Source organism: Cryptomeria japonica, chromosome 1 (assembly GCF_030272615.1).
Source record: "Cryptomeria japonica chromosome 1, Sugi_1.0, whole genome shotgun sequence".
NCBI classification, from domain to species: domain Eukaryota; kingdom Viridiplantae; phylum Streptophyta; class Pinopsida; order Cupressales; family Cupressaceae; genus Cryptomeria; species Cryptomeria japonica.
In genome coordinates, this window is record NC_081405.1 from 331,139,915 (window position 1) to 331,212,003 (window position 72,089).

Below are 72,089 nucleotides of genomic sequence, written 5' to 3' on the forward strand. Positions count from 1 at the left end.
GAATTTTACGATCTCTAGATGGGCAAAATGAAGGTGCAAATGTAAAGATATGACCCTATTAGGGTTTTGAAGAAAAAGAGGAATTGAATTGCAATTTGAAAAAGTGTCAATCTTAATGGATAGGGAAACCTTGAAGAATGTTTAGAAATCTGAATATAAATGAAATTGATTTGAAATTTGCACAAAATCCAATTAAGTTTAAAAATTAAGGTTTGATGACCTAACCACTTAATTTTGAAATTTGAATTTTGGGAAAAAGGGGGGAAATTGAAATTTTGAATTGTAGGATTGAAGAGAAATTTGGGAACAATTAGAAATCTGAAAATTAAATTGAAATCCAATTTTTCCACAAGTTCAAGATGATTTTTGAAAATTAGGGTTTTAACAAGTAACCTCTTAATTTTGTAAATTTTAATTGCAAATTGAAGAAGACAATGAGGAAATTTAATTTGACAATCAAAACAATTTTCAGATCTACGATAACCACAAGCAATTTTTATAAATCACAAGTTCAATTTTAATTTAAAAAACTAGGGTTTTTAATGATTTAATCACTAAGTTTGCATAATTTTGAAACTTGTAAATGAAAAAAATGCAATGTTATTCAAAGGAAAGCATGCAAGATGTCAGGTTCACCAAAATGTAATGGTGGAAAAATGGTGAATGATAGATCAAGAGGAAAACTACCCTTTCCTTTAAAGAGAGATGAGAGTTTCAATATTGACTACCCTTCAAACGCTTTTCACCATGTTACATTAGGAAGAGGAGAAGATAATTCACTAGATTCAATCTCTCCACTTGAAGATGGTAGATTAAATTTTGAATGAATTGGGAATGTTAAGTTGATCCCCTCTTCCTTGTTTGAAATGGAAAAGAATTGATTGAATTATGTAGTGCAAAAGTGACAAAGAATTGATTATAGCTTGAGATCAGAATATGGGATGAAGCTATGCACTTAGATCTGGTAGTAATATGTCGAAACAAAGTCACCTTGTGAATTTGAGGAAGAGTTGCCTAGACCATGGCAGGAATGTACATGGTCCTCCAAAGAATCCATGAAATGAAAAGGGTTTTTCCACCTCTACTAATGGAGCCTGAATCTGTAAGTATAGCTACGCACCTGTAACCTACACACAAAAAAGAGAGGAAGATGGGTTGGGATTAGGTCAAACCCCAGTTTTGGAATTAACCAAGTAATGAAAGAAAGTACTTGCAAGTAGATGTAAATGAAAGACTGAATTGTAAATCACCACGAGGGAGGTTGAGATAGTAATATTGATAGAAGTGTTTGTGTGGAATTTAATGTTGAAATCAATCTCCTATTCAATGGTTGAATTCCTAACTTGAATGTAACACCTAGCCTTGAAGCGAGACTTGAGAATGCTCAATGCTAGAAAGGAATGCTTGAATGCTTGTTCACGTGTGCACACTCCAATCTTATCCAACTTCCACTTATGCAAATGAGAGGATGAATTCCCCTTAAATACATGTTAGTGGAATTGATTTTTCATCATGGGCCAAGATCGGGGGAGTTTCCCACCCAATGCACAACCAACAATGCAACCCTAGGAAGGGTCCTACCCCAGAATAGGGTAGGGACAGGGGTGCCACACCCCTGTCCTAGGAGGAAATGGGTGACACACCCCTATCCAAGGGGGGAAAGTGATTCCACACCCCTTTCCTACCCATTTCTTTAGGGCAGAGTGTAGATGAGGTGATGCAAAGGCCAAGGAAGAAGCTATTTCTGGGGGTTGAGCAATCTTTGATCTCCGATTAGGCTAGAGGATTTGAACTCGCATGCATGAGGACCCTAATTTAATCAAAAATTGCTAGGGTCACAATTTTATGACATTACATGTCTTTACAATAATATCATATCCTATTACAAAGAGTACTTGATACAAATGCATATCTTTATTTACATATACAAAGCCATCATGAATGGAAATTACAATTTCAATACATAGGAACCATCTGCACATCCATTGCATGAAGAAGAATCATAGTATCTAAACCAAGGGAAAATCTACAAGAGGGTTAATGGTTATATTAAATCAAAATAAACATAAAGCACAGAAAAAAAGACCATTATACCTTCATGAAGACAATCTCTTGTTCCTTGGATTGAGCCTTTGATGAAGTGGAATGCACCCCAAATGCTCCACTTGATTGGGTTGGCTCCAATATGGGATGTGGATTGCTCTCCAATGTTGCACAACAATGATGGATGCTCAAGTGGTGAATATAGATGCTATGGGTTTTTGCCTATAATGATGGTGCTTTTTGATGGATTTCTAGAGCTATGTTGACAATATGAGATTATGTGATTGGAGATGGATAATGAAGGGAAGGAGACCCCAATTTATAGATTTGAGAGAGGATGAATGGACAATCAAGATTGAAGGTGAATCAAGGGTGGAGAATGAAGGAGAGAGAGTACATGGATTGAGAGGACATGAGGTGACAAGTGTAGAGACCAAGAGATTTAACATAAAGGCATTTCTTGTCTCCACACTCCATAATGTGCATGGGGAAGATATCCCCAAGTAAATTGGGAGAATAAAAAGGAATTAAAAATTCCTTGGGGGATGGATGACGAATTAACAATTCCTAAATAATGAAATGCATGGGGAAAAGGAAGGAGAAAAGGAATTTAAAATTTCTTGAGAAAGTGAGAGGCATGGGAGAGTGTGAAATTTTTAAATCCTTGAAATGACCCAATTAAGTGTATTTAAGGTGGAAGGTGAGGAGGGGACAAGCAGATTTAGCCATAAATGACCATCAGTTGACTTTGTGGATAATCATGGGCATCATGACTAGCCACTAGCAAATGATTAAGAGGGTGATTAGGTGAGGTAATGAGAGATTAGAGACAAGTGGGATTTGTAGGAGGACTTGACAAGAGGAGAGAATGAGTGGAGTAATTTTAAAATTGAATAATAATGTTAAGCATGATTATGAGGGATTATAGAAGAATTAATTAAGGCAATGGAGGATTTAGAAATTTATTTGTAGGAATCACTTGATTTAGATAATTAATTTAGATTAATTAACTACAGGGATTCTAGAGGATAAAGACAGTTAGATAACCTTAGAGGAACAAAGAATAATTGATTTATTGAATAAATCAATTATCTAGACTATAGTGATAGGATTAATTAAATTTAATTAATACTGAGAAGAATAAGGACTAACATAATCAAATACATTAATTATATAGAAAGGATTAAATTAATTAAATATTTAATTTAATTAATTTTGGATGTCTACATTTTGCCCCTCTTTTACGTAGCGGCAAAATTGGTTGTGGGTAAAAGATAGAAGAAGAGAATGCCCCAACATGAAAAATGTAAGTGAATTTTTAGAAGGCTGAGATAAAGGGATATGGTAGGCCCTTTATAAGCCATAGGGGGCCCAAGGAAGGGTCATTGCCACATACACCTTTAGAGATCATAACGAGCACAAAGCCCTAGGAGAGAGATGGAATGCATTCTTGTACATGAGCACTGTGCAGAGAGAGTCCAATGTCATGAGAGACCAGAGGAGTATGGCCCACTAGTAGGTACCATGACCCCACTTTGTTATTTAGTAGGTTAGAGAATTTATTAGGGCCAATAAATAGGGTAGAAAGTCTAGTAGGGTGGAGGTGTTGATTGACGTTTCAATGTCTCCACGAGGATTCAATGTCTCCATAGTTGAAAAATGCTTGTGTAGGAATTGAAAGGTGCGAGAAGGGGATCAACATAAATGCTTGCGGTCCAATGCAAGTGTAGGTGCTAAAGGGATAAAAGGAAGCGGATGTGGGTGGAGACTATGATTCAACATCTCCGCCTGTGGCGCAATGTATGCGTCGCAGTTTCAATGCCTCTGCTGGGAATGAATCAATGTCTCCGCCTAGGAAGTAAAGGGGGGGAAAATGAGGATCAAGAATAAAGGGTAATAGGTTTAGGGGGCTTCTAGGTGCCCCAAGAAAGGCATAGAATAAGCTAGAATAAGCTAGGCTAGGGTAAAATAGGATAGAGTAAAATAGGATTATGAAGATTAACAAAGTGAACTGGCTAGGTGCAGGTGGATGAGGGGCCACTTACATCATGAGAGCATTGGTCTCTGACTATGAGGCTATATAGGTGGCTTTGATTAGATGAGAGAGAGATATTGAGTGCAGTGGGCTTAGGATTCATCGAGAGATGGCCCAAAATCAGGGTGCACACAACTATGATGACCACGTTGGTGGAACGATGGGACAGTAGGACCTGCATTTTCCACCTTCCTACTGGGGAGGCCACCATCACACTATTAGATGTCTGGAGGATCTTGAAAATCCCCATCCAGGGTCTCATCCTAGAGTATATATTGGATGGTGGAGACTATTATCTATGACAGGTGTTGGAGTATGCAGCCCTACCCATGGAGGGGACGAGGATGCACCTAAGCCAAGACATGCAAATTCAACACATCACACAACTTATAACTATTTTTTTGTGGATTGATTAGTGGATAGATGATGCCAAACTTGAGTAGACATTGATTCTCAATTGGATGGGCCAAATGTGTCTATTATATGGTCAAGAATTGCATGACATATTATTGGGGTGTAGTGATGCTAGGACAGTTGTACCATGATATGCATTTATGTTTATACTGGGATTACCTGAATCTAGACACAGGGGTTACACTGCTCCACATCTAGGAAAGGGATAATATTACAATAGCTCAATCAATAGGTCAACAAGATAGGTGGTGATAGTTCACGCACATTGATAGATACAAAGGCCTGCTATATTATCACCATGATAGAGCCATGTAGTTTTGGAGATGGTTGTTTGATGAGATGATATTCTTCTACTGGTTCCCTTACATGGACTACGAGAGGTGGAGAGAGGATTGGCAGCTAGCATGGGTATAGATAGAGTGTTGTCTTTTTGGTAGATCCGTTTATGTCATTGAGCATTATGCGTCACATTGGGCTATGTGTGAGTTCGAACACATGCAACAGTTAGTGGGATATGAGAGGTTATAACCACATATCATGTGGGAGGTTGGGGCATGGAGATAGGTGTTGGCAAATGCACACTCCAATGAGAAATTGTAGGCGATTGAAGGTTGTGTCATTGATGGAAACCTTGCAATCATATGATACCAGCAAGATAGGATACCGGCACCGGCAATGACAAACTCTACACCAACACTTAGAACACCAGCAGTGAAAGGAAGGATATATACCGATACCCTGGCTGACATGAATTTTGTTTGAAATGTATTTTGTAATTAATTGTGAAATCATTGTAAGCCAACATGGAGAGTTGTAATATGACTCATATATGTATGAGATCATTTTGTAATAGAAAATATATGTGATAGGATGCGAGATAAGTAGACCTAATATGTGAATTATAGGTTAAGGGTTTATGTATGTAGCAGAGCTTAAACCAATACTGGATCTAGCATAGCAGATGCTAATCTGAAGTAGTACAAGACATTGGATTAATATAATCCATTTTTGTAAGTCAGTGTGACTTCTTTTGTAATTGAGCAGTGTGCTCTAGGCACTTGGCCTTCCTGCATGTGCAGGCCCCTATTGTAAGAGTAATATTCCCTTATTGGCTAGTAAGTGATGTAGCTAGGAAATCAGAAATCATCAAAGAAAATAGTATTAGTAATCTAGCTCAATCACGAAAGCTCAAATGCAATGATCAATCCTAAACACACTCAATAAAGACATGAAAACAAGACATCAATTCAAGATTGAAAACTAAGCAAACCAAATGCAGACTTGGATGTCTCCTTCATGTGGCTCCATTGTCCTTCTTTCTCCTTCAAATAGATTTGTTTGTGGATCTCACCTACTAGTGCATAAGCATGATGTGAAAGCAAGTAGACAAGACTGTAGTGCAAGAATACTCGAAGCATGATTGATTCGACTAGGTAGGGATCTTGATTGAAGAAAATCATCCAATTTATAGACAAATTGGAGAAAAGATCAAATTAGCATGAAGAGATTCAAATGGAAATTGCAAATCAAGAATGACAAATATGACAAATTATGACAAATTTGCACTTTCTATGCAAAATTGATTGATTGATAATTCATGACAATTTATGACAAATTTCTATGTCAAAATTGATTGATTGTCAATTATGACAAATTATGACAAATTGAAATGTCATTCCCATGAAATTAGGAGAAAATTGAAAATTAGATGAATTAGAAATTAGGAAATTAGGAATTAGAAATTGATTAAAAATTAGGAAATTAGGAATTAGGAGAAATTAGGTAAATAAATTAATAATTTGTCATTTATTAATTAATTCACAAAAAGAGGAATAATTAGTTAGCCAATTAAATAAACATTTAATTGTGACATTAAGACTTAGGATAAATAAATAATTTATTAATCCTAGAGGGGGAAATGACAAACAGGGTTAAATGAATAAAATCATGAAACCCTAAAAGATGAATTAGAAATGCAAGGATGAAAATTAGGTCTTGACAAAAGATAATTGACGTTGATTTGATTTGATCATGATTCTGACTTGATAAATGACCAATGCTGATAAATGATTTGGTTGATAAATGCGCCAATTGACGAGGAACAATGACAAATCGATCACAAGATGACAAGATTGATAATGACAATGATCGATGACAAATCGATCACAAGATGACAAGATTGATAAGAGGACAAAACCATAATTAGGATTGATGATGTCTGAAATGAAATTGAATTGACGATGTCAAAATATGACAAATGAGCACACACATTGATGCGACAGGATAAGATCGACCAAAATCATGACAAATATTGTTATTGACAAGACCAAATTCAAAAGCAAGATGAGTGAAGAATGTAGAAGAAGGACTCAATGCTCACAAATGATAAAGACCAAGTGCGAATCATAGGAGAAATGTTAATGTGACGCAAAAAACCCTAAAATAAGGCAATGCGCAAATGTTAAAGTATGTTTCCGCAAGCATTGACCATTTTCAGACGTCTACATTTTGCCCCTCTTTGAGACAATGCAATTTTAAGCATTGTTTCAAAGAACAATAATGAAAATGCCCCAGACAATAACAATGACATATGCATGCCCCCTTGAGGAATTGGCCGGAAACATCCCGAAAAGAGGCCAATTGATTGATAATAATGATAGAATATGATAGGATCGAATAGACTGACAATCGGAGATTGGATGCATGAAGGACAAGCAATTGAAAGTGCAAAAGAATACAACCAACATGAGATGGAGAGAGTGCATGTCCATCTATGCACTGACAAAGATTTATAATCGAGACAAAGAGAGTGAAAATTGCTCATTTGTAATAGCCAAAGAGGAGGATTTGTTGCTCTGGAAAAGGACACTTGCAGAGAGATGGTGAACATTCCAATGGTAGATCACCTCAGAGAACATGTACACACATACAGACGATCGGACAACGTGGGAGCAGCGGTATGTATCTCAAAAACCCATATTTTCAATTTTATGAATTTGACTGGCTTGCGGGACATTGCGAGGCCCACAGGGAATGCAGAAACTGACTTCTGCGCTTGTGTAGGGTGAATTATGTGCTTGTGTAGGGTCTTCTGCACTTGTGTAGGGGACACAGGTGCAGGTTGTGTTACACAAGCGTAGGACTTGTCACACAGGCCCAGTTGTGCATTGTGAACCCTAATTTAGTCAAAAATGGCATGCGAATGATCCGAAAAGGGGGGATAAGAATAGGATAGGGAAAAAGAGATTAGAAACACCCTGATTTGGACATGAAACAAGGAAATGTAACCCATAGGAGCAAACCCTAAAACTAACAAAATATGCCCCAATTGTGATGCAGAGTCGACAGTATCCATTGATCACGTGGGAGAACCGACCAGACTGCTTCATGTTACGACATAGACTCAGGAGCATGGATAGAGATAAATTAGTAGGACTTGGAATATACTGTATCACATTCATGCCCAAGATTAGGGCAAACACAGGACTGCTTAAAGCATTGGCAGAGTGATGGCATTCAAAGACTTCCTCTTTCCATCTGGCGACTGGAGAGGTGACGGTGACACTAGAGGATGTATGGCGTATCCTCCGCATTCTGATTCATGGGGAGATGATAGAGTATGACCCAGTGACAAGGAGAGATGCCTGATTGGGTGACCAGTGAATCGCCAGAGAGTGATTGAGATGTACCTGCCAAAGAGAGTCAGACGATAGTTTGGAGAGAGGTAGGATGTACCTAGGAGGACTGCACACTTTGCCCAATCTCACAGAGAGATGAGTTAGTGGGGGAGTATTATTCAGCCATGCATAGCATATGCTAACTTCACATAGCTACAACAGAGATAGTGGGATTGGAGATCAGATGTGGTCGATGCTGGGATGACAGAAGAGTATGAGAGATGGTTTGCACGACGACGGCTAGTGCCATTGACAGATCTTGATATTCTAGTACCGAGGAGACAGGAGGACTTCACACTCACAGGAGAGGAGGAGGGAGATGATGAGGATGAGGAGAATGAGGGAGGGGATGAGGATGATGGGGATGACAAGGATAGAGATGATGAGAGGGATGACAATCATGAGCCAGATTCAGGCGAGCAGGAGTCATTGCAGGATATACCCATAGAGCCGGAGACAACTAGCATAGAGGAGATGGAGATGTGCAGGGCTACCATAGCGAGTCAACATGATCACATTGTGACTTTAGAGAGATAGAATGCCATCTTGAGGATAGAGCAGGATCAGTTCAGAGCAGAGATAGCCAGACTTACAGCAGCTCGAGATACAGCAATAGCTCAGGCACAACGAGAAGAACAGAGAGTCACTAAGTATATTGGGTCGATTAGGGATGCCAGTGCATGTGAGATGGCACAGATGTTTGTAGAGACCAGGGAGGAGATATGCCATTGGAGGACACTATATGAGAGTGTATTTCCACCAGAGTAGAGAGCAGCTTCATATCGGGCATGATCGAGGATAGAGAGCAAGGCACGCTCTCGGAGGTCATTGAACAGCATGGGGGTGAGTGGACCTATGAGACCACCACAGCCAGGACCAAGAGGGACATCATCCTTGAGACATGGCAGGGATGAGGAGGATAGAGGGAGCACCCAGTGACAGAGGCACATGCTCCTTATGACGGACAGATGTAGTTTGACATTATGTAGTCAGCCTGTGGGCCATACTTAGGATAGACAGTCCAATTTTGTACTTCGATATTATTTTGATATAAGATATGATATGCATCGATATGATGGAATGCAATGTGTTATGACTTATGTTATTTTCCATGTATGGATGACTTATGCACTATTGATGTATTATTGTGGAACATGTATGGATATATTTTTTATGTGTTTTTGATGCATTTATAATATGAAATGGATAAAATGCTTGATGTGATGTTTGATGTAATGCAAATGTACTAACCGAATGGATGCAAGATGCATCATATGTGTTTTGTGTGGAGATCAGAGAACTAGACTGAACTGACTATCCGAACTGACAGAAGAAATGTTAGTAAGAAGAAATGAAACAGAGGACAGTTAGAGATGAAGAAAAACTTGCTTTCAGTAATGCACTTTGCAGGTGAGAACCTTTATTTAATGTAGCAAAATGGATGTGTAGCATCATGGCATTGAAGGGCAGAGCTGAAATGCAACCCTTTTTGCAAAAGACAGACACATCATAGACAAACAACAATCACAAAAAAAAAGAAAGGGACCATGAACCATCCCGGTCACTCTAAATCACTCAGTGACATCATCGAGCAACATAGGAACATGATCAAAGATAAATCAATAAATGATAAGACTCGCTAATTCCAACAAGTCAAACAAATGTCTTGATCTTCATTGTCAAAAGTTGAAGTGTTGATAGGATGATCATGCTGTCTAGTTTCAGGGAATGCGGTACCCCGTCTAAGACAGGACACAGTCTGGTTTCGAGTATACCATACCCTGTATAAGACCCATGATAGTGTTGACAAGGATAGATGATATTGATGCTAATGTTCGATTGATATGACAATTGTGATCAGTTTGAATGTCTGGTTTGAGTGAAAAAGTTCATATGTTAATGCATGATTGCATTAAAGTGTAACGTTGTGATTAATTGTTGTTGGATGGATGCTCAGTGATCTGTCTATGAGGGGTTATTTATTGCAAAATGCTTTTCGAGTTTTTAAAATTTTTTTGTGTTCATTTTTTCAGGACTTTATTTGACTTTTTAGGGATTTTGTCAAGAAATTTTTTTGATTTTTTTAGAGATTTTTTTAGGACATTTTCAATTTTTTTGAATTATTTCAGGACATTATTTGATTTTTTTGGATTATTTCAGGACATTTTTCAATTTTTTATGATTTTTTATGATTTTTGCCCCCAGTGTCTAGCAAGGAAAGGAATATGACAGGTGAATAAATAGGCTTGCTAAAATGTTGGTGGATAGAGGGAAGACAAAGGCCTTTTATTATGGAGACAATGCAGATGCAATTTTCAAGGGCTATTGCGTGATGGGACAAGAGACTGGATATGAAAATGTAAAGCAGTGACATGGCATGAGGGACATGTCAAGAGGTTTTTGAAACCATGTTTAAATTTTGCATCCTTATGTCAGATCAAGATCAAGGAATGAAAAAAAGTGTATGGATAGTGATAAGAGATGGATAGGATAAGCAAGACCAAGAATGGATAAGGGACATGGACTAAAAGTTGAGATTGGCTAAGGGATAGTGGCAAAAAGTTGCAATAAGCTAGGGAATATGGATGAAAGATTGTAATAAGAAAATGGATAAATTACCAAAAGCTATGATAGATTGAAAGCTGAAAACAAGATACATGATGCTCATGAAGATCCTCAGCCTTGTCAAGATCAAAAGGTGGAAAAGGGGATATTTACATGAGGGACAATAGGATATGAAGGGTAATGACATGGTATGATAGGATAATGGAAAAATGAAGGACAAAAGGATATGAAGGAGGAAACCTACCCCTAAGTGTGGTGTTCAAGGAGTTCATAGATTACGCATGATGCCTGTTTGCCAAGTTTTCATCACGGTACTTGCCCAAGGTGCCTGTTTGCCAGGTTTTCACCAGTGGACAAATTATTTTTCTTTTTTTTTCCTCACTTTTTTTTTTTTTTGTATTTTGACTTTTTCAATAGAAGATGGACACATGATAGGGGATGGAAGAAGGACTCAAGCATCTTTTTGTTTGGATAGTAGCCTTGAAAAAAAAATGGACCATGACCTTTAAAAGCATGCTCAAAGATGTTGGTAGGATAAGGACATGGAAAATAGGATGAAACTAAGGCGAGGATTTATGCAAAGGATGGGATCAAAGGGATCGAAGGATGGAAAATATGCATTGGATAATGGATAGGGTATTGGAAGAACTGTGCTTGAGTGGATAGAAATGTTGGCAAGATTGACATTGGCACATGCCTTGAGGGGTGATGGACTGATGGAGGAAAGATGTATTTTGGATATTGAGATTTTGACGAAGGAAAGGCTATGGATTTAGGGACATAAGGGCCCAAAACGGATGAAGAAGGTGGTGGAGAAATAGACTTGGAAGGTTTGGATGGAGGAACAGCAATTTTAGATGCCAATTTTGATGTTTCTTTAGGCTTTTGTGCTTCAAGGAGCCGCTTAGGGATCCACATGGTTTTTGATTTTTCATGCTTTTGTGGTTCCTTGGTGTGGATTGCTTGCACAAGGGATTTACGAACCCATATATATTTTGACTTGGCTTTATTTTTCTCAGTGGGCTTTTGTGGCCTTTTGGATATTTCTTTTTCTTTATAGATCATATTGCTCTTTGTTTTGACATGTCGATTATATTGGACATGTTGATCCTTGAATACATGTGGATTGCTAGACTTATGGTGTTTATACTTGGCATCCAAATTGCTTGGAGGGAGAAATGAATGCATGGATGGATAGGAATGAAGTGGACTTCTTTTGGATTGATGAAATTTACTCAAGGATGTGTGCCTTTTCTGACCTTGCATAGAGGATGAAGGAATATAAGGACCTAAGATGGATGGAAAGTATGATGGGGAAGGTGTATGTTTTGATTTTGATGGAGGGATACCAACATCTTGAGAGTGAGTTGTGTAGACATGACCCTTAACATTTTCTTTCACATGAAGGGATTCTTGCTTATGGAGATCTACCCCTTTGCCTTTATGAATATCTTGACTTGTAGGATACTCTTTTCTTTGGGAAGAAGACGCGAGTCCATTATGAGGTGGATATGATATGAGAGAAATAATGAGATCTTGAAGTGGATCGGATTGCACCAAAGTGGAAGAACCCATTATGCATGTCGAGGGTTCATGAACATCTTGCACTGACATGCTAGAATCATGAAGAGGATTAGGATCATGAGGCTGATTAGGATCATGTAGTGGACATGGTTCAATGACAGGCTCTTCAAGAGATGGAATGGGAGAAATAATGGGATCATAAAAAGAAATGCAATCTTGGAGTGTATATGGAGCATTAAGACAAGGAGATGGAGGAACAAAAGGATCTTGTGGAGGATTTAAAGGAATAATTTGATCTTGACAAGGAGGAAGATCATTGGAATCCTCTTTAAAGGTACTTTTCTCTTGACTTTCAATGGGATCATCAGAAAGGATGGAAGGGATATCTTGATCTTTCTCAGGAAGTGGAATGTCAATGGGATTTGAAAGGACATTTTGTTCATGAAATGGAAGGGGAACATTTGGGATTGGATGAACTAGGATATCTTGATCTTGCCCGAGGAATGGAGTGTCAATAGGACTTTGGATAGGATGGACAAGAATAGGGGAATCATCATGAGTTTCTGGGAAGATGAGATCCTGGTCAACAATTGGATGGGATGATAAGGTTTCGGGATCTTGATCTTGATCTATTTTAACACGCATTTCTTTATGCTCTAAATTATCCTCTTGACATGAGGTTGGACTTTGGATATGCATGGGGGATTCTGACAAGGAATCAATGTTTTGGCATGAAGGAAATGCACTTTGAACATTTGTGATGGATTCTGGCAAGGAATCAATGCTTTGGCATGAAGGAAATGCACTTTGAACATTTGTGATGGATTCTGGCAAGGAATCAATGCTTGAACATGAGGAAGAGGAACTTTGAATGGGGTCCTCTAAAACAGGTAATGGCAATAAAGTGCATGGTGGCATTGGGTCTTGTATTTCTGAAACATGACAAGGATGTGCATCATGAATTGGATTATCTTGGCAATCAATTATGGATAGCCCTTGGGTAATTTCATGCTTGGGTGTATTGTTTGATGAGAACAATATGGAAGGTTCTTGTGAAACTTCTAAAGGTGTAGGGATAGATGCCACTGGAGAGTCAATTTGTTTGTGGGGAGATGAGGCATTGCTAGACATAATTGTATTATCTTGATCTTCTTCAAAGAACTCACTTGGTAGGTTCCTTAAGAGCCTTGCAATAAAGCCACCTTTCTTTCGAGGTTTTGACATGGTTGTATCTAGAATTTGAACTTGTTTGGAAAGGAGTTGGTCTTGGTTTGATGTCATGTTTTGATTTCGAACTAGATGTTGATCAAATTGGTTTGACATGTTCAAAATTTGGCTTGGTGTGTGTTGCAACCTTTGTTTTTGAATGTTTGGTTGTGGTTGTTGACATTGATATGTTGATATTCCACCATTGGTTGAACTATTTGTGAACATTGTATAGTTGGTTGGACATATTGTTGAAATTGGACCATTGGTTGTGTTGGTTGTATATGTTGGACCATTGGTTGTGTCTGTTGGAAATGTTCGAACTGTTGAACAATTGATTGTGATGGTTGAAAATCTGATTGATAGTAAACACCTTCTTGTTCTTGTTGTGGAGGCACATAATGTTGAAATTGATGTTGTCTCTTATCTTGAAATTGTTTCATCATCTCTATTTGTGAGAGGAGAGCTGGTATGTCTGATCGTTCAAGAAGAGATCTTACATCAATTGGCTCAATCTTTGGATTTTGACTTGGAAATTTTTGAAACATTTTGGACATTTGTGATCTATTCTTCTCAATTTTTTTCACTCTTTGTTCCAATATCTCCTCTTCTTGAGCTAGTTTCTCCTCTAGTTTTTGTATTTGGAGATTTGTTTCATCATAAAAAGTTTGATCGATATTGCTTTGTTGTTGGGATGGATATAATTGTGATTGCCTTGGATTAAAATTCGATTGCATTGTCGGTTGATACGTCAAACTTTGTTGCATCATTGGTGCTTGGAACCTTGTTTCAATAGACATGTCGCTATGCAATACAACTAATGGGATTTTTGAATTTTTGGGATGACAACTAGATGCAACTAAATGCACTGAAAATGCAATCTATGGCCAGAATGCAACCTATGTTTTTTTTGTTCTTTCAAGATTTTGACAAACTTTTTGGAATGCAAATCTAAAAAGAGACCCTTAGGAAATTGAAATGATGTCTAGACCTCAAAGGACAAAAGGACCAAGTGACAAAAGGACAAAATGACAATGTCTCCCCTATATGCTTGGATACTAAGCTAGGTTTGACCAAATGACATTAATGACAAAAACAGAAAAGGTTTGATAAGGTCTAGACTTCCTAACAATGACTTAGGGTTTATCAAAGATTTGGAATTACTCAAGTATGACAAAACATAGCTTTGACACTATATGCAAAGGGACAATTACTATGCAAGTGACCCTAATATGATATGATAATGACCTAAACTTAATGAAGAGACCTAGGGTATGTAAATGCCAATGTATGACAATGTCAACCTAAGGAAAAACCTAGGGTTGAATTATGAAATGGTATTGCTCTAATGCAAGAGGACACATGCAAATGGATGACCCTTATTGATATGCAAAGGAGTATGACCTAGGTGAAACCTAACCTTGGTAGTTGACAATGACTTTGCAAAATGCAAACCTAAGATGAACCTAAATTTGAGTGACATGAATGTTGAGACAAGATTTTGAAAAATATTTGACAACCATGTTTGAAGGTGTTTTGAACTTTGTTGGATGAAATGTTCTTGTTTTTAACCTTGTTTTGAATCAATTTGTCTTGTTTTTGAAATGAGATACAATTCAACTTTTGACAAGCAAGGAAGACAAGATATTTCAACTTAGACTCAAGACAATCATGCTCATTCACACATTTCTTATGGTAGGCAAGGACATTAGGTACTTGAGAGGTAGACTCGTTATGGGATTCAAGGAGAATACATAGATGCTTGACCCCATGGGCTCCCCTCCATGAGACTCACTTCTCAGGGCAGCCAAGCATCAGTCCCCATGGAAATCTCCCCATGGCAAACTTAGTATCTCTTCCAAGTATCCGGACTTGTCCTTCTCAAGCAACTAGAAGGATTTTTGGCCTCTAAATACAAGGTGTTTAGTAAGGATTTCTATTAAGCATTATTCCTTGGTGTCACACAAGTGTGATTGAGACATTAAGCCCACCAAGAGACCAAAAAAATGTAGTCACACAAGCATGATTTAGACCGTGAGGCCCTACTTAGATGTTGATATGAGAAAGAGTTCAAGGGTCATCACTTCCCAAGTAACTACAATTCCCATGTAACCCTTCCTTCAAATCTTTCACCCATCAGGTATTTATTTATAGTGAGTTAGAATGCCAAGGTATTCTAGCCGTACTCACTTTGGGTCGTTCCCTTCTCATGATTGTCACTTTCTTGCAAAAGCAAATGGTCGGGAAGGCAGGCCCTCTAAAGGTGACACACAATCAAAAACATGAGCATGGTATCGAAGATCTGGATTTCTGATCACCCTAAGAAGGATGAGAGCATACTCTCCTACTCCAATGTCAAACTCAACAATCAAAGCAAACATACATTCATTCCATCCTATTTAGAAATCATACTAGGTGCCTAAATATTAATTACAAACACAAAGTTTAGTTGTAGTCCAAGGCAACCTGCAAAACCCAAGTCAGAAGTTTGATATGTTTAGTCTTTGACTATCAAACCTACATAAAATGTGTTAGTAGTTTTATTTGTTGTCTTTGCCATGCATAATGCCAAGGTGCTACATAAAGAATCAGTACCAAAAACCAAAAAGCAGAAATAGAATGCAAAACAAAACAATTTGCAAGTAAAAACACTGCTTTTTTTACCTTTGTTTCTAGACTTACACAGGCATAGAATGCTTGACATAGGCACATAATGCTTCACACAGGGGTAGATTGTCCTTGACACAGGTGCAGAATGCTTGACACAGGCACAAATTGTCTCACACAAGCGCAGAAGTTCCCAGAAAACCCTGCATTACCTTGTTTCTTGGGTTTTTAACCTACAAATCAACTCAATAGCACTCAAAATCATGATTAGGGGGTTATTTCACATCGGTTTTACCAATTAATGTAGCTAGGAAATCGGAAATCATCAAAGCAAATAGTATTAGTAATCTAGCTCAATCACAAAAGCTCAAATGCAATGATCAATCCTAAACACACTCAATAAAGACATGAAAACAAGACATCAATTCAAGATTGAAAACTAAGCAAACCAAATGCAGACTTGGATGTCTCCTTCATGTGGCTCCATTGTCCTTCTTTCTCCTTCAAATAGATTTGTTTGTGGATCTCACCTACTAGTGCATAAGCATGATGTGAAAGTAAGTAGACCAGATTGTAGCGTAAGAATACTCGAAGCATGATTGATTCGACCAGGTAGGGATCTTGATTGAAGAAAATCATCCAATTTATAGACAAATTGGAGAAAAGATCAAATTAGCATGAAGAGATTCAAATGGAAATTGCAAATCAAGAATGACAAATATGACAAATTATGACAAATTTGCACTTTCTATGCAAAATTGATTGATTGATAATTCATAACAATTTATGACAAATTTCTATGTCAAAATTGATTGATTGTCAATTATGACAAATTGAAATGTCATTCCCATGAAATTAGGAGAAAATTGAAAATTAGATGAATTAGAAATTAGGAAATTAGGAATTAAAAATTGATTAAAAATTAGGAAATTAGGAATTAGGAGAAATTAGGTAAATCAATTAATAATTTGTCATTTATTAATTAATTCACAAAAAGAGGAATAATTAGTTAGCCAATTAAATAAACATTTAATTCTGACATGAAGACTTAGGATAAATAAATAATTTATTAATCCTAGAGGGGGAAATGACAAACAGAGTTAAATGAATAAAATCATGAAACCCTAAAAGATGAATTAGAAATGCAAGGATGACAATTAGGTCCTGACAAAAGATAATTGACGTCGATTCGATTTGATCATGATTCTGACTTGATAAATGACCAATGTTGATAAACGATTTGGTTGATAAATGCACCAATTGACAAGGAACAATGACAAATCGATCGCAAGATGACAAGATTGATAACGACAACGATCGATGACAAATCGATCACAAGATGACAAGATTGATAAGAGGACAAAACCATAATTAGGATTGACGATGTCCAAAATGAAATCAAATTGACGATGTCAAAATATGACAAATGAGCATGCACATTGATGCGATAGGATAAGATTGACCAAAATCATGACAAATATTGTTACTGACAAGACCAAATTCGAAAGCAAGACGAATGAAGAATGCAGAAGAAGGAATCGATGCTCGCAAATGATAAAGACCAAGTGCGAATCATAGGAGAAATGTTAATGCGATGCAAAAAAACCCTAAAATAAGGCAATGCGCAAATGTTAAAGTATGATTCCACAAGCATTGACCATTTTTAGACGTCTACAAGTGAATATTATGGGTCACAAATCCCACCGAGGTTTTTCCCACATCGGGTTTCCTTGTTAAAATACTATGTTATGGCATGCTTCTCATGTGGTTGTTGTTATTCTTGTTTACCAGTATAAATTTTTAATATGCTTTTCATGTTTTAAGTCAAGTAAATTTATTAACCGATCAGATACTAATTCACCCCCCTCTCTCAGTATCTTTGGGAATCCTAATCCTAACAATTGGTATCAAAGCCTAGTCCTCTATTTCTAGAAGCCTAACAACTTGAGGAAGATCTTGTCACTGATAGAGATGGAAAACTTGAGAGAACAATTGAAAACAGCTCTTTCAGACTATGATGCAAAAAAGGTGAAGAATATCAAACTCTAAGATGATCTAAAGGCTACTCAGGATATCATTCAAGCACTTCAAGAAAATCTTACCATTGCAAGAAATAAGAGAAGAGAACTTTGTGAAAAGATTCAAAATGAGAATGATGAAAAGGAAACTCTTAGTGATCTAGTAAACAAGCTAAGACAAGAGATCAATACAACATAGAATGAGATGTAGGATATGACTATGAGATTTTGTAAAGAAATTGAAGATAGAAAGAAGAATGAAGAAGACTTGGCCAGAAGACTAAATGATGCTGGAAATGAAAACACAAGACTTAGTCATGAAAATGATATGTTGAAGACAAATCTAATGCACACACAAAATGATAGAACTAAACTCATAAGACAGAAAGGAATTTTGGAAAGTGAACTAACTGCTGCAAATCATCACAAGTAGAAATTCAAGAAAAGTTCAGAAGAACTTGGTGACATGTTGAAGAATCAGAAACCTAATGGTGATACAAATGGCATTGGCTTTGAAGTTGGTGAAAGCTTGGGTACTGCAAACAAACATGATCATAGAAAACCAGTAAGATAACCTACTGCTTACAAGTTTAATGGCAAATGCTTTAACTATAATAAGTATGGTCATAGAGAAAATCAGTGTAGATCTAGAAATTAATAGAACACTAATACACCCACCGGTCAATGTTCTAAATGCAAAAAAGTTGGTCATAATTCAGAAAATTGTAGAATGAATGTGAGATATTATGTTTGTGGAAGATTTGGGCACTTATCTAATCAATGCAGAACACATACCGACATAGGATATGGGAAAGCTATTCAGAAGAACAATGTGACTTGTTATGCCTATAACAAGATTGGACATATTGCTAAATTTTGTAGAAGTAAGGCATCACTGGCAAATAACAAAGGTCCTAGTTTGAAAGGTAAAGAAAAAGTTGAAGAGGTAAAGCAAGAATTATCAAAACAATAGATCTGAAAGTCAGATCAGAATGTTGATGTGATTACTCCTCCACCGACAGAACAAAGTAACACTCCACCGATAGGAGACTCTTCATCTAACTAAAGAAAATTCTTTTGGGGGTTTAGCAACAAAATGAAAAACTTGCTATTATTCCCTCGGTTGATGGTGAGAAGTTGAAATTACTTCTATACCGACAAGCATTAAATGTGGTAGTTGGCAAAAATAACATTATAAAGTTAGTGTTTTGGCTCCTTTTTTATTCATGGAGCATTCAAATCTTCGAGAGTGCAAAAGTTCTTGAGCGAAGGTACTCCAAGAAAAGAAGTGAAGCAATCCATCAAGGCATTCATCCTTAAGGTAGATTGAGGTATTTATAGCTATGGCATCTTCATCCACTCCTGAATTTATTGCAAATCCTACTGTTGTTGAAGTTGTTAAGTGACCTAGACCCGTTTTTCAGCTAGTTCCCTAAATTGCTAAGAAAGATGATAGCATAGGTGCATTCTCTCAAATCCCTAAAGGAGTAGTATATGCTGAAGACCCTAGAATGTATATACATTGTCATATTGATTAACTAGGTGATGATGAAATTAAAAATATGTATGAGACTATAATTTGCAATGAATCTGAAAATGTCAAACCTGAACATAAGATAGTAGAAGCCCTAGGTTAGACTAAAATACCTAGTATCCCGTGTTTCCCCAGGGATATCATAAGGATTGTGTTAAGAAGAGTACATGGTGAATTCTTCTAGTTAGACTCTATTCATAAAATCACAAAAGAAGCAATAAAAGTTGTAATAGGGTTACCCTCCACCTGCAACAGACCTAACAAAACTAAGAAGGTCTCAAATGACTTAGTGACAAACCTAACTAGTGCAACATTTGATAAGAGATCTCTAAGGGTAAACAATGTGAAGGATACAAATATCAGATTTATCAGTATGATCTTAGGTTATAAGGCTAAACGTGCAAATAGGTTAAACTCAGTTTCTAGCCTATGTATTAAGAGTGCCTATGATAAGGTAAATGATAATGCAAGAATAGACATATGTGAATGGCTCAAAGATGAGTTGATAGAAAATTTGGGTAAGATCAAAAGAGACAAGAAAGGGACATTCAGATTTGGAAACTTACTTGTTTGTTTGATGCTATACATAACCAAACAAGTACCTAGTATTGGTACTAAAGATTTTGGATTTGATATACCAGTAGGAAAGCAACTATCAAAACTATTAAACAATATGGGAGAGAATAGGGAGGAAAACATAAATGAGCATTTTCAATCATTTAAGGCTCGAATGAAGAACAAAGTAAGACTATCACAAGCTATTGTGGATAAGTATCAAGAGGCAATGTGTTTTGTGATCAAGAAAGATGAAATTTGGATGGAAGACTATCACAAGCTATTGTGGATAAGTATCAAGAGGAAATGTGGTTTGTGATCAAGAAAGATGAAATTTGGATGGAGGCAGTTATCCCTAGAACCATTTGGGTAACTAAAATGGGCTATGAGACAGATGATAACATCATAGAAACTTATGCAAAAGCCCTCCTTGAAGCTCCTAATGAATTGGAAGAGAAAGTATTTGGTAGTGCAGAAACAATTGAGAGCACTATAAAATCAAGGAAAAAAGTTAAGAAGGTAGAAGCAACTATTAGAAAAGGAACCCGATAGGCAAAGGAAATCAAGGAAAATGTGCTAAAACAAACTGGTATAACTGAAAGTGAATTGGAGGCACTTCAACTGGAAACTCACCTTTCACCGATTGGATCTTCTTCAGAAAGTGACATACCTAATGTATTCAAGAGAGTTGAGAGGAAAAGAAAACCTTCACCGACACCTTCTTCTACACCAAAAAGGACAAGATAGAAGCAACATGTAGTAAGGCCTCTGACAAAGAAGATGACTCCTAAGAAGAAGATAAAACAAACTATTTCCCCCATTGACAAACTTCTTAGTGAAATTATAGAGGATGGTAAGCTGAAGAACATCAATAAAATGTGCAATACACTATTAGCTAATGATAAGGAAAGTATAGGGAACAATGTAAATCTACACTTAGATATATACAAGAAATTTTTGATGCAAATTGTTGATGAAATTCCAAATGACTTGTATAGGAGATTAGAAGCTAGAAGATTATCTATTGTTGAACTAGATAAAAAGATCAAAATTGAAAAATTACTGGTAGTGCATCCAGTTAACTCACCTAATGAAATAGATAAATTAATCAGTGAGGCTAACTAGATAGTATTCTCTACTGCTCACCGACATGTAGCATTGATGGCTAGTAGAGTAACTGAAGTATCTAAGGAAACAACTGATGGATGGGATATTTTATTTGTGGAGAAAGAAAAAGAAGAAGAATTAATTAGACCTAAAACTATCAGAGTATATCAAAAGGACATAGACAAGGGTAAAGGCAAGGTAGGTGGACCACCAAGTTTAAAAATAATTGACAATATGCCCCCACCTCCTTTAGATACTCCACCGGTAGACACTACTACAAATCAACCGGCCATTGAGAGTATGGAGACTCCGGTAGAAGATACAAACCCTAAATCAGAAATTCTGTATACTGTAAATGTAGATACTTAGGAAGTTAATGTCGTGGTTGACAGAGAGACCACTAAGGATAAGGAGAAATTTGTGACCACAGAGTCACCAGCTACAAAGGTTGAGTTAAACACAGAAAAACCTACACAGACAGAGCAACCAACAAAGGATACCACTGAGAAACTAATAGATATAATAGACAAACCATCTGAAGAACCAGCTAAGCAAAGTTCAAATGCACAAACTGAGGAACTAACAACTGAAAGCTCAGAGAAACTGTCTGAGACACATTTGGAGAAACCCAAACTGCTATAGGTTAAAGCATAGATATAGATAGATACAGTGCCACCCAACCAATCTAAAAATCCTAAAAATTTGTTTGTGGAAATGCAAACTTAGATAGACCTACCAGAGGTCGAACCAAGCAGGGAAATAACTACAACCGGTAGCATGGCTATTGTAAAAACTGTTGGACAAACACCTTGTACAACTATGACAGAATTCAGACCTACTAATGTAACTAAGGTCTTATTAGATTCAATAAAGAAGATCACAGAATCCAATGCACAAGCCTATAAGGTTATTGATAATACTATACCAATTCTTAAATTGATAGCACCAAAGTGCAGTGTTGAGAATAAAGATTCTTTAGGTCAACTAGACACATTGTCTAAGTTTATCACCGACAATCTAATAACTGTTGATCAAATAAATTAGGATACATTTAAGGAGATAATGATAAAAGAAAAAGAGAAATTCTTTGAGGATATTGTAAATAAGAACAAGGAGAAAATGGATACTCTATTACCAGAACTTGGAGAAATAATTCTTGACTTCAAGAAACTGTACAAGGATACTTGCAAAACAAATGTCTTTACAAGGGATCTTGACAAGGAGTTAGCAAAGCTCAAGAGAAGTTAAATAATATTGCTGACAATATGATTGGAATGTCAGATTCATTTTTGGAATTAGAAAAGAAAATTGCAGAGAAGGAAGAGAAAATCAAGAAATTGGAGAAAGACAAATAGGGAATAAAGGATAAGGAAAAGGACTTAAAATGCAGACTTAGTCCAAGACTAGAGTATCTTATTTCCTTAAGAAAAGAAATATCTGAGGCTTTGGTTCCCAAACTGAAGACACTGAAAGAGAAAATGCACATACTCATTGGTACAATGTAGAGAAAACAAGAGGCAATAAAAGATTGCAAAAAGTTCAACAATGACATAAATTTAGTTTTGATAGATATCTTTCAGATTGTAACCCACCAGTTACAAGAATCTAGGCAAGACTCCACTGACAGTGAATGATAACCTTTGTCATTGATGTGAAAGGGGGAGTAGTGGGATGAGAAAAATGGTCAGAAGGAAGGGACTTCATCTACTCAAGGGGAGCATACAGTTTTGGCAAGATAATTTTGGTAGACTATTTTTAAATATCATTTTGGACACTTTTGTTTTTTTTCTCATGAGTGTTGCCATCAATGCCAAAGGGCGAAATTGTTGGAAAATGCACACTCCAATGAGAAATTGTAGGTGATTGAAGGTTTTTTCATTGATGGCAACCTTGCAATCATATGATACCAGCAAGATAGGATATCGACACTAGCAATGACAAACTCTACACCGACAGTGAAAGGAAGGATATTGACACCCTGGCTAACAAAAATTTTGTTTGAAATGTATTTTATATTTAATTGTAAAATCATTGTAAGCCAACATGGTGAGTTGTAATATGACTCATATATGTATCAGATCATTTTGTAATAGAAAAGATATGTGATAGGATACAAGATAATCAGACCTAATATGCAAATTATAGGTTAAGGGTTTATGTATGTAGCAGAGCTTAAATCGATACTGGATTTGCATAGTAGATGCTAATCTAAAGCAGTACAAGACATTGGATTAATATAATCCATTTTTGTAAGTCAGTGTGACTTCTTTTGTAATTTAGCAGTGTGCTCTAGGCACTTGGCCTTCCTGCATGTGCAGGCCCCTATTGTAAGAATAATATTCCCTTATTGGCCAGTAAGTCAATATTGTGGGTCACAAAACCCACTGAGGTTTTTCCCACACTGGGTTTCCTCATAAAAATACTGTGTTATGGTGTGCTTCTCATGTGGTTGTTGTTATTCTTGTTTACTGCATTATTTCTTGTTTACTGGTACACAGTTTTAATATGCTTTTCATGTTTTAAGTCAAGTAAATTTATTAACTGGTCAGATACTGATTCATCAGCCCCTCTCAGTATCTTTGGGAATCCTAATCCTAACAATAGGCACCCAGAACATTAGAGGCCCAAATCAACTAGGAGATAGCAGATACCATTGTCTAGGAGAAGCAATATCAGGAAGGTGAGGATTCAAGATGTTCATGATGAACTTATAAGACACTGAGAGGGGGGGGGGTTAATCAGTGATAGTAAAAACAATATAAATTTGAATATCAATTTCACCAACTTAAAACTTAATAACTATAGAAGAAATAACGCGAAGTATGCAATCATCACATACAACATAAACCACATGACACAGGAGTTTATATATGGAAAACCCAAATGGGAAAAACCATGGTGGGAGTTAGTACCCACAAGATCCACTATCTGTAGTATAGAGATCTGACTGGTTAAGGTATACAACACTCGGTTAGGGGCACACCCTATTAGAAGTGTCCAAGCCTACTTAAGAGCTTTAAAAAAAGGCCTATGAGGGCCAGCCCTGTTAGGAGCTACCCAAGTTACTAGGATTTGAAAACACAAGCTAATGTGTCACCTAGTTAGAGGATTTAATGATCATAACTATTAGGATCTGATTGCACCCTGTTAGGAGTGACCTTGTAAGAGGATTTTCATTTTGCAATTGTTACTATCACAATTTATCTGTATCCCCTTCAGTTTGATCTCCAGTTATCTGTACGTGATTCTTCAGTCTTTGGGCATGAAAGGAAATCATCCACCACAACATCATTTATTATCTGCACTAAACAAGAACAACATACAAGGGCATGCATACATATCCTACTCAATTAATACATTCATTAACTCACATATGACATTATCCTAAATAATTTTCATATCAACAGGGACAAATCACTTGGTTGTAGGAATCAATTGGTATGGCTGTAGGAATTAACCGACAAAGTTCAAACATGATTTCATAAGTTCAGGTTTAACACATGGATTACATATAGTCAATTCACAATCCTTTACTATCAAAATGCAAACCAAAAGATGCCAATAACCTAAGAGTTTTGATAAAAAAACATGTCAAAGTATCAACTTATCATGGCCCCCAACTTTAAGGGTTTGCTACTCTTGCAGCAAAAGGAAAATTTATGATTTTCGCTGAAATTCTTAAATCACCAACAATGTCTTGTCCTATTCCCTTGGAAGCCTAATTCCAATAAAATCCTTTCATTTTTTCTAACCTAGACCATGTAGTTGTTTCCTCTGCAACTGCATCATAATTCTATTCTGTTGGTTGGCATCCCAAAAGTGGCCACATAAGGATCAGAGGTTGAAAGATCAATGGAAGCTAGTTGTTGGCTTTCTCCCTGCCTAACTGTATGTATCTGGGGGCTCTTTGTATGGCTGCATGAAAATTCTAAAGTGAGTAAGGTTCTCCCTATTTTAAATGTTCTAGTAGATTATTCTAGCATTGAGTTAACCCTTCTATTGCGGTTGTCCTGCCAATTTGAACCAAATGCTCATATGCTTGATAGACTTCCTCCCTCAGTGGAAGTACTATCTTACTAACATCATCTCTTATCAGTAACTTTTTCCAATCATAATAAAGAACCCTTGGTGCTTTTGATTCCCTTCTCAATGGTAATGGACAGTCAAGCTCTAATTTTTCATACTCCCTGGCTTGTGGCCCTATGATAATCTCATTTTGGATCCATTACATTAAAGCTCTGATATGGATATCCCCAATATATAATAAAGGATTCCATTCCCTATCTTGGGGTACAACATAGTTATGTAAGTATAATTCACATAACAAATTCTTCACAACAGGTGGAGAGGTTTGATAAGCATAATAGAATTCCTCAGGTGTTTCCAAGGATGGGGTAAGGTCCCTAACAATGTGGTTTAGTCTGAGGTTTAGATATCACTCTTTCAATTGTACTGCATAAAGTCTTGGGGGTGCCCTACATTGCATTAACTTAGGAACCATACCATAAATCACTTCTACTTTAGCTTCTAATTCCTCAATTCTATTATCTCTCTTTTCAATCTCTTTTTGTTGCTTATTAATTATCCCCTGCAACCTATCCTTCTCTATTTCCCATTGCCTATAAAATGTTAAAGCAATAGATAAACTACTTAGGGATGGATGAGGTCTAATAGGTCCTACCTTAGACCGCGGGATTTCTTCAATAAACTCTTCATTCTGGGTTGGCATATCTCCCATATTTTCTTCAGGTTGTTGTAGAACATCCCAAACAATTTCTTCACATTGCAATGCCAAAGAAGAAAGATTTGCTAGTTTATCTGTAACAACCTCTTCTTGAATTTCTTCTTCTATAGGGTTTCCTTGAATTTCTTCCTCCACAACATTTTCTTCTTCCGAAGTTTCTACTGCAATAACCTTTGCTGGATTACTCATAGGTTGAGTCTTCTGTGTCCTCCTTCTTGTTCTCCTTACATACACTTTTGGAATGGCTACAGGAGTTTTTGTTTTTGTCCTACGCCTCTTGGCTCCAGGAGGAATCTAAGTTACCTGCGGTCGGATAACAAGTTCTTCATCTGATTCATCCTTTTCTAACTCCTTTCCTTTGCTTTGTAGAATAGGTGAATCTCTTTGAAGAGAAGTAGAGGGTTGCTCTTCAATTGACTCCGCTTCAATATTTTCTTCTATCATATCTATGGCTCCTTCAGCAACAAGCAAACCCTTATCTTCATAAAAAGGATCTTCTGCAATATTCTCTCCTTCAACTGGCGGGTTATCTACAACAGGGGCATCCTCAATTTGAAATTGTTGTATATCCTCAAATACACCCCATTCCATTTGTGAGACATCTTTCAGGGACCGCTGTACAAGTAGCTTAACCAGTCCATGATGGCCAATGGAGCGGTTTCTATTTTTTTGCATCTCCTTAGCACTTGTAGAGATGAGATGATATAAAAAATTAGGCACATTAACTCATCGGCCATGCCACAGATGGATAAGTAACTTAAAATGAGGTGAATGTAGGTTTGAATACCACCCTTCACATGTAATATACTTCATGTAATACAAACCTACTTGAGGCCAATGTTCTGGTAAATAAACCCTTCTAGTTCCTTGTCTATCTACCATTAAGGGTCCGTCAGTGGGAGATGTGAACTCTGCCCTGGCACTCCTTGCGTCTTTTGATTCCAGAAAGAGTTCTCCTTCCTACAGTAACCCTGTTACTTCTGCTATTCGCTGTTCTGTAGCAATTACCCTCAAACCTTTAACCGTAGCTTCCCCTTCATGAAAGGAATGCATGAATTATGCAACAATTTCTTCATTGTAATCCCTAATTTTCAAGAAGTAATCCAACTAGCCGTGGTTTTGGAAATACTGCTCACAAAGACCATCCTATAGCAACCCTTCATGGACCATTGGCTCATGGCGAATTAGATCACCGCCCATCTTTTACTCTGATATTTTTCTCTCTATAGCTGAACAGAATATTTGACAGTATTGCTAAAAATGAAATCTCTTTACATATCTTAGTTCTGGCAGCAGACTTTATTATTCACTTGCATGAAATAATAACATAATCGGCAATGATGGGAGGCATATCAATTTGGGGTACCAAAAAGGACTGATAATTAATCATATTGGAAAATGAACCATAAAGTACCCCCCCAACTTAACCTAGCACGTGTCCACACAAGCTGACCAGATTTTGGGTAGTGGAGCGGATTTAAATAGGATATAATCATAATGAACTAATAAATGCATAATTAAAATAAAATACAATATACACGTACCTGCAATTGCACAAAAATGAAGGTGAAATGAAATGAAATGATAGGTAAGAGCGTGGGATGGAATGACATGGATGGGATTTTATTCATGGAGAAGAATATTCCCATATAAAATGGAAATATTTTATTATGAACTAGTAAATATGTCCACTACAGAGGCTGGAAGAACATTACCTTTATTAGCCTGCTTAATTGCAATAGGAAGCTCATGAGTTGTTGTAGAATCCATATCAGTTGTTGCAGGAACCTTTTCAGTGGCTGCAAGAACCTTTACGTCACTTTGTAGAACAAATTGCTATAGGAACTCCTCTCTAGTAGCTAGCTTGTGATATAGTCGTAGGCAGTGTCCATTCACTAAGAGTTTAAATTGAACAGGATCTATTGTAGACAAATAAACTGCTCGATTCTGAAAAACTTCTTCTATCTCATAAGGACCTAACCACCTTGTTTGAAGTTTTCCCATAGCATCTTTATATCTAGAATCATACAGGAGTGCCCAGTCACCAACTTTGAATTTATTTTCTCTGATATATTTATCATGCCATTTTGCTCTTTGATTTTGAATCAATTATGTCTGTTGAATAGCTATCTTCCTCCATTCATCAAGAGCATTTAACTGTTGAATGCATTCATTCTGTGCTTCAGACAATGTCATATTTAGTTGTAAAGTTGTTCTCAAGGTTTTATGTTCAAATTCAATAGGCATCATTGTTGTTTTGCCATAAACCATCTCAAAAGGTGTGAAACCAATTGGTGTTTTCCAAGTTGTTCTATATGCCCAAATTGCTTCTGAAAGCCAATGAGACCAATCTTTCCTATGGACAGACACTGTTTTTGTAAGAATAGCCTCAAGCTCTCTATTTGTAACTTCTACTTGTCCATTAGACTATGGATGGTATGGAGTAGATTTCCTATTTCTTGTATTGTATTCATTGACCAAAGCTTTTATCAAGGTTGATGTAAATTGAGGTCCCTGATCTGAGACAATTTCCCTTGGTACTCCATATCTTGTAAATATCTCTTCATAGAGAAACTTAGCCACCTTATTATCTCTTGCATGTGTCATAGCTCTAGCTTCTACCCATTTTGTTACATAGTCTATACATACCAAGATATAAGATTTGCCATTAGAAGGTGGATCAATGGGGCCAACAAAATCTAATCCCCACTTGTCAAATAGTGTAATAGATATTTGAGGATATAGTGGCATCTCATCAGATTTTGTAGGTTTGCCCATTGTCACATTTCCTTGTGTACTGAGCTGCATCCTTGTGTAATGTGGGCCAATAGTATCCAGTATTGAGTATTTTCAGTGTTGTCCTTTTGGCAGCAAAATGACCTCCACATGGCTCATCATGACATGCATGTAGGATGTCATATGTTTCATCTTCTCTGACACATCTTTGCATGACTTGGTCAGGTCTAGTATAAAATAGACAATCAGCAATCCATGAAAAGTTAAAAATTTTCTCAACTAGAAACCTTCTTTCCTTAGGAGAAAAAGAAATTGGCATCTTAGCTATAGCTAAATAGTTGGCAATATCAACATACCAAAGAGTGTGAGCCTATATGAGAAACAAATGCCCATCTGGAAAAGTGTCATCTATCATTGTAGAATCTTCCTGCAATTGAAGATGTGAAAGATAATTTGCAACCACATTAGACTTCGCTGGCTTATTAACAACTGTGATATCAAATTCCTATATTAAAAATAACCAGCGAGCTAATCTACCAGTGATTGATGGCTTATTCATGAGATATCTAATTGTATTATGATCTGTATGCACAAATATGGGATACCCTATAATATAGTGTCTAAATTTGTTAAGGGCATATATGACAACTAGCATTTCCTTTTCAGTAACTGTATAATTCAATTCAGGTCCTTGCAAACTCTTGCTGATATAATATATTGCATTTTCCAACTTGTCAACTTTTTGGCCTAACACTGCTCCTATTGCACAATCAGATGCATCTGTATGGATTTAGAATAGTACAGACCAATTTGGCCCCTTAAGAACTAGTGCTTGAGTCAAAGCATGCTTAAGCTTTGAGAAAGCTTCATTGCATGTTGGGGTCCATTTAAATTCTACATCTTTGGTAAGCAGTGAATATAAGGGACTTGCAATTTTGCTGAAATCTTTGATAAACCTTCTGTAATATCCAGCATGACCAAGAAAACTTCTCACATCTTTTTGCTTTATAGGGTCATTAATATGATGAATGACCTCAATCTTTGCTGGATCCACCTTTATGCCTTGTACATATATATGATGGCCAAGGACTATTCCTTCTTCCATCATAATAAAACACTTCTCACTATTCAAAGACAAATTGTAGTCTTCATATCGCTGCAACACTTTCTTCAAATTACCCAATGCTTGATCAAATTCAGAACCATAAGTTGTGAAGTCATCCATGCAAATTTCCATAATATCTTGAGAAATATCAGAAAAAATACTAATCACTGCTCTTTGAAAAGTGGTTGGAGCATTACACAACCCAAAAGGAAGAACAAAATATGCATATGTGCCCCATGGGCAAGTAAATGTTGTCTTCTCTTGATCCTCTGGGGCTATCTGTATCTGATTGTAACCACTAAATCCATCAAGAAATTAAAAATATCTCTTACCAGCAAGAGAATCTAATACCTGATCCACAAATGGCAATGGGAAATGGTCTTTTCTTGTTGCCAAATTTAGAGCTCTATAATCAACACATACTCTCCATTTGCCTCCTTTTTTAGGCACTATTACTAGAGGTGATACCCATTGACTGTCAGAGATAGGATAGATAAACCCAACTTTTGACAATTTCTGTAATTCTTCTTTAACTATCTCTTTCAAAGAAAGATTGACTCTTCTTTGAGGTTGTCTAAGTGGGCTACAATCATCCTTTATGTAAATATGGTGAGTACAAACTGCTGGATCAATCCCACTCATATCCTTGTAATCCCATGCAAAAGCATTTTTATGGAGTTTCAGCAAGTCTACAAGGCCCTCCTTTTGAGTATCTAATAGATCTCTATTGATATTCAAATATTTATTCAATTCCACCTCTATCTTAATAGTAAGATCAATTTGGTTTATATCAGAAAAATAAGAAAAAGATAATTCCTTCAGCAACAGATAATGCAAAATATCAGTGGCTGCAGGAAAGTCCAGACCTGCAATATTCGGAACCAATTCTTGCAATTTTTGATCTTCTATAAATTCAATTATCAGTATTTTATAAAGAATTGATTCCTCATCATATAACTACTTGAGTGGTCCTCGATTAATCATCATAAGGTGACTAATAGAGTCAATTTCATCAGATTCCTCTCCCAAGATAGGCCAAACAGCTTGTTGCTACTCAAGTTGTGGTTGTGCTAGAGAATACAAGGCTAATATTTTTGTAGAACTTCCATCTAAAATAGTCATGTCTCCTGATCTACACCCTATATATGCATCAGTTGTGGCAAGCCAGGGTCTACCCAAAATGACCAGATATCTTCCCAATGTTGCTTTTGGAGATAGAATCATAAAATTTGTAGGATATTCCCAGGAATCTAGAATAACTATGACATCCTCTATGATACCATCAGGTCTCACTGTAGAGCCATTAGCAAGTTGTAGAACTATGGGTGTAGTCCTTAAACTATTGATCTCTAGATGTTTCATTACTTCCCTTGTCATTACATTAATGGTTGCTCCTAAATCAATCAAAACATTCCTTATTTGACTACCATTAATGACTATACTCACAACAAGACTACCTGGATCAGAATACTTTGGAATTACAATTTTACCTAGCATGATATCAGCCAATTGACCCATAAGATGCACTGTTTGTTGATCCTTTTTCTTCCTGCTAGGTTTCTTTAGTCATGCCTCTCTTAATACCTTACCATATATAGGGACGTCCTTTATTGCTTGTGACAATGGAATTTTAACACAAATGTGCTTCAGTTGATCAAGAATATCAAAGCTTTGTTGTTGTTCAGTGGGAACTTCTTTGTCTTGCAGTCTATGGGGAAATGGTGGTAATATTTGATTCTGAGGTATTGTATCTTTCGGACCAGAGATTGGCTGCTCTTCTTGTACCTTAGTAATAACTAGATGAGAGGGATTAGGTAGAGTTATCCCATATCGGAGGTGAATATCATCTAGTGATAAAGAATAGGTTGGGTATTGATTAGCATCAGCTGAATAAGCTTATTTTTTTTGTTGAGATTTAATATTTGGATTAGGCATTGGTTGAGTAGGCAACTGCATTGGCTTAGGCAGTGCAACTATAGCTATAGGAGGAAGTAGGAGGTTGTGGCTACTGAACAGGAGGCTGATATCCAGAAGATTGGGCTGGCCATGATTGGTTTCCCCTCCATTGAGAGGGAGGTTGCCAATTCCCTTGAAGCTGGTTCTCAATCCAAAGTCTGGACATTCATCTGGTAGAGTTTACTATTTTCATGTCTGGTGTTCATTTAGTTATCAATCTAGGAATGTAAAACTTGAAATGGCTCTACAATATATATGCACTAAGCTCCTTAAATGGTTATTTTGCATTGCTGTAGTAGCTAACATTACGCAAAAAGGAAAGGCAAGAATGGAAATCATAAAAGGCTACATGAAAGCTTTATAAAACAATGTTGGAATTATCTAATGTAAATAATAGAAATCACACTGTTCTGTCTTGGCTACAGGAACATTCAATGGATCTATTTCCAGTGGCTATAGGAACAATCCAGTCATGAACTTCTACTGCAACTAGGTAAAAAACTAACTTCAATGAACATAAACACAAGATCACTCACCAAGTGGGCCCCCTTGGATGAGTGATATCAAACTTCCAGCAAAATACTTTTAACAGATCAGGACAACATATCTTTGCTTTATTTCATTCTAAAATCGATTACATGTTCTAAAAGAAAACTCTAGAATCCTTTTTAAAAACTCTTTGCTTAATTCCTTTCTATCTTGTCTAACCTCTAAGAAAAAGGAAGATCTTATTATAAAGAAAAGATAAACTACATTGGACAACTCAAATCACACCCAGAAGAAGAGGCAGATGATTTGTCAGATGAAGGAGATAACTAGAGCTTGGTTGTAGGAACCGTGGATCTAAACTGAACCACAGTCTTTGCATGCCATAGTGATATAGTGCGAATTAAATATGCACTAGAGTTAAACTCTCATAGTGAAGTATGATTGCTCTGATTATGCCATACGTTGTGCCTACTCAGATCTCCTTCAGTTTGATCTCTAGTTATCTATATGTGATTCTTCAGTCTTTGGGCATGAAAGGAAATCATCCACCCCAACATCATTTATTATCTGCACTAAACAAGAACAACATACAAGGGCATGCATATGTATGTTACCGAATTAATACATTCATTAACTCACATATGACATTATCCTAAATAATTCGTATATCAACAAGGACAAATCACTTGGCTGCAGGAATCAATTGGTATGGCTGCAGGAATTAACCAACAAAGTTCAAACATGATTTCATAAGTTCAGGTTTAACACATGGATTACATATAGTCAATTCACAATCCTTTACTATCAAAATGCAACCTAAAAGATGTCAATAACCTAAGAGTTTTGATAAAAAAACATGTCAAAGTATCAACTTATCAGTATTAGAAAATTCAACAGTAACTGAAGATCAAAGAAGAGGAACATAAAGTCAGAAGACTCCTCGGTATGTAAGGTTAAATTATTCTGAAGATCAGATCATTGGAGACAAGAACAAATGAGTGATGACAAGAAGAAGGTTGGCAGCTGATGAGGTATGTTTAATTTGTCAAATTGAAATGGCATCAGTAATTGAAGCATGTAAAGATGAAAGTTGGATGAAAGCGATGGAAGAGGAATTAGATCAGATAGAAAAGAATAACACATGGACTTTAGTTCCCCAACCTAAAAATAAGAATGTTATTGAAACTAAATGGGTTTTTAGGAATAAATTTAATGAAGATGGACAAGTTGTAAGGAAGAAAGCTAGACTAGTTTGTAAAGGATATTCTTAGAAGGAAGGAATTGATTATGATGAAACTTTTTTTCTAGTAGCTAGGATTGAAGCTGTGAGATTATTTCTTGCTTATGCTGCCCATAAGAATGACAAGGTTTATCATATGGATGTTAAGTGTACATTTCTAAATGGATATCTTGAAGAAGAAGTTTACACTAAGAAACCTAATGGATTTTCACTTTCAAATGACAAAAACATGGTTTGTAGGTTAAGGAAAGCTTTATATGGATTAAAACAAGCACCCAAAGCTTGGTATGCAAGATTGGATAAATATCTTTTGAACCTTGGTTTCACTAAAGGCAATGCTGACAGTAATTTATACTATAAGATTACTGATGATGACATATTGATTGTTGAAGTCTTTGTTGATGATATCATTTTTGGAGGTGAGGATAATTTATGTATGGAATTCTCTGAAAATAGAAAGAATGAATTTGAGATGTCTATGATTGGGGAAATAAATTTTTTCTTAGGTTTGTAGACTACTTAGACTAATAAAGGTATTTTCATCTATCAAACTAAGAATGCTAGAGAGTTGTTGAAGAAATTTGGTATGGAAGATTCTAAACTGGTTGGTACACCTATGGTTACAAGTGAGAAGTTGACTAATAAATATGCATCAACACCAGTAAATCCTACAAGGTATAACTCTATGATTGGAGGTTTGCTATATCTCACTTAGTCTAGACTGGATATAATGAATGCACTTTGTATTGTATCAAGATATCAGAGTGATCCTAGAGAGAATCATGAGAGTGTGGTGAAAAGGATTTTTAGGTATTTGTAGGGAACAAGTGAATTTGGTTTGTGGTATCCTAAAAGTGATGACTTTACACTATGTGCATATCAGATATTTTTTATTATGGGAAAAATAGGTTTTAGAGGGATCCCAAAACCCTTTTACAAGTGCATATACAGATGTTGATTGGGTTCGAGATGTTGACGACCGGAAGAGCACATCCGATGGAGATTTCTTTCTTGGAAAGAAACTTGTTTCTTGGATCAGCAAGAAGTAGTCGTGTACATCTTTATCTACTGTTGAAGCTGAGTATGTTGCTACTACTACTAACTGTACACAAGTTCTATGAATGAAGCAAATGTTGAAGGATATAAGGGTGGATTGTAATGAATCGGTAGTTATTTAATATGATAACTCTGCTACTATTGATATATAAAAAAATCTAGTAATTCATTCTACGACAAAGCACATATCTATCAAGTATAACTTTTTGAAGGAGAAGGTGGAAGCAAATGATGTCAAACTAGTTTATGTGAACACTAAAGAGCAGATTGCAGATATCTTCACTAAACCTTTTCCTAAGGAATCATTTGAGTACTTCATAGATAGATTGGGGGTTTATGCCCCTTTGGTAGAGACCTCAGTGATGTTGATTGGCATCAGTCTGACATGCACTTACAGAGCTACTATTCATACTAGATTGATGTGTTGGTGCTACTACTCAGGGGGAGTAGTCAGTTGTGTGGTTCAATGGATTTATGATTTTTCTTTGATGTTCATGTTAGATTTTTGGCATTGATGTCAAAGAGGGAGAAATATATGTGAAAAACAAAGCTTAATAGAGATATCATTCATAGGGGGAGTTTGTTAACTTCATTGTTATGTCATCTTTTGGGAGATTGTTGACTGCCTTCCTTTAAGGGGGACTTGTTTGGAATTTCTTGGCATTTGGATGTTTTTCACATCTAGCATTGCCATTAATGCCAAAGGGGGATATTGTTGGCAATTGGAGGAATTAATTATGTGTTGCATTGATGTTTTGTCATTGAAGGCAACACTAGCTATTTTGGTTGTTTACCGGCTTCCGGTAGGTTCCAATAGAGTGGTTGGTTAATGATATTGATTTGGTATGCTCTGATATGCTTTGGCTTGTGGATTTGGTTTAGATATGTCATTCATGCTATTCAAATGGGTATCACGATCAGTCGGTTTGAGATTTGATAACTCTGGACCTATCATTTGATCTAGTAAGCCTTTTGGTCACTGATAAGGGTTCTATCGATAGAGCTTTGTTGAAGACCTTTTGATGCATGTGATAAGTGGTGTTGGTGCGGCTTCTAGATGGATTTTGGGATACTGTTGATTATCTTGTTCATGTTCTTGTTGATTGGTGGTGTTGGATCTGGGTTTAGACCTAATGCTATCTTATTTGGCTAGGTTATTGGCTAGTTTATGTAATAGTTGGTGGATGATCCTGATAGTTGGGTTTATTGATTGGATTATGTTGTTTTGGTCTCAAGACGACTTGGTTTCTCATTAGATTGCGGTCTTAAGTTATGAATTTATTGTATTATCTTTTAGGTGGCTGACCTAACTGATTAGGTCCCAGGTTGGTATAAATGTGATGTAAGATCTCTTTGTAAATCATGGGCATATTTATGGGATTACGAGATTATGGTTATGGGATTAATCTATGTATGAATAAAGTTGTAATCATATGCAAAGGTTTTTGGTCGATCATAGGTGCTCGAATTGGGTTGGTGAAAGAAGTTTAAGACCTTTGGTATTGAGCTTAACCAAAACTCTACTCAAACATAGGAGATGCTATTCTTGCAGTTCATTCTTCTTTTGGATTATAGTCTTGATTTATTTTGTAGTCAGTGAAGCTCATTTTGTGATGAGAAGTGTGCTCTATGTTGTTGGCCTTCCTAGATGTGCAATCCCCTCTTATTGTAATCACATACTTACTGTAGAAGTATTATTTGACTGTGGGTAGGCTTCCCACCATGGTTTTTCCTTTTACTCGGTTTTCCACATACAAATCTTGGTGTTATCTTTTGTAGATGGTTGGAAAATGTTCTATGGTTTATATTTGTGCTTAATTATTATATTTTCTATTCTGGTATTTGGTTTATGTATTCTGGTAATAAGGATTTAATGCTTAAAGTTCTATAATCTATTCACAATTGATTCACCACCCCCCCCCCTCTCAATTGTCCTCCAGTTATCTAAGTTGTCTAACAGTCTACATGTACGAAGAAGAGTGGAGCTTAAATGGAACTATACTAGAAAGTAGAGATCATTTATCTGTTGTTTCCTAACAATTGTAGCATTATTAAAATCCCTTAACCAGGTAGGTCCTAAAAGGCCTGATCTTGTAAATCCCTTCACCAAGTAGCTCATTAATTTGGGTTTAAATCCTCTAGCGAAGTTACTCCTAATAGGGTAGAGCTCCTAATAGAGTTGAGGTTAAAATAGCTTCACCAGGTGACTCCTAATAGGTCCTTCTCTTAACTAGGCATTATTGTAAAGCTCCTAACTAGGCTAGGCCTTTAACAAGGCACATTCCAAAAGAGTGCAAATATTTTGTGGTACCAATTCCCACTATGGTTTTTCCCATTTGGGTTTCCACTCACAAAATATTTGTGTTCATGTTGTGGATGGATTGTTGAGTTATTCATTTGATGTCTTTACTATATTTTCTTAATGATGAACACTTAAGTAGCTATTGTTGGCATATGCACACTCCAATGAGATATTGTAGGTGATTGAAGGTTTTTTCATTGATGGCAACCTTGCAATCCTATGGTACCAACAAGGCATTACACCGGCAAGTTAGTGCACTGGCATCAACAAATCACACTCTACACTGGCACTCAGGACACCGGCACCGGTACAAAGAAAGGAAGTATACCAGCACAGAGGCCGATAGAATTTTGTTATATTATATTTTGTTTATTATTGTAAAAGCTTTGTAAGATGACTTGACATGTTGTAAAATGACTCTTATATATAAAAGAGATCATTGTAGACATTTTGTAAGTAAAAAAAAGAAAAAAGAAAAGAAAGTGATGTATGCGAAATATTAAGGTAGACCTATTATGTGAAATATAGGTTGAAGGGTTTATGTAAGAAGCAGAGCAGCAACCGGTACTGGATCAGGCATTATAGATGCTATTGTAAAGCAGTATAGGATATTGGATTTGTATAATCCACATTGTAAGTCAGTGTGACTTCCCATTGAGTAGTGAGCTCTAGGTAGTTGGCCTTCCTGCATGTGTAGGCCCCTATTGTAAGTAATATTCTCTTATTGGCCAGTAAGTGAATATTTTGGGTCACAAATCCCATCGAGGTTTTTCCCACACCAGGTTTCCTCATTAAATCCTTGTGTTATGGTGTGCTTTTCATGTGGATGTTCTTAATTCTGTTTATTACATTATTTCTTGCATACCGGTACACTGTTATAATATGTTTTGCATGTTTTAAGTTAAGAAATACTTGTTATCGACTAGATATTGATTCACACCCCCCCTCTTAGTATCTGTGGGTTTCCTAATAGCTATCGATATTAGTTTGGTAAATCTATCTTGGAGGCTATTTGATCAGCTACCGGTACTGGTTATGAACTATTTTTGGTGAAGTGTTTTCGGATTGGTGAAACATTGTAGTTTATTGTTATTACAAATCACACCCCCCCCTCTCAGTAACAACTGGATCCTCACCTTAACAATTTCTATCAGAGCATTAGGTCCTCTTTGTGCAGAAGCTTAACCTCTTGAGGAAAATATCCGAAGATGATGAAGAAGGAGGGTCCCAAATTCACTATGGATAACTATAGAATATGGAGTGATAGAATGAAGATTTACATCAAAGGTATGGGTGCTCAGTTTTGGTAGCATGTTATTACTAAGTATGTACCTCCTTCCGATCCTCTAACTATAGATCAACTTAAGGAGTAGTAGGAAGGCATTCAAGCATTGGAAGCCATTGTAAGTGCACTTTCTAATACTGAATATATTGGTTTTGATAAGCATGTTCAAAAGGCTAAAGAAGAAATCCTTAGAGGAAAGTTTGATGATATGAGAATGATGGAAGGAGAAAATATTACTCAGTATGGATAGAGGATAAAAGAAGTTGTTGGCAGAATCAAAAGTGCTCGTGGTACTATAGAAGAAGACACTATTGTGAGTAAAATTCTTAGAACCCTATTGTCTACCTATGCCATTAGAGTGTCTGCTATTGAAGAGTTGAGGTTAGTTAGTAATGATAAGGTTATTGTTGGTTCTCTGATTGGTAATCTCACTTCTTCTGAGTTGAATAGTTTTGATAACAGTGTACCTAAGATAGAATCCACTTTCAAAGCATTTATATCTAGTGTACTAGTGAGAAAAGGGAAAGATGTTTGTCATAGTAATGAAGGTAGGTCAAGTCATATTGGTGATAGTAAAGCTGATGTGGATGATGAAGATAATCTAGTGGAGTTTGAAGCTCTATTAAAAATAAGACTTCCTAGAGGCACTGGTAAGTATAAAGGCAAGATACCTCTTAAGTGTTTCTATTGTAACAAGATATGACATATAGCTGCAAATTGTCCTAATAGTGATCAAAAGGAAAAGTTTAGAAAATATAAGGCAAAAGGAAAGAAAAAATGTTATGTTGCAGTGGGTGAAGGTTCTATTGATGAGGAATATGAGGATGAAGACAATGGGGAGATTGTTTTTGTTGTTGTTAAAGAAGATTTGTCTAATAAGAAGGCTTTAGAATATCACATTGACAACAATGACGAATGAATTATTGATAGTGGTTACTCACACCACATGACCAATGATAGGAGAAAGTTTATTTCTCTTGAAGATTTTGATGGTGGTGTAGTGAGATTTGGGAACAATTCACCTTGTATGGTAAAACGTAAAGGTTCTATCTCTTTGAATGGTAAAAGTAATGCTTATGATGTATATTGGGTTGAAGGTTTGAAACATAACTTGTTGAATGTTGGTCAGTTGAATGATAAAGGATATCATCTTGAGTTTAAGAATGGAGTGTGCAAGATCTTAGGATGAAAAGGAGAATTGATTGCTACTGGTAAGAAAACTAAAGGTAACTTATTCCATCTGAATGCTAATGTGAATAGTTGTTTGGTTTCTAAGGTTGAAGATAGTTGGCTATGACATAGAAGGTTTTGTCATGTGAAATTTGATAATGTGGTTAAGGTTAGCAAGTCAAATATGGTTAGAGGTATGCCACAACTTGTTAAACCAAATAATGTGATGTGTAAATAATGTTAGTTGGGTAAGATGACTACATCTTATTTTAATAGTAAATATTTTTCTTCTCAGCATATTCTAGATTTGGTGCACACCGACTTATGTGGTCCTATGAGGACTAGAATTTTTTATGGTGACAAATATTTCATGAAATTTGCTGATGATTTTTTCTACAATGATGTGGGTTACTTTTTTGAAGGAAAACTCGGAAGCTTTCAGCAAGTTCAAGGCATTCAAGGCCTTAGTAGAAAAGGAAACTGGTAAGAATCTTAAGTGCTTGAGATCTGACCAAGGTAGAGAGTTTACATTAGATGAGTTTGTGAGATATTGTGATGAAAATGGAATAAAGAGGCAGTTATCTGCTCCAAGGCACCACAACATAATGTAATTGTAGAAAGGAGAAACAAGACCATTGTTAAAGTAGCAAGGACTATGCTAATACAAGGAGATGTACCTAAGATGTTCTAGAGAGAAGTAGTCAACACTATAGTATACACATTGAACCGAGTACTGGTGAAGAAAGGTAATGACAAGACACCCTATGAGTTATGGTATGGGAGAACTCCTAGTGTTAGTTATTTTAATGTTATTGGCAGTAGATGTTTTATAAAAAGAGATAATTATACTAGTAAATTTGACCCTAAAAGTGATAAAGGAACATTCCTTGGCTACTCTACTAAGATCAAATCTTTCAAGTGTTTTAACAAAAGGATAAAGAAGATTGTGGAAAGCATCAATGTAAAAGTTGATGAATACTCTGATGAATTGATGATACCAACAAATCTGATCTAGCAGATGATGAACAAAAACTTGTGATTATTGAACTGGAAGTGCAAAAAGATGTTGAGCAGAATAGTGTAGATGAAGATGATCAACTAGTAGAAGATGAAGAAGATGAAGAACAAGAAGAGGTTATTGCACCATAATAGGTATACCTAGGTATGTAAGGTTAAATCATTTTGAAGACCATATAATAGGTGACAAGAATTTTGGAGTGCAGATTAGAAGAAAAATTAGAGAAAGTGCATGTCTAATTTCCATAGTTGAACTGAAGATAGTGAGAGAAGATCTTAAGGATGATGAATGGATAAAGGAAATGAATGAAGAGATTGATTGGGTTGAGAAAAAAAATACTTGGTCACTTGTTCCTAGACCTGATGATAAAAATGTGATTCGTACAAAGTGGGTATTTAGAAACAAGCTAAATGAAGATGGTGAATTTGTTAGAAACAAGGCAAGACTAGTTTGCAAAGGGTATGCACAAGAAGAAGGTGAATATTATGGAGAGACCTTTGCACCAGTTGCTAGACTTGAAGGTGCAAGGATGCTACTTACATTTGTAGCATTTAAAGGCTTCAAAGTTTACCAAATGGATGTAAAGTCAACATTCTTGAATGGTATTCTTGATGAAGAGGTGTATATTGAACAACTAGATGGGTTTGCATTGTCAGAAGATAAGAATATGGTATGCAAATTGCATAAGTCTTTATATTGATTAAAGCAACAACTAAGGGCATGGTTTGAAAGACTTCATGCACATCTGATAAAGATAGGGTTTCAGAGAACTAGTGAGGACAACAATATTTATTTGAAAATTGGAGGAGACAAGATGTTGATTGCAAAAGTATTTATTGATGATATGATATTTGAAAGAAATGATGATATGAGTATGACTTTTGCAGATGAGATGAAGGAGTTTGAGATGTCTCTAATAGGTGAGATAAAAAATTTCATTGGTTTGTAGGTACAACAACTAAAAGGGGGTATTTTTATTAGTCAGTCTAAGTATGTGAAGGAAGTATTAAAGACCTTTGGAATGGAAGATTGTAAACTAATTGGAACACCTATGGTTATAGGTTGTATATTGTCAAAAGAAGATGATTCACTCTCAGTGGATGAGAAAGAATATAGATCTATGAATGGAAAATTCATTATGTTGTTCATAGTAGAATGGATATTGCCCATATAGTTGGTTTAATAGCAAGATTTCAAAAGAGTCCCAAGGAGACACATATGACAGCAGTGAAGAGAATATTCAGATATCTTAGAGGGACAATTGATTATGGATTATGGTATCCATACAGAGGCAATTTTTCTTTGTAGGTATTCACTGATATTGATTGGGTAGGAAATGTAGATGACCAGAAGAGCACAACTGGTGGCGTATTCCTTCTAGGTGGTAGACTGGTAGCTTTGACCAGTAAGAAACAAACTTGTATTTCTTAGTCTAGAATAGAAGAAGAATATGTGGCTACATCCATGAATTGTACACAATCTATATGGATGAGACATGTCTTGGAAGGTTTCAAGCAAGTTATGACAGAACTAGTGATCATACACTGTGATAACACTAGTACTATAAATATTTCTAAGAACCTAGTAGTGCATGCTAGGACTAAACATATTGAATTGAAGTATCACTTTTTGAGAGAAAGAGTAAAGGAAAAGAAAGTGAGATTGGAGGATGTATCTAGTAAAGAGAAGTTGGTAGATATATTCACTAAGCCATTGCCTAAGGCTACCTTTGAATATCTTAGAGGTAAGTTAGGGGTTATACCCCTACCCAAGATCAACTAAGAAGATGTGGTAGCATCAATCTAGTGGATTCATTGAATATCTTTCATTGTGGATTGATGAGAAGATGGCTACTCCTCGGGGGGAGTACCAGAGATGAAGCAACATAGATGAAGACAAAAGATGCCTTTGCACATTTGGAATTATTGTCAAAGGGGGAGAATAAATGTAATAATCATGGGGAGAAGAACAATGTTAGGCAGAAGAACAATGCAAAGGAGGAGAAGATTAAGTGAAGCACATATGAGTACAACATGGCATGATGAGTTCCTGGTATTTGTCAACAGTTGATTGTTTTAGTTGTTATATTCTTTTAGTGTTGTCATCAATGTGAAAGGGGGAGAATGTTGGCATATTGCCATAAATGATAAAGATGATGATGTATTGGTAAAGGATTGTTGGTGAAGATATATTAAAGGACTATTGGTGATGATATTTTATATAATTCTTTATGATTAGTTATTTGTGTTGTCATTGATGGAAACCATGTTTCTTTATATTTGGTATATCATCTAAGTTATCTAAGTTATCTATCCTAACTAGTAATGAAATGTTTTCTAATTGATAGTGAACTGGTAAGTAGGAACAATGAAGGAGATGGTTGTGGTTGTGATCTTTGTTGAGTTAGATGTTGTGGTTTGGAATGTATTCTTATGACATCATAATGAGTCTATGACAGGTACCACATCATGTTTGGAGAACCAAAAGTCATGTTTATAATTGACTGTTGTATATTCAGTGAAGGGTTTGAGAACCGGTATTAAGATCTTTGACTAGTGATGATTTATGGTTTGGTAGTGAATCTTATCATGTTTATTACATAGTGATGATGTGTCAGAAACTGTGTGTAATAATAAGATTGCATTTGGGCACATACAAGAATCAAATTTCTTGGGAAATAGTTAAGTGCTTAGCAAAATATGATAAGGGTTTCATAGCTTATCGGATCGATGTGCGGTGATGTGTTATGATCATTAAACGACTGTAATTATCTTGAGATTTATTGTAATGATCTGTATGATGATCTGTAAATTATTTGTAATGATTTGATATGATCTATGATGTAAATTCAATGTATTTTGACTATTACTAGGGTTTTGTAACTGACCTAATTGTAAAGTGTATTTAGGTTGAGTTTGAGAAGGTTTAGTGTGTTGGTGATTAGAGAAGGAGAGTATGCCGAACCAGATTGAGATGTCTACACGTGTGAAGAAGATTGGAGTTTAGATGGATCTATACTACCAAAAAGAGAGTGCATTGATAAGATCATTTATCTATTATTTCCTAATAGATGCAGCAGTATTAAAATCCCTTAATTGGGTAGGTCCTAACTGACCTGATCTTGTAAATCCCTTGAATGGGTGGCACATTAATTTGGGTTTAAATCATCTAGCAAGGTTACTCCTAATAGGGTAGAGCTTGTACCAGAGATGAGGTTAAAATCCCTTCACCGAGTGACTCCTACCAAGGTCTGTTCTTAACCGGGCATTATTGTAAAGTTCCTAACCAGGCTAGGCCTTTAATAGGGCACATTCCAAAAGAGTGCAAATATTTTGTGGGTACCAATTACCACCATGGTTTTTCCCATTTGGGTTTCCATGTGAAAAATATTTGTGTTCATGTTGTGGATGGATTTTTGAGTTATTCATTTGATGTCTTTACTATATTTGTTTAATGATGAACACTTAAGTACCTACCGATATTAGTTTAGTAAATCTATTTTGGAGACTATTTGATCAGCTATCGATACTGGTTATGAACTGTTATTAGATTGGTGAAAGATTTTAGTTTGTTGTTATTACTGATTCATCCCCTCCTCTTAGTAACATTTAGATCCTCACATTAACAATGAATCCTCTAGGAATGTTTGCATTTCTAGGGGAAGGTCATCTTGATCAACCATGTTAGGGTCCACTTGTGGTTGTGAATCTTGTATGTTGGGTTGTAAATTTTGACTTTGTGTGGGATCTTTATATAGGACACTAATGTATGGCATTTCCATATTTTTGTTCAACCATCTTATTCTTTTGAAATCAAGCTGTGACCATACAAGAACAAACTTTAGGAAATATTTTGGAAGCAGAAGTTTGATTAAAGGACTTAGCAAAATTTTTGGATTGGATTATATTGGATAATTGATTGAATGATTGATTGAGTCCTTAGATTAGGAAAAAGTTGATTAAGATTGTACCTATCCTTGGATGAGGATTTCAAGTGGAGGAGATTGATGATGAAAACCATAAACGAGGTGACAACCAAGTTGGGTGAAATTTAGACCTTAAAATGATGATCACAAAGTTTTTTTTTACTAAGGATTGACTAAAGATCATAAGAAAAATAAAGATGTGGGATTGGGAGTCTTGATTGATTCAATGGATAAGGTAAAGGGTACTTGGGGGAGATTCTTTCCCAAGCACAAAAAGCCAAATGATTAATTGATTAAAGATGAGGTCTAAATAAAACTTCACAAGGTATAAACCTTAGAGTGAAGTTGATTTGATTTAGATGATTGATTGATTTGATTAAGGTTTGATTGTTGGATTGATTGATGTGCTAATTCCTTAGGAAAGGTGGATGATGAAAGATCAAAGAGGGATGATAGTGATGACTAGAAGAAAGTGGTGACTAGGTTATCCTTGGGATGGAAAAGAATCAATAAGTGATAGGTTAAGATGGCAAATTGTATGAAGGGATACAACCACCCTGATTTTGATGATACTTGGTATTAAAATTAAAGCCTAATCCTTGGTGTAGGGCGCAAACCCTTAGTTCATCACTAGCATCAAACTTGTTGCTATGACCATGGGTATAATCATGATATCAGTACAAGAAGGTCCTATATTTGAGCAAGAGTTTGCGATTGGGGTACCAAAACTTTTGACGTCTAATGAGTTGAGCTTGGGTGAGCTTCTTCTTTTTGATTGGATGATGGATAGACTTCTTGGGATTCTTGTACAACTTAGGTTTATGGAACATGAGGTGAAAATGAGGTGCACTACATTTGGACCTTGTTTATGAAAGTCTAGAATTTAGGATTTGGAATGTTTGTCAAATGTAGAAAATGGGGAGGTTGTTTGTCAATCCAATCTTGGCAACAAAACATCAAGAATAGTAAACACATTGGACAAGTGTACCACTCAATAATGAGTGAGCAAGTGATGGGGGCCTAGGTTAGCCCAAATTGATTTTACGGGTATAGAAATAATGAAAACACTTCAAGACAAAACAACTTAGGCTCGAAAGTGGAAACCACTTGATAGGCCCCTCGCATAAGCAATACCTCACTCAAGTAGACAAATAGAGATTCTGGTAGCATTGGCTCCACTCCACTACACTCACTTATCGGGCATACTAGATTCTCGTACTGCAAAGATCCAAGGATCTATTACAAGGGGAATTTATGTCTCATCCCGAGCAGATACATGAGGAATAACTTTGGGGTATGATCTGCATCCCCTACACTATCAAATATAGGATTTTGGCTACCAAAACTGGTGTCTAGTGTAATTTCTGAGGGATCACCAATCTAACAATGGATTATCGAAGCAATCCACTTAAGGATCTAACTGAGCTTATCGGTACAGGGAAGGTCCCCACATACGTCGAATTCACTCACCACTCCAGCTGCCTGACCAACTTATTTATATAGTGGCTCAGAAAACCCTTTTGATATCACATTGGGAGAGTTAATATCCTTGACATGTCCCAATTTGAGATACTCTTGTGGGGGTGATGAAATCCCCAATCAAGAAATACCCCTCAACTACTAAAATAAAAAGAGAGTGTTGTTGATCACTTGTTCTCTTACACCCAAGATCCGAGAAGGTGAGGGGAGAGGATACTAGAGTGCAATGGTGGGTCCACTCAACATGAAGCATGCAAGCACACAAGACACAAAAGACAATTGTTCATTTTACTCCCACATAAATAAGGTTTTCTATCTAGAAAGAAAAAAAGAAAACTAAACTAGTGGGGAAAATGAGCCTTCGACATGTGTGCTACAAGAAAACAAATTAGTAGTTTCAAATATTATGTCTTGGATACATGAAACTGCTTGCAACCACCCAAAATTTGATCAAGAACTAAAAACTCCTAAGGATACAACACAGGCGTTGATCCACAAGCGTAGATGTCGCAATGTTTGCATAGACATTGATGTGTCTATACAAACGTTGAACCAAACACACCTAGAGAGCAATAAAGCGAGAGTTATAAATTTAAATTTATATTTCTATTTTTGAATGAGATTGTACCTCCTAAGCAAGCGTTGATGCCTTGCATAGACATTGATGTGTATGCATAGTGTTGCAATTATTGGCATTAGGTTGTCACTAATGTCAAGTGGTTTCGCATGGTCACTGGTGAGTAAGTAGTGGTGACCGGTATGGGTGAAGTAAGACATGATAATGCAATCCATTTGTGTGTAAACAAACAAAAAGGTATGTTATCGGTACACATGAAATGCATCATCTACCAGTAAAGCAGAACCACCGGCAAGGCAAAGCAAGCAAGCAAGTGAAGAACTGAAGGATGTGAAATGGTATACTCAGAGAACTTAAATGCTTCTCATAAATGGACTAAGTAGTAGGACTAGCATGTTTGATGGAAGGCAAAGTTGATCCACCAACAGAGAAGAGGTCAACAAGTATGAAGAACAACCGGTGAAGTTAAGATATACCAGTAAGGTGACTTGAACTGGTAGTCAATCTTGATCGGTGAAGGATGTCAAACCAACATAGAAAACTGAGCATAGGTGGATGTCAACAAGGATGATAGGTGGATGTCGACAAGGATGACAGGTGGAAACCAGGTTGCGATCACGTAGAGGTCAGTGAATTATTCATCGATGTAATAGTTAGCAAGCAGGTTGAATTTAATGAAGAACCTGCAAAGCATGGGAGGATGGCAGAATGTTGCAGCTCAAGGAAGACAAAGTGGCAAGATGATTGAACTGACCCTGCACAAAGATATGATCTTTGTACCTGCTTGCCAAAGGAAACAACTAAGCCATTAATGGCATTTGATAGATAAATGCAGAAAAGCATGTCATAGACATCCTAAAATAGAAAACAAACATCAAAAAGAAAGGAAATGGTGGTGTTGTTTGGTGTGATGTAGATCACCATTCTGGAAAATTAGATTGGATAAAATCTAATATGGATCAAGTTGGTGAAGGTAAAACCTAAAACGACAGCGTTTGAATGCTTCTTTGGTGGGAACCCTAAAAGATAAATATGTCAGCTCAAGACTGAAATTAGTTGATGCTAGATGCAAAGTGTGAGAAAAAAGAGAGTCTAAGAGAGAAGAAAGACTATCTACCTAAGAGTTTATTCTTAGAGTTATAGTGTGTTAGCAGGCTAAACTGGTGAGAGGGTCTAACCGGTAGAGACAAAGTAACCGACAAACTATTGCAGTTCTAACAGTCAAGAAAACCGATGAGGAGTGATTGGTTAAAAAGGCATCCAAGAATGACACTATAAAGGGTGAGCCTGAGAGAGATAAGTTAGGCTAGAAGTAACCGGTGAGTGATCAGAGAGAGTAATCTAATAATTAGAAGTGTGAGAACTAGTGAAGAAGAGGAGGTTGTTAACCTGCAGAAATCCATTGATCAGGTGTTGGAGAACTCATTTGCAACTAGATGCTATCATTGTATTAAGATTGTATTTCATCATATTACACCGATTTGGTGCTTGGTGGAGGGGTTGGTTCTCCCTGGGTTGGTGCCCTACACCAAGAGAGGAAATATAGGGATTTGAGAAGTATACTCCAGCAACATTTCTGACAGAGGTTTTTCCCATATTGGGTTTTCCTCATACATCTGGTGTTGTGGGTTATGCACTTGTGTGTTTGCCTCTTTTGATATCCACTTTTATTTTACTGGTTTGAATGTATTCCAAGTTTAGTTAAAGAGAAAATATTTCAAGTACCACTGATTCACCCCCCTCTCAGTGGTACAATGTGTTCAACAATTGGTATCAAAGCCTAGGTTCCCGGTTGATTAAAGATTTATATAGCTTGGGTATATTCTAGTGAAAGAACACAATGGCAAGAAATGAGTTTTCTTCCTCAAAATCCCCCATGTTTGATGGATCTAACTATGCCTTCTGAATAAAAAGAATGTGTTGTCTTCAAAATCTGATTCACTTCAATATCCTTATAATAAAATGATTAAACTCTATGCAGGAGAGATATTAAAGGGAAATAAACTCTTAGGACAACATATGACAAGGTTTGATTTAACCTTCTACACTTCAGACCTACTCAAAGTCCAGACAGGTATACCTTTGTGAACTAAATTCACACTTTCAAAAGATAAATCCACAGCAAACCAGTCCAGAAAACCAGTGGATCTAATCACCTTGAAACTAACTGAAACAAAGGAATGAAATTTATACTCATATTCAGTATTTTGACCTACAAAACATGTAATAAACAACTTCGATCTATACCAGTGCCTTATCCAAGGTCACAGAGTCATCTAAATTCAAACAATACTCCCCAAACAAAATATCTTTACACATCCCATTGGCTCGGCTTCTATTAATCCTTATATATGCCTGACACACACGAGACTTTATGCATACCAAATCAAACTATGCTCATCAAGATTTCAAAGTATCCTACAAAGAATTTATTGGTAGAAGTGATCCCCACATATTTAATTTCCCTCCTAAAGAGAAAAGATAGCAAACACATCTACTGAAAGTTGCCTTACAACCTTATTCAAACAAAATAACCTTGGATTATTCAGAATGAAACAGTAAACAATTGCAAACACATTTGAAGATGACCCAAAGTTTTACTCAAAACCGATGGTCTGTATATTGATATATTCTTCAAGAAAGTATTACAAATTTTTTTGAATATTCTCCATTAAACTTAGAAAAGCTCAGATATAAATTTCTGTAGTGTTTTCTTACAATTCTTTTGCGATCTCTTTTCTATTAGTCTTGGTATCCATTTATAACAATATGGATGCACATAGCTTTAGACTTTCCTAGGAGAATTTGTTACAATCATTTCTTTTCCAAATGAAGTTACAAAGCCTTTTACAAAAATAGTTACAAGTCTTTTTCGATCTCTACAGCTTCTTCTACTTGTTGTCCAGTTGCAACCTCTTCTAACTATTTAGGAGCTCCCTCTAACTGATCTACATCATGGACAACATATTTTCTTGTCCATTCATTGTACACATCATCAATTGGCCATGCGAAATTAATCACTTTTGTCTTAGCCTTGGTCAACCTTTTCCAAGAATTTCTCATCTTGTTGACTTCTGAATTGAGAAAACCATAATGAGATTTGATTTTCTCTATCTCCTGAACTGTTACAACAAAAAAGGAAGCATCATCTAAATCAACAATTCCTTTTATTCTGGCTGACAGTTTGGCCTCTAATTCCTTAAGCCATACTTGTTTGTCCTTTAGTTGATCTGGGCTGACAAAAACTCTTGGGAGCAATTCAAAAACCTGCTCATCATACTCCTTTTTGTACAAATTAATTTTTCTATCAGCATTATCCACCACTTCTACTAATTTTACTAAGTCCTTGGTGGTGTCACAAGTGGATTTGATGATAGGATCAGCCCCTGCTTCATCATAAGATACACAGATAAGCTCCAAGTCCTGCTCTCTAGGCTTCCACTGGTCAAAAATAGGTGTCAAAATGGCCTTATCTCCATTGAGCTCATTCCACATATCCAAAATCTTGTTTATATTGTTATATAGCAGCGAGGCACTCATTGTATCTGTAAAAGTTGAAGTAGTAGCCCTTACTCTCTCCTCATACTTCTTTGCATATAAGGCCTGAGCCTATTTCAAATTCTCTAGCTCTTGAGAAGTGATCTCAATCATTTGGGAGCTAGAAGGTACTGGAGATGGTGGGAACTCAATGATGGGGCTGCTAGGTGGAGGTCTTGCATGAGAGGAGGAGATCATCAGTGTTGAAGACTCACCTTGATGGTACTGTCCTGTAAACTAGCTCTGCAACTTAGCAATGATTCTATCCTTACCTCTTACCTCCTCCTTAGCACTATTATAAGCCTTCAAAATTGTCTCCAACTTGACTTGGAGGTCTGCTTTTTCTGCTACTACAACACTAAATTTTGTAGTCTCTAACATAGTGCTAGCAGCTTCCACCACCCCTGTGTTCTGCACTCTCTTCACTATCATTCCACCAAGGTAGCTTGACCTTGGGGTATCTTTACTTCTCTTATTTTCATCTCTCTTGAGAGACACAATGACGAGTGCAACATTATCCTTGCTGAAAGTAACTCGCTCCATGGGCTTGGTTTCCTTCCTCACTGCCTCTAGTACTAGTGCATCTACTATATCCCACTCAGGGAGAATAAGTACTCCAGCTTGTTCCACCATATCTCTTCCTTGCTCAGAGGTAATGGTCTTAAATTTATCCATCATTTCTTGATTTATTTCCTCCTCAACCAGAGTAGGATCTTTGTTAGACTACTCACCTTTTCTCTTCTCACATCTTGCATTGTATTTGTCTATATTTTGTTTCCATACAAACTACATAAATGCTCCTGATGTAACAAAATTGTTATTAGCCATGAAGTCATCACTGGCTTGCTTAATCTTAGGATCCCACTCTTGGCCCTTAAGTTCATTGGGAGTGATGTTCATTTCAGCAGCAAGGGGCTCTTCTGGCATTCCCTCTTCTACCTCATCATAAGTATAGGCTATTTGTCCTAAACTGCCTAACTATATTAGCTACTCAGCTGCTACCTGTTCATCTCCTATGTGGATAGGGGATTGGGATGGCGAGTACAAGGGTGTATTAGATTGTACTTCTTTTCCTACTATTTTCTTCTTTGGGCTTTCTTGGACGTCAATGACATCTTGTATCTTCCTCTTTTCTTTGGAGGTGGAGGGCTCCCCTGTTGTAGGCATCAACACACTATAACTAGATTTCTTGTGCAGTGTATAGTCACCAGGAGGGATTGCTCTTGTGGAGGCAGACCTACTTAGAATCATTCTTGCCTTTTCAGGGTTACTTTTAATCACAACCTCCCTCTTTTCTTTTAGAGTCTGCATCGCATCCTCAAAGCAAATAATTAAGAACTTTATTTTCTCCTCAAACGGGAAAAAGATAGACAGTGGGTCATAGCTAGCATCAAACTGATGTACAAAGTCTAAGGCTTTCTTATAGGCCACCCATTTTTCCTTCCTTAGCTCCTGCTCATCTAAATCAAACTCATTTCTAATGAGGTCTTCAGGAAAATGGAATTGATGGGGTCTACCTCTGCACACTGCTCTCTTTCTAAACATGGCATTGAAGAAGTCTTCTGGATCGACACACCTAGATATTGCAGTTGACAAATGATAATGTTTGAGAAAGTCTTCAAAACAATCCCAACCTCCCTTGTTTATTATAAATTGATGGGCTATGGTAACTGTAGGTAAAATAGTCCCTTTACCCCTGCCTATCAGCTCTGCCTCTTGTACACTACCAATTTGTTTGAGGACTTCTGCAATTCCCACTTTGAGAGGGACCTGATAGGGCAACAAGAATGGAGTGCCTTTGAAACCAAACACTCTAAAAACTATGGATACAGGTTATAGGTAAATATCACCCCAATTATGAACAATCTTTATACTCTCTGCAAATTCTTTTGGTCTGACAAATTCTAAAAGAACCTTGGGTATTCTTGGGTATTCTGAGCAGGGAGTCCTAATCTTTGATGCAAAATATTTATCAAATTTTAAGAAACTGGCATCATTTTTGTCCCATGACAGCACAGTACTCCATAATTGCACTGACATCTTTTCTCCCTCCTTCTCTTTTATGAGGTCCATTCCACTAGAAAAGTAATCACCACCTTTGAACAAAAATAGATGCATGAGGAGTGAATACCATCCAAAAGGCCTATCCACCTTCCCATTTTTTATTCCTATCAACCCTCCATGGATAGAATCAGTTATGAAAGAAGCATAATCAAATGTTACTGCAAGAGAAGGATTCAAAATCTGAGCAATCATTAGCAAGTAGTGATTGGGCATATTGGCCTCATCATCTTCTCCCAAAATCTAGCAGAGTGACCAATACATTCGCTTAGCCCAAAGGGTGAACAGATTCAATGAAAAGGGCTCTTCAGTGTTAGGTCCTACAACTACCAACCCACCTATCTTCACAAAAAATTCCTTAAGAGGCCCATTTCTAAGGTGGTTCCTCTGTGCAATATATATTTGAGCTAATGATTTGAAGTTAATGGTTTCCAGAAAATTTGTAAACTCATTGAGCCCAAAAGCACTTCTGAACTCTTCATTATTGATTTCAATAAGGTTTTTCCCATTAATATCCCTAATGCTCTATGTGACTGGATCATAGTTATGTGCAATTTGAGTCAATAGATCCATATCCATGAATACTCCTGGAACTACCAACTTCCCTACATCTAACTCCTAGATGCTATTATGCGGGGCTGGAGAATTTCTCATTCTGAATCCAACTTTGAATAACCCCAACCCAAACAACCCCACCTATGGATCTCTCAACCAATTATCTTTATCATACAACCCTTCCCTTATCTTCAAGCGAGGAGCTCTAGGCACTAATTCTTTTACTTTTGATGGCTGATTAGTTGACAACGTCAATTGCTCAAGAAAATCATCACAAATGGCTCTCTCTTGATAATTAACCTTCATGAAAAATTCTCTCTTAGGTGCCATTTTAAAAATGCAAGCAATTAAAATACCACCCCCAAATGGTTCAGCAACAAATCAAGACCTTAATTAAAACACCACAAAGAAATTGCCACACAAGAGTACAAGAAAACCTATTTTAGCTCAATGGAACCCGCTTTGCAACTGAATTGACTCACTCTGTATTTGAAGACAATGGCTTTGTATCTATTCTCTTGCAACAATTCTTTTGAATGATACCTTTACTCAATCGATAGGAGATCATATATGGTACCCAAGGTCTTAATTGTGACATTGATACCGCATGCTTCGGCCATCCCTTCAGAATTGAATTCCTGAGAGAATTTGAATTTTCTCTCCAATGGGTCACAACATTCCTACACATTCTTTCCTTTCTCTCTTTCACTATTTTGCGAAGCAGAACCTTCAGGCAATTTTGTTAAACAAAATCACGCCAATCATCCGATCAAAAGAAACTTGATCGGTTGTTACACTGACTTAATAGTCTTGCATTTGCGCTGGGCCCCACCTCCTTTTTCACCATTTCGCAGACTTTATCTTTCGAGCACTTCTCCTTCATGAAGCCACACCAGACATTAGATGGAATTATAACTATTTGGTGTTTAGCTCTTATCGAAACTATCAACATCTTCATTAACCGTGCCTTTACCTTGACTGCTAGCGGTCATGCGCTATTTCGCGAAGCTTAAACAACTTTCAACTTCAGGCCACAAAACAATGCGAAGCGTTGGATCAGATCGGAGATGACCACCCTTTAAGGGAAACCTTTATACTTGCTTTACTTATGCCGCCTTTTCATTAGTTACTGGCTACTACGTGGCAATCAACCATTGGTTTTAGAAAACTCTTCAAGCCTAGTTCAACGTTAGCCACATGTCCTTCCCTTATAACCGCCGGTTACACCTTGGTGGGCCCCCAAATTCTTCTGAAACCACGTGTCCATGGACACGTCACCATCTAGCTTGACACTTGGATACCTTTTCTTCTTTTCGCCATTTCATGAAGCATATCTTTTGAGCACTTTGCAACCTCAAAATAATGCCAGTTGTTGGATCAAAACAAAGTTGATCCTCCTTTAACCTCATGTTTTATCTGTCTTTGGGGATGAAAAACCTTTTCGCCATTTCATAGGGCATAAAGCATGAGCATCTTACCCTTGTGAATTTACATGGCCCGTTAGATTATTTTTGACTTACTCGATGCTTAACCATCTAAACTAACTCTGGCAAACGTGGGCCCTCCAACTCAACCTCAAACACCTGACATCTAGTCACTTTCAAAGCTGACATGTAAGTCTTTCATTTGCTGAGAGAAAACACTGGGTTCCACCTCATCCTTGCCACCTGTATCTGCTAGGTCACTTCTTACCCTGCAGCATGACTCACCTCTCGGACCCACCTTTTAACCCTTAGGCCCACCTTGCTGACTATTGAGGCCTCTGCCACATGCCATCATCTTACTCTCCCTCTTGACCAGCTAGACCGTCTACTTGGAGTGCCATGTCATTTCACCACTTTGCAAAAACTAACTGTCGAGCATGTTCATCCTATGAAATAGCGCGAACCGTCTGATCACATTGGACTTGATCACCTTTTAGTCACTTAGAAAATCTTCGCTACAGGGTCCCACTAGACATTTTCTCCATTTCACAAAAGGTATTTCACTTGCAAGTTCAGGCTGTGAAATAATGCCAGCCATTGGATCTCAGACAAGATGAAACCTCTTTAAACCGGACCAAAAGTGCCATTTAGAACGATTCTTCCTTTCGCCATTTCGCGAGTCTTAAACTTCGTGCAGCTTTGCCTAATGAAATAGCGAAAACCATAGATCTACCTAAGAGTTGTGCACAACTTACTGGGCCCGACAACATTAGGAAGAAAATACATAAGGCCTAAAATTTTACGATTAATTCAAATGACAGCCTAGGCAAATGACAAGGGGGGACACTTCCTACGACCCTGAGACCCATTACTTAAGTAAATAAAGTAATGAAGGAATAGAAACCAGAGGGTTTTTGATAAAACATTGAATGATTTAAAATTAAAACCCTAAGCCCCTAGGACCTAACACAAAGCTGAAGCAATTGATAGCGTGTCTAATTCAAAATTTCAAAAACTTAACCGATTATGGGAAAGAAAAACCCATTTTTTAAACAGTGATAAGAATGGCTCTGACTTGGGATGGTTGATCACAAGGTCAACACAAGAAAACTCAGAAACTCTAGAGAAACAGACCAAAACACAGACCCAAACAAAAAAATAGGAAAGAAACAAAATATGTACAAACAAAGGACCTACTGTGCATGGACATCAAGAGAAATAATGTTTTAGGAATTGTCCATGCACTAGAAATTCCTATATTTCATCATTCATATTCTTCACAAAATATGAATCCTTACCATTTAAGTCACAGACCACAAAAGGGCCAATCCATAATGATTCAAATTTTTTATGCTTTCCCTTGTCCTGTCCTTTTGCATTCCACTGAAGAACAATGTCATCAATTTGAAACTTCCTTAATGATGTCCTCTTATCAAAAAGGTATTTGGACTGCAATTGGATCTTCTGATTTCTTTTATGAGCTAAAGCTCTAAGCTCTTCCACCTCTAGGATTTGGATCATTTTGTTTTCCATAGGTTCAGATAGTTCCATGTCCTTATCTTCCAAGAACTTGTAAACTAGAAGAAGAATATTCATTGGCAATCTGACTTGATTACCATAAACCAATTCAAAAGGTGACATTCCAATGGCCTTCTTGACTATTATTCTATCTGCCCACAAAACTAACTTCAATTTTTAATCCCAAGATCTCTTATTTTCTTCTAGGATTTTCTTGATGATATTCAAAAGGCTTTTATTGCTAGATTCTGCTTGTCCATTTCCCTGAGGGTGATAAGGTGAAGAGTAAGACATGAGTATTCCATGACTGGTACAAAATCCTACAAACTCTTCCGATCTGAAACTCATGGCATTGTCCATTACCAATTTAGCAGGTATTACAAACCTAGTTATTACATTATCCATCAGGAAATCAATGACAACCTTACTTGTAGCTCTTCTTGTAGGAATAACTTCTATCCATTTTGTGAAATAGTCAGTGGCTACTATGATCCATCTATGACCTCTCCCTGACCTCTCAACAATCTCTCCAATAAAATCAATGCCCCACTAGACAAAAGGAGCTTCCACAAAGACTAGATTTAGGGGTAAGGCTCCTTCATACTTCAGCTTGGATTAAAATTTCTGACATGGGTCACATTTCCAAACATATGCATGAGCATCTTTGAATAAGGTAGGCCAAAAGTATCCAGCCCGGATTATCTTTCCAATAGTTGTCTTAGTAGAGTAATGACCCCCACATACTCCATGCATTTCAGTCAATACTTGTTTAGCTTGGAATTCATCTAAACACATTAGCAACTCTCCATCTCTTTTTCTCCAGAACAAATCACCTTGAATGAGCACATATTTTTGGGAATTGAGTTTTAGAGTTCTTTTCTGATTATGTGTCATTCCTTCTGAGAATGCAACATCTCTTAGGAATCAGACTATCTCTGAGTACCAAGGTTGCCTTTCAATGCTAGTGACTGAGGTATCTCTAACTTCAACATTATGTATTTCTACATTCATAAGATTAGACTCAGTCATGATCTTAGCCAAGACTAAACCTCTCACCAATTTGGTGATCTTTATCTCCAAGTCAAATTCTTGAATTCTATTAATCCATCTGCATCTTTTCCCTGTAACCTCAGACTAGGACAAAATATCCTTAATTGCAGCATGTGGGACATAGGCAATGATATTTGTGTTCACCAGATATGGCCTAAAAGCCTTGACAACTTTAACCAAAGCATAAGCTTATTTCTCCATGGTTTCATATTTTAATTCTGCTACTTGCAAAGACTTGCTGTAGAAAGCTATGGGATGTTCATATCCCTCATTGTCCTTTTGTAACAACACTGCAGCTACTGTATGATATGAAGCAAAAGAAAATAGAGAAAAGGGCTTACTATAACCAGGAGATTTTAACACTGGTGCTTCCTGAATGGCTTTCTTAATTTCAGCAAAAGCCTTTGAGGCTTCTTGATCCCAACAAAATTTGGTATCCTTCTTGAGCAACTTGACAATATGCTTCACTATCTTTGCAAAATTTGCAATGAATCTCCTAACAAAATTTACTTTGTCCAGAAAGGATTGAATACCTTTTACATTCTCTAGTTCAGACACCTTGTTTATTGCTTCAATTCTTTCAGGGTCTATCCTTACCCCTTCCTTGGAAACAATGTGTCCCAATAGTTCTCCTTTAGTGACTCGAAAATAACATTTCTTGGGATTTAGTGACACACCAAATTCCAAAGCTTTATTGAACACCTTCTCCTAATGTCCACAATGATCATCAACCTTCTTAGAGAAATAGGTTAGATCATCTTGATAAACCACCATGATGATATTAATGAATTCTTTGAAGGCTACATCCATGGCTCTCTGAAATGTAGCTCCAACATTTTTCAAACCGAATGGCATTCTCACATAGACATATGTCCCCCATGGAGTAGTGAAGGCAGTTTTAAACTGTTTAGATTCCTTCACTAACACTTGATTGTATCCTAAAAACCCATTCATCATGGATAAAAGATCACAACCTGTCACTCTCTGTAGCATGGCTTCCATATTTGGGGAAGAGTAGTTATCTTTCAAGGGAGCCACATTCTAATTTCTAAAATCTACACACAATCTAATGTCCCCATTCTTCTTTCTTACTGGGACCAGATTGGAGACCCATGAAGAATGGCTTATAGGTTTAATAATCCCCCCTTCTCTTAATTTAGTCAACTCTTGCCGCATCTTAGTTTCTAATAGGGAATTAATGGGTCTCTATTTCTGTCTTAAAGGCTTAGCATCTGGAAGTAAAGGAAATTCATGCTAAAAAAGATATTGTCTATACGCCTTTAGGTCTTCATAAGACCAAGCAAAAACATGTTTATATTTCCTCAATAAATTAATAAGGTTAGTCCTGACATGAGGGGGTAGTTTCTTCCCAATGTATACTAACTTAGGGGATGATTTAGTCCCCAGGTTTACCTCCTCTAGTTCTTCCAACTTGGTGGTAGACTGCTAATGTAAGTGACTGTCATTATAACTGAACATGCTTTCCAGCTCTACCAGCCCTTTAGGTATTTCATTGGTTTCCAACTGGACCAAATCATTTCCAAACACTATTTCTCTATTATCAACCACCTCCACCAGTGCATTGGAATCAATCTTCTATCCATCATAATCATCAACACATTGGATGAACCTAAGAATGTCTTCATCATCAACAAAAACTTGCCAATTGTACACATTATCAGGAATAGTAGGCCTAGATTTTATTTCCACAGTGGAAATACCAGTTAATGTTGCATCATCATTTTTCAAGGCAACATTAGCTAGGGAATCTGCCATAATATTCTTTGATCGCTCTATCCAATTAATAGAAAATGCACTAAAATGCTCAATAACATCCCAAACTGCATGTTTATATCTCTTTAATCTATCTTTCTTGGATGCATATTTGGATCTTACCTGAGATACAACCAATTTTGAATCCCCTAACACTGTTAACAACTAGAATCCATGCCTCTTTGCAACCTCAAGCCCTAACAATAAGGCTTCATACTCTACAGTATTATTTGTGCACTGGAAGGCCAATAAGAATGAATACTTAAAAGTTATACTTGATGGGGATACAAAAAGAACCCCTCCTCCAGATCCTTCTTTGGAGCAAGCTCCATCAAAATACATCTGCCATAATCCATACTATTGTGCTTCTAATTCGACCACAATGGGGTCAGTATTCTTCAATTGGGGTAAAATTGGTTGAAGTCTAAAATTATCAAGATCTACATCAATCATACAATTGAGCATATTAGGGTCTACATTTTCAATTACCCTAGGAGCATGTGGCTCTCTATACAATTTGACCTGATTTCCATTGATTGTAATAGTGGCATAGGATAAGTCCAGTTGAACATTTCCTCCTACTACTGTTGCCCATTGCCTAGACAGTAACATACCATAATGGGGCTTGGTATCAGTAACAATAACATCCATTTTATAAGTTGCCTCAGGGAATGCTGCTATTTTTACCTCAATATCTTTCATTGTACCTATCACAGGTACTTCCCTGATATCCATAGCATAGCATTTTCCATATACAATAGTTACTGACAGTCCTAATTCTTTCATAACACCATAGGGCATTACATTAGCACCAGCTCTTGAATCTATCATGTAGTTTTTTATCAACTGATTGTTTACTAACAAAGTAACATAGAAAGTGTCTACCTGTGAAGGCTCTTGAGTGATAGTGGTTCCAACATAAACCTCTAGGGTCTGGAACTCTTGATCCTTTCCAATTCTAGCTGAACCGGTGGGTAAGATTGTGTCATTATAAGATATACTAGAGAATAAAGACAAAGTTGCATCCCTATGATCTTTAATCTTCAGTAATTCTACTAATGGGACAGTGACCTTCATCTGAGTAAGAGCTTGAGCCATGTCAAATGTAGAACTATTGCTTACTTCAGTACTAGCTCTAACTCTTTCTGTCTTGAGCTGACTTGCCCTTTTCACTGTGGCAGCTCCTTGTATATAACTAGTGTTTTTATCATTTGTACTCTTGGGTACATCTTTCACTTGTTCCCCTTTTTCTTGACCAATCTTAGGAACAATAGTAATGCTACTTGCTGCCCTCTTTTGAGTGACCTCCTTTATGAACATGGAACCCGGTTCACCCTGACCAGTGTCCTTCTTAGTGCTCCTCAAGTTATAGTTGTGTTTTTCTTTGGCAATGGCAGCTTTAGTGAGATTTTTAACTTCTTCCTCACTAGGCCTTCTAAGATGAACTTCTTCATCCTTAATTGTTACCACATTCAATGTAGGATACCAATCTAAGGTTATTTGTCCTTGAACAAACCTTTCATTATCTAGCACATCACTGTATTCACTTTGTATAGACTCCTCATCACTTTCTATGATGGTTTCAAACATATTGATGTCAGGCTCAGCTTCTTGTCTCATAGATTCTTCAAGAGCCTAAGCCACTGCACACTGATGAGGAGAATGTGGTCCATCACAAGCAATACACCAGGGAGTATTTTCTATATTATGGATAGTTTTCCCTTTTAAGGGATCTGGAGTGTCCTGATTTTGAGCAATTTTGGGCTTCTCATTTTGGGGTTTACCATCTTTCCAATTGGTATTATATGGCATGTCATGCAATCTAGGGGGTCTATCTTGCCAATTATAATGAGGTTTGTCATTTTTGTTTATCTTGGTAGTCAAATCCTTCATTGCAATAACCAACTTTTCTATCTTATCTTCCTCCTTAGCAACTTTATTAGGTTGTTGTTTTGTTTCTTGCCATAATCTACCATCTGTTCTTCTTCCTAACTTCTCAGATGCCTTTCTATTACTTTCCACATTTATGGCAATTATAAAAGCATATCTCAAGTTATGTGGATTCTTATCTCTTAGGATATAGGCCATCTTAGAATCAAATGCATTGTAGTAGGTATTTAAACACATGTTATAATCTAATCTCATCACCTGATACAATCTATGCATAGCCTTTTGGAATCTGAAATTGAAGTCAGTGACCATTTCATTATCAGACTTTCTGATTTTATTGAATTCATTGAGCATGAAGCTCACATTAGTCTTATCACCATACTGCTCTTGGAAACAATTTTTAAAATCCTCCCATGACCCTGTGCTATTAACTGGAAGACCTCTATACTAATCTCTTGCATCATCAACCAAGGATTGGACAAACAGTTTCATGATAACATCCTCATCTTCTATCTCATAGTCATTTATTAGGTCCCCAAAAGATTTTAGATGTTCCTCAACACTAATTGCATTGTTTCTAGCAAATTTATGGAGTCTGTCTCTTAACTCAGTAGGAACATGATTGGGATAACCTGGGATCCCATCAAAGAATAATTGTCTATATTGTTCTAAATTGATTGGTCTCCTTTGAAAAAGGGTAATAGCATTATTGTTTCCCATGGTCATCCTAACTTTTGGAATTGGAGACTGAGATACTTGGGTGTACTGACTATTCACAGGGATTTGACTCATTGAGGCTATATTAGCAGGCATTGTGGGTTGAATCTTGACCGGGGGAAGGGAATTTTTTTGAGGATCAGGCTTACTGAGGTTTTCTAATGGAAATGTGATAGGGGGAGCCTTTAAGTAACTAATTTTTCTTTTTACTTCCTGATTTGCCGCTTCCAATTCATCTTTCTCTAGTTCCATTTGGAGATCCTCTTTTTCTTTCTTCATTCTCTCCATTTCCCTCTCATGTGCTGACAACCTATGAGAAATCTCCTATGTAGTTTTAGATTCAATTCCATCATCCGCCCATTTCTATTTTCCTTTATCCATATTAGTCCTAGGAAGCTAGGAATCACTACATACTTCCCTATTTGGTTGGACTACTGACCTATAAGCTTGCCTGGCTTTGGAGATCAAAATTTCTCTGATTACAGGGCCTTCCTCATCACTCTTTTCCTTTTCCTTCGCTAGCACTTCGAGATCAACTATTTGTCTAAGAAGCCTATCTCTCCCCATTAATTTAGCTTTGACTTCCTTCTCCTTATTTGCTTCCTTTTGGGCTCTTAGGGAAATTAGATGGTGAACTCTTTTATTCAGATCTTCAATTTCTTGGGATACTTTATCTTCATCAGGGAAATTTTCCTCAGAGTCTGATATATTGACTTGATCTATGTCAATCAAACTAATGTTTTCCATCAATTGTTCTAGGCACAGAGTGTCTAATTACGTTTGAACTGGTCCTATCTCTTGCAGAAACACTAACATGGGATAAATCTTGATTTAAGACATGTGCATTATCAATATTTCCAAACAATTCAGAATGGAAACCTAATATATCTTGCTCAGAATCTCTGGAAGAAGAATTAAACTTTGCATAAATAGGTCGATCAAGCATCTTACCAGTATTATTATTCATTTGTACCCAAGCAACATTTGATGGCTTGTGTAACACTGATCTCTTCTGGCCTCTTCATGACTACTCTGGTAAACCTTCCTGCAAAGTTTCACGAGGATGCTTCTTCATGAATGATCTATTATTTTTTCCTCCTTGTATTATGCTTGTTTTCCTTTTAAGATGATTTGTACTTCACAAAGACTGGTTTCAAAAGAACAGAGTCGCCACCCACAAGAATATGGGAATTATGAAAACAAGCTTTAGAATAATACGTAGGAATTCCACAAACACAATGATTTTCTTTACAACTTAAGCACAAATCTGCATCTAGATCCTTAATGTGACTCTCCCTAGCAGAGTCACCACTTTTGTTGTCTTCAAAATCTAATTCACTTCAATATCCTTATAATAAAATGATTAAACTCTGTGCAGGAGAGATATTAAAGGGAAAGAAACTCTTAGGACAACATATGACAAGGTTTGATTTAACCTTCTACACTTCAGAACTACTCAGAGTCCAGGCGGCTATACCTTTGTGAACTAAATTCACACTTTCAAAAGATAAATCCATAGCAAACCAATCCAAAAAACTAGTGGATCTAATCACCTTGAAACTAACTGAAACAAAGGAATGAAAATTATACTCATATTCAGTATTTTGACCTACAAAACATGTAATAGACAACTTCGATCTATACCAGTGCCTTATCCAAGGTCACAGAGTCATCTAAATTCAAACAATACTCCCCAAACAAAATATCTTTACACATCCCATTGGCTCGGCTTCTGTTAATCCTTATATTTGCCTGACACACATGAGAATTTATGCATACCAAATCAAACTATTCTCATCAAGATTTAAAAGTATCCTACAGAGAATTTACTGGTAGAAGTGATCGCCGCATATTTAATTTCCCTCCTAGAGAGAAAAGATAGCAAACACATCTACTGAAAGTTGCCTTACAACTGTATTCAAACAAAATAACCCTAGATTATTCAGGAATGAAACAGTAAACAATTGCAAATACATTTGAAGATGACACAAAGTTTTACTCAAAACTGATGGTCTGTATATTGATATATTCTTCAAGAAAGTATTACAAAAACTTTTGAATATTCTCCATTAAACTTAGAAAAGCTCAGATATAAATTTCTACAGTGTTTTCTTACAATTCTTTTGCGATCTCTTTTCTATTAGTCCTTGTATCCATTTATAACTATATGGATGCACATAGCTTTGGACTTTCCTAGGAGAATTTGTTACAATCATTTCTTTTCCAAAAGAAGTTAGAAAGCCTTTTACAAAATCAGGTACAAGTCTTTTTCGACCTCTGCAGCTTCTTCTACTTGCTGTCTGGTTGCAACCTCTTCTAACTATTCAGGAGTGCCCTCTAACTACTCTACATCCTGGATGGAATATTTTCTTGTCCATTCATTGTATACATCATCAGTTGGCCACACAAAATTAATCACTTTTGTCTTAGCCTTGGTCAACCTTTTCCAAGAATTTCTCATCTTGTTGACTTCTGAATTGAGAAAGCCATAATGAGATTTGATTTTCTCTATCTCCTGAACTGTTACAACAAAAAAGGAAGCATCATCTAAATCAATAATTCCTTTTATTTTGGCTAATAGTTTGGCCTCTAATTCCTTAAGCCATACTTGTTTGTCCTTCAGTTGATCTGGGCTAACAAAAACTCTTGGGAGCAATTCAAAAACCTGCTCAGCATACCCCTTTTTGTACAAATTGATTTTGCTATCAGCATTATCCACCACTTGTGCTAATTTTACCAAGTCCTTGGCGGTCTCACAAGTGGATTTGATGATAGGATTAGCCCCTGCTTCATTGTAAGATACACAGATAAGTTCCAAGTCCTGCTCTCTAGGCTTCCACTTGTCAAAAATAGGTGTCAAAATGACCTTATCTCCATTGAGCTCATTCCACATATCCAAAATCTTGCTTATATTGTTATATAGCAGTGAGGCACTCATTGTATTTGCAAAACTTGAAATAGTAGCCCTTACTCTCTCCTCATACTTCTTTGCATATAAGGCCTGAGCCTGTTTCAAATTCTCTAACTCTTGAGGAGTGATCTCAATCATTTGGGAGCTAGAAGGTGTTGGAGATGGTGGGAACTCAATGATGGGGCTGCTAGGTGGAGGACCTTCATGAGAGGAGGAGATCTTCAGTGTTGAAGACTCACCTTGATGGTACTGTCCTGTCAACTTAGCAATGATGCTATCCTTACCTCTTACCTCCTCCTTAGCAATATTATAAGCCTTCAAAATTGTCTCCAGCTTGACTTGGAGGTGTGCTTTTTCCTTGGCCTCCTTTTCTGCTACTTCAACACTAAATTTTGTAGTCTCTAACACAGTGCTAGCAGCTTCCACCATCCCTGTGTTCTGCACTCTCTTCACTATCATTCCACCAAGGCAGCTTGACCCTAGGGTATCTTTACTTCTCTTATTTTCATCTCTCTTGAGAGACCACATGACGAGTGTAGCATTATCTTTGCTGAAAGTAACTCCCTCCATTGGCTTGGTTTCTTTCCTCATTGCCTCTAGTACCAGGGCATCTGCTATATCCCACTTAGGGAGAATAAGTACTCCAACTTCTGCCACCATATCTCTTCCTTGCTCAGGGGTAATGGTCTTAAATTCATCCATCATTTCTTTCTTTATTTCCTCCTCAACTAGAGCTAGATCTTTGTGAGGCTGCTCACCCTTTCTCTTCTCCCATCTTGCATTGTATTTGTCTATATTTTGTTTCCATACAAACTACATAAATGCTCCTGATGTAACAAAATTGTTATCAGCCAAGAAGTGATCACTAGCCTACTTGATCTCAGGATCCCACTCCTGGCCCTTAAGTTCATTGGTAGTGATGTTCATTTCAATAGCAAGGGGCTCTTCTAGCATTCCCTCTTCTACCCCATCATAAGTATAGGCTATTTCTCCTAAATCGCCTAACTGTATCAGCTACTCAGCTACTGCCTATTCATCTCCTATGTGGATAGGGGATTGGGATGGAGAGTACAAGGGTGTATTAGATTGTACTTATTTTCCTACTCTCTGCTTCTTTGGGCTTTCTTGGATGTCAACGACATCTTATATCTTCCTCTTTCCTTTGGAGGTGGAGAGCTCCCTTGTTGTAGGCATCAACACACTATAACTAGATTTCTTGTGCAATGTACAGTCACCAGGAGGGATTTCTCTGGCAGAGGTAGACCTACTTAAAATCATTCTTTCCTTTTCAGGGTTTCTTTTAATCACAACCTCCCTCTTTTCTTTTAGAGTCTGCATCACATCCTCAAAGCAAACAATTAAGAACTTTATTTTCTCCTCAAAAGGGAAAAAGATAGATAATGGGTCATAGCTGGCATCATACTGATGTACAAAGTCTAAGGCTTTCTTATAAGCCACCCTTTTTTCCTTCCTTAGCTCCTGCTCATCTAGATCAAACTCATTTCTAATGAGGTCTTCATGAAACTAGAATTGATGGGGTCTACCTCTGCACACTGCTCTCTTTCTAAATATGCCCTTAAAGAAGTCTTCTGGATCGGCACACCTGGATATTGCAGTTGACAAATAATAAGGTTTGAGAAAGTCTTCAAAACAATTCCAACCTCCCTTGGTTATTATAAATTGATGGGCTATGGTAACTGTAGGGAAAATAGTCACTTAACCCCTGCCTCTCAGCTCTACCTCTTGTACACTACCAATTTGTCTGAGGACTTATGTAATTCCCACTTTGAGAGGAACCTGATAGGGCAACAAGAATGGAGTTCCTTTGAAACCAAACACTCTAAAAACTGTGGATACAAGGTATAGTTATATATCACCCCAATTATGAACAATCTTTATACTCTCTACAAATTCTTTTGGTCTAACAAATTCTAAAAGAACCTTGGGGATTCTTGGGATTTCTGAGCAGAGGAGAGTCCTAATCTTTGATGCAAAATATTTATCAAATTTTAAGAAACAGGCATCATCTCTGTCCCATGATAGCATAGTGCTCCATAATTGCACTGACATCTTTTCTCCCTCCTTCTCTTTTATGAGGTCCATTCCACTAGCAAAGTAATCACCATCTTTGAATAGAAATAGATGCATGAGGAGTGAATATTGTATATGGTGAAAATGGATAACAATAATAATGATATTGAAAGGCTAAATGAATTCAACCACAAAACCCTAGCCTAACAACAACAAAGATCCACCATAACATATGAAGATTACCTAAGACAATGCAAATCAAATGAAATCACAAAGATTATACCATCACATGTCCAATAGGGTTTGGATCTCCATTCTTCCTATCTCCATTGATCTTGCTTGATATATTTGCTCTCAGATTTTATGTGTGTGCAAGAGCTCAACAAAGAACGGAATGTGGTTGCAAGTAGGATCATAGTGTAGTCAATTGCATAAATTGATTCCTTAGGGTGAATGATTAGGATGCATAGAATGATTAGGGTTTGATAATGAAGGAAGCATCCTCTTATATAGAAGACACTATATGAAATAGAGGGATAAGATTGAGAGGTGTAAAAGGAGGTCGGCTATGATTAGAGGGTAGGTAAAAGAAATAATAAAATAATGAAAGGGGTAGGTAGGGTATGAATTAAGAGATGAATGACATGTGTCATAGGTAGAAAAGGTTAATGAATTAATTAAATAAATAAATATTTATTTAATTAATAGAAGAAGTGGGATCAATTAAATAAATAAGATATTTATTTAATTTAGGAAAAGGATAATTTAAATAAATAAATGTATTTATTTAAATGAGAAATAAGGCTAGAAGAGGATAAATGAATTAATTAAATAAATAAATATTTATTTAATTAATAGAGGAATTAAGCTTAGATAATTAAATAAATAAAATATTTATTGAATTAGACTGAACAATTTTGGTTGTCTACATTTTGCCCCTCTTTGAGATTGGATAAGATGAACTGATACAGAGTTGCCCCAGGATGGGAATGATATGCCCCCTCAAGAGATTGGATAAAAATGTCTGAAAAGATTGCAGACAATCTCTCGATAAGAAAGACGAGATAGAATGGACTGACCAAATAAAGTGACAAAGTCACAGGATAATGAAGACTGACTTGGGAAACGAGGGCTAGGGGTAGGGTAGTCTATAAGATAGACCATGGGGGAAATAAATCCTCATTGTCATCTACACATTCACGAGAGCAGAGTGCAGAGCGAAAATAGAGTAGTAGCAGTCAGCAGGGATGGCCTTCATTCATAGATTCGACCATGTTCGCCGATTTCAGAGGCCAGCAAAGGTAGGAGAGCCGGTAAGTACCACCAATCCTCCTCATACTTCGATGCATTTATTGTTGTCATTAATGCATGGTAGATAGGGAAATAAATGCGCTTAGACTAGGGTCCAAAAAAATGTCCAAAAACATCTAGGCACATCTGCATTGGTGCTAGGCACGTCTATGCTCGCGAGGCGTGTCTATGTTTGTGCCAGGCGCGTCTGTGCTTGGAACCACGTATGTGTCAAATGCGGCCGTGTTTGTGATGTTTAAGTGCGTCTGTGCCAAAAAGGCATGTCTATGTCACCCAGGAATGTCTGTGCAGAGCATAGGCATGTCTGTGTTGGTCAGATGCATCTGTGTTTTTCAGGCGCGTCTGTGTAGTCTTTAAGCACGTTTATGTCAGGTAAGCGCGTTTGTGTTTAAAAAATGTGCATTTGTGTCTTCTAGGTCAAATCGGTAGTTCTGTGATGAACATACGCTGTTGATTGGATAAGCTATTGAGAGGATACACTCAAGCAGGTCCTCTAGGGAAAACTAGGATAGATCTAGGCACTTTATGATGAACAGTGAGTACCAAGATAGAGTACTTTGTGATGAATAGGGAGTACTAATGTAAGCAGCACTTTGTGATGAATAGGGAGTGCAAATGTGAGTAACACTTTGTGATGAACAGTGAGTGTCACACATGTAGTACTTTGTGATGAATAGGGAGTACTACTAGGATAGAAGCAACACTTTCTGATGAATAGTGAGTATCACTAGGATAGAAGCAACACTTTGTGATGAACAGTGAGTGTCACTAGGATAGAATGCCATATGCATTTAGATAAAAAGTAGCATTTTGTGATAAACAAGGAATGCCACTATGACTAACATGATTGATTTGCTTGACTGCAGGAGTATTTGTCGATGCTGGAGTCATGAGAGAGATTCTCATCGACTCAGAGATTGTGACCTGAGCTGACAGCCGAGGAGCGAGCGGCTATTGAGGCTATGGGATTGAGACATGTTCTATATGTGCCTGAGTTTCGGGTGAACATGGGACTATTGACTGCGCTGATGGAGAGATGGCACTTCGAGACATGTACCTTTCATTTGTCGATGGGTGAGATGACAGTCACCCTTGAGGATGTATACAGGATCCTGCAGATACCGATCGATGGGGAGCTGATCCCATATGATCGAGATGGAGATAGGGAGGCCCTGAGACAAGTGTTCCAGGACCCAGGACTGGACATGAGGGCTGGACATGTGGCTTGGGACACTATGACAGCTACAAGGCTAGCGCTGCCAGCAGTGGTAGGAGGAGTGATCAGTGGGTTCTTGTGTCCAGATAGAGCAACACGGGGGTTGGGTATAGGCTAGGGAGGAGCACTGGAGACACAACACACCAGATATGCTTGGGGACCGTGTGTGATAGCACACCTATACTATGAGATGCATTAGTTTGTATATCACAGATTAGTGGGCTTGGGCTACGGGGTGACATTGTTGCAGGTGTGGGTTTATGAGCATCTGCCAATGATGAGACCAATACACTTCAGGGGCAGAGGTCACAGACGCAGTTTTGTTCACTTGTATGACATGTTCACATTGCAGCCACAGATTGGCAGGTTAGAGCATTGGTGGCGGGTGATAGATGATATTGATGTGGTCATATGGAGGCCATATCTAGGATGCGAGCAGTGGGAGGACAATGCACCTGAACTGACTCCAGCAGACGTGGGCCCTCCAACTCAACCTCAAACACCTGACATCTAGTCACTTTCAAAGATGACATGTCAGTCTTTCATTTGTTGAGAGAAAACACTGGGTTCCACCTCATCCTTGCCACCTATATCTGCCAGGTCACTTCTTACCCTACGACATGACTCACCACTGGGAGCCACCTTTTAACCCTTAGACCCACCTTGCTGACTATTGTGGCCTCTGCCATGTGCCATCATCTTACTCGCCCTCTCGACCAGCTAGACCATCTACTTGGAGTGCCATGTCATTTCGCCACTTCGCGAAAACTAACTATTGAGCATCTTCATCCTGCGAAACAACGTGAACCGTCGGATCAGATTGGACTTGATCACCTTTTAGTCACTTAGAAAATCTTCACTACAGGGTCCCACCAGACACTTTCACCATTTCTTGAAAGGTATTTCACTTGCAAGCTCGGGCTGTGAAATAATGCTAGCTTTTGGATCTCGGACAAGATGAAGCCTCTTTAAACTGGACCAAAAGTGCCATTTAGAACGATTCTTCCTTTCACCATTTCGTGAGTCTTAAACTTTGCGCAACTTCACCTAACGAAATAGCGAAAACAATAGATCTACCTGAGAGTTGTGCACAACTTACTGGGCCTGACAACATTAGGAAGAAAATACATAAGGCATAAAATTTTACGATTAATTCAAATGACCGCCTAGGCAAATGACAAGGGGGGACACTTCCTACGACCCTAAGACCCATTACTTAAGTGGATAAAGTAATGAAGGAATAGAAACCAGAGGGTTTTTGATAAAACATTGAACGATTTAAAATTAAAACCCTAAGCCGCTAGGACCTAACATAGAGCTGAAGCAATTGATAGCGTGTCTAATTCAAAATTTCAAAAACTTAACCGATTATGGGAAAGGAAAACCCATTTTTTAAACAGTGATAATAGAATGAAGACCTATATTTCCTCTCTTGGTTTTGATGTGTGGATGTCTATCAAGAATGGGTATACTATTCCTAGTGTTCCTCTCACTTATCCGGATGCTAAGAAGGAATATGAGAATAATGAAAAGGCTAAACATGCTATCTTGAATGGGCTATCTAATAATGAGTTTGTCAAGGTCATGCATTGTGCATCCACCAAGGAGACTTGGGATAAATTGAAAATTTTATTTGAAGGAGATGCCAAAGTCAAAGAGGCCAAGTTGCAATCTCTAAGAGGTCAGCTTGAAGGCATTGAGATGAAAGATGAAGAAAAAATTTCATACTACCTTCATAGAGTAGATGAAACTGTAAACACCATCATAGGACTTGGAGAAGAAATTGTTGATGAGATTATTGTCAAGAAGGTACTTAGATCACTCACATCTAATTATGATACTAAGGTTTCTGCCATTGAGGAAGCAAAGGATCTGAAGACCTTCACAATGGATGAGCTATTTGGATCTCTAATATCCTATGAAATGAGAACAACCGATGTATCATCCTCAAGGAAAGAGACAACATTCAACTCCACCAAAAAGGGCAAGGAAAAGGTTGCTCATAAAGGATCTAGTGAAGACAAGGATGCAAAAGTAGAAAACTTTATCAGAAATCTCAAGAGAGGATCCAACAAGTATAAAGGGAAGTTACCACTCAAATATTTCAACTGTGGTAAAGTTGGACACTTTGCTGCAAAATGTCCTTATAATGAAACCAATAGAGATGAGAAAGAAGTTTTGGCAGATCTATCGGTAAAGACAAAGAAAGGATTATCTGCCGGCAAGGAAGAAGAGGCTATTGGAAGCAGAACAACCTATATACTATTGAGGATGATGCCACATATGAAGAAAGTGCATCAGAAGATGACTACCATGAGAATGAAAGAGAACTTAATCTCTTTATGGCACTTGATGAACCGGTTGGTGAAGATGAGGAAGAAGAAGACATTGAAGCTGAAGTGGATCTAGAAGGTGAGCTCATAAGTGCTCTTGAGGAGTTAAGTAAAACAAGAAGAGAACTCAAGAAGGTCAAGCTTGCTATAGTAGAAGAACAAGATCACTTGAAGCAATCACTGGATGAGTCCAATCAAGTTATCTCTGACTTGAAACTTCAGTTGGAAGAAGCTAAGAGGATATGTGAAGTTACACTCTCTGATCTATTAAAGTAGGAAAAAGAGCATCAAGTTCTGAGAGCATAAATAGTGACTCTCAGAAAAGAGCTTGAAAAGAGTAAGGATGAATTGAAAGTGGAGTAAATATGAGGGTAGCACAAAATCCTTGGACAAGATGTTGAGCAAACAAAAGCAATCTAAAGATACCAATAGCTTAGGATTTGAAGAAGGACAAAGTTCAAACAACAAAGATACATCCAATAAGGAGATACAGTTCACTTCTTCAAGTGAAGGTGAAGAGAAGAAGACATTCATGGTAAGAAAGGACATTGGTAAGAAGTCTTATACAGAAGCTATTAGAATCCATCACAAAACTAGTATACACAATCAATGAATCAGAGGCCACACTCAATGTACCGAAATGTAGATCTTAGTAGAAATTAAAGAGTTTATCATGAAGGATTTACTAGAGTCAACAACATGAAAGGAAGACCCTCGGTGAGGTAGACGCTTGCAGGACCAAGGCAACCTAACTAATATGTTCCAAACTTTCATGGTTATTATTACCGATGTAACAAATCTGGACATAGGGTAGCTGATTGTAGATTGATCAATAAGCCTATTATGAGTTATGAAAGTAGAAATCCATTTAATTCACTCTGGGATATGAAAGTTGTTTGTTATCAGTGCAATGGATTTGGTCATAGGAGTTTTGAATGTAACAAGAGTAAACTAGTGTCCTACAATAGTTTCAAAGATTCATATTTTAATGTAAATGTGAAACGCTATAATTGTCAAGAGTTTGAACATATAGCAATTTTTTGTAAGAACAGGAAAATCAAGCAGAAGAGGACACATCCTGATCAGGAATCTATAGCTAAACTGAAGTACAAAATTGCAGTTGATAAAGAAAAGGACAAAGTAGAATCAAGTCTGATAGTGCAGAGTGCCCTACATGTCAAAAGAAGAAATACATGGGTTGTAGATAGTGGTTGTTCCAACCACATGATCGATGATAAAAATTTTTTTATCAAGCTCGAAGATTGGAATGGTGGTTCAGTGAGATTTGGAGACAACTCATCCACCAAAATAAAGGGAAAAGGTACTCTAAACATTGATGGAAAATTGAAAGCACATGATGTGTATTATATGGAGGGCCTGAAGCACAATTTGTTG